The sequence below is a fragment of the Lepidochelys kempii genome, chromosome 1 (assembly GCF_965140265.1).
Source record: "Lepidochelys kempii isolate rLepKem1 chromosome 1, rLepKem1.hap2, whole genome shotgun sequence".
NCBI classification, from domain to species: Eukaryota; Metazoa; Chordata; order Testudines; family Cheloniidae; genus Lepidochelys; species Lepidochelys kempii.
The window spans coordinates 22,907,214-22,979,107 of record NC_133256.1 but is presented as its reverse complement, the minus strand read 5'-3'; the positions used below and the strand labels follow the sequence as shown (position 1 = coordinate 22,979,107).

Here is a 71,894-nt window from a genome sequence, read left to right as displayed (position 1 = left end):
TATAGTTATAACATTCCATTCAATCTCATATTTATTCACACATTCATTCATACAAATACACACACACACACACAGAGTTTCTGCAAGGTTGTTATCATAGTTACCAGCATTAGAGTTGCTCATGCCAAGCCACTGGCCAGGTGGCCTGGACATGAGGAGGGAGCAGGGCCTTGTCAGCTGCTCATCTGATGCTCCTGGAAGTTGGTTTGCAGAATCAGACCCCCCAAAGTTCTCTCTTTCTAGAGTCTATTTTTATAGGAATTTATTCCTAGGCCAGTCTGTGGGAATTGCTTCATCATGCTGTTGCTGAATCAATCAGCAGATAGCACATTCCTGACGGCTCCGTGCTGCTAGATGTTACTGTGTTCTTTGGTTCTCCCATTCTTGAGGCTGTTGCGTGGATTCCTTTCTGCCCTCCGGGGGTCCTCTGGTTATTTCCACTTGACGCCTTCTTCAGCCGATGGACACTGGATTCTTAGGCTGGCACCTCCCTGATCATTCAGTTATTATCCACACCAAGCATCCATCCACATACATCCTCTATCTCTATTTTAATCACAATTGTTAATACAACAAAAGGGCGGGGAATCTCTGGGTGCTGTTTCTGTTGTTACAGAGTATTGCTTTGAGTCTCTCTCTGTGTGAATTGCTTTGAGAACAGACTCTGTCTTAGAATGTATTAACGCAATTAGCAGCTTGCAAGTTTCACACATAGAGGGAGAGAAACAGTACCAAAAACCAAGAGACCTCTTAATTAGTAATACCCTGGAATTTAAACTATGGGGAATCAAACTCATTTGTGACTTTAATACAGAACTTCTTTAATATGATCCAACATTTATCAGGTCTGCCATATCTCTCGTTTCATCCTATTTCTGAGTGATACCCTTCAGGTATGTAGTCTATTGGCTGCAGCTCAATGTTTGTGTTGTTGCTGCCTCTTTGGCTGTGTACATTGGGCACAGAGTTTCAAATGGCCATTTGCCACACGGTATTATTTATATTCTCTGCACAGTTAGTGCTAGTCCCTATAATTTTAATGAAACATCCGGGGAGGTTGGGGGATGGCCCCTTTACCCTTTTTAGGGGCTACCTCACTTATGTCTTATTCAAAGGTACTGGGGGAGGGGGGAAGGGGCATGTTTTGACCCCAATCCTTCTCACCAATGTTCCCTGGACGAAGTATGCATGTGCGGCCGTGCAACAATCCTCTGTATGCCATGCATGTCACAAACTGTGTCACGCACAACTTCCTCTGTCCCAAGGATGAGCGTTGCAATGGCCAAGCCAATGACTCCATGCCAGGCAGGGCTCTGCGGTTGCTGTGGATGGAAGTAAGAGTGGTACCCAAAGAGGCTGGGCCTGGATCAGGCCAGGGAGCAGGTAGGAACCAGGGTAATTGGGCCAGAGGCCAGAAGCAGCTATCCGTAGTGAGAGAGACAGGAGCTAGTGGGACCCTGGAGCCAGCTTGCCCTCCCACTGAGTCTCAATATCTCCCCCCAGTCCCAAAGCAGAGCACTCACCCCGCTCCTCCTCCTAACCCTGACATCCCCACGGTTCCTCGCTCACCAAGCAGAGCACCCACCCTGACACCATGACTCACTCCTCTCCTCAGACAGAACACCCACCCCTAAATTCCCCCACTGCCCGGGACACCTGGCATTCCCCTGCTCCCTCTACCCCTGACATCCCTGTTCCCTCATTTCCCACTTGGCCACTCCAACTCCTCTTATGCCTGACATCCCAACTTCCCCCCACTTCCTACACAGAGCACCCACCCTGACACCTTCTTCTCTCCCTGCCGCCCCAACTTTGCCCCCAGGGACCCCACTGTCCCTGGCTCTCCCCATAAGCACAGGCTCAGCTGTGGCAGCAGCTGTGAAGATTGACAACATCCTGAATGAACTTTGCTGAATTAAGTTAAACTTTATTGAATAAGGTTCAATACGTTTGGGGGTCCATTGTATTAAAAATGCAATTGCGTAGGTGCTACTGTGGAACTGTACGTACCTTCTCTAGTTGGAGGAGGATGCTAATGTACTTTATGTCTTATCACATCTTTAAGCTGCCACCCCCTGGAGCGCAAACAGGATTCTCCAGAGGCCAGACAAAGAAAGGATTTTTGAATAAATAGCCTGGTTTTAAAACTGGCTAAGGGCCTTCTTCCTAATTCAATAAATGGACAGGACCCCTGGACCACAGAGAGCACCAATCCTTACAGAAGCATTGGAAGGACTTGGCCTACTGAGAGGCCCATAAGTCTGGGAGCTTATTCTGAGCTGAAGCTGTGATGAACTTGTGACCACAAAGGACACCCTAAGGGTGGGGTGTTTAAAGCCTGCTGCTGTCAGAGCCCATGTGAGAGTTGTGGTGATGTCTGGTAAGCTTGTCAGCATGAGTGTTCTTTATTTAATCTTTCTAATATGTTTTCTATGTAATGCTTTTACCTTAAGAATAAAATAGACTTGCACAGAAAGAATTGTGTGATGCCTTGTGTCAAGTTTCCTTCCCCACTCTGAACGCTAGGATACAGATGTGGGGACCTGCATGAAAAACCTCCTAAGCTTATCTTTACCAGCTTAGGTCAAAACTTCCCCAAGGTACAAAATATTCCACCCTTTGTCCTTGGATTGGCCGCTACCACCACCAAACAAATACTGGTTACTGGGGAAGAGCTGTTTGGAAACGTCTTTCCCCCCAAAATACTTCCCAAAACCTTGCACCCCACTTCCTGGACAAGGTTTGGTAAAAAGCCTCACCAATTTGCCTAGGTGACTACAGACCCAGACCCTTGGATCTTAAGAACAATGAACAATCCTCCCAACACTTGTACCCCCCCCCTTTCCTGGGAAATGTTGGATAAAAAGCCTCACCAATTTGCATAGGTGACCACAGACCCAAACCCTTGGATCTGAGAACAATGAAAAAGCATTCAGTTTTCTTACAAGAAGACTTTTAATAGAAATAGAAGTAAATAAAAGTAAAGAAATCACCTCTGTAAAATCAGGATGGCAGATACCTTACAGGGTAATTAGATTCAAAACATAGAGAATCCCTCTAGGCAAAACCTTAAGTTACAAAAAAGATACACAGACAGAAATAGTTATTCTATTCAGCACAATTCTTTTCTCAGCCATTTAAAGAAATCATAATCTAACACGTACCTAGCTAGATTACTTACTAAAAGTTCTAAGACTCCATTCCTGGTCTATCCCTGGCAGAAACAGCATATAGACAGACAGAGACCCTTTGTTTCTCTCCCTCCTCCCAGCTTTTGAAAGTATCTTGTCTCCTCATTGGTCATTTTGGTCAGGTGCCAGCGAGATTACCTTTAGCTTCTTAACCCTTTACAGGTGAGAGAAGCTTTCCCCTGGCCAGGAGGGATTTCAAAGGGGTTTACCCTTCCCTTTATATTTATGACACTTTGTAACTGTAGTAATTACACCTAGTAGTGGTCTCTGAAAAGAAAGCGAGCAGGTGAGCTTGGGCAGCCTGTCTCTGTGGGGAATAACACAGTAAAGGCAGGGAACTGTGCAGCCTGGAAATACCCCAGTCAGAAGGGAGAGAGACACAGCCTGGAAATACCCCAAGTAAGGCAACTGTTGAGGAGCTGGAATCCTGAGAATGGGTGCCCTTGATGGACCTCCAAGGAGAATACAGGTGCAGCTGCCTTGAACCGTGACTGCTGCATCACCTGCAGCATCCCGTGGTGGAAACGTTTGGCCCCTCAGATGGGGCTGTGTTGTCCTGTGGGATAATAGTTTCCCTCCCTCCTTCTGGGTTCAGCCCAGCAGGGCTGGGCTCAGGCCTCTCTGGGTGTGGGGGGTGAGCCCAGGTGTTGGGAGCAGGGCAGCCAATGACCCCAATCACAGCAAGCCTCCTCAGAAAATCCACCCCTGCACGCACGCTCTACAACTGTCCAACCTGACAGACAGTTTGCCATGGAGTTAGGGCATTAGTGAAGCATCTGAGGTGAGGGTCAGAGTTAAATCAGAGGTGTACAGAGGGCCTGATCCTGACAGAAGAAGTCCTTGGTTACCTAAGTCTCCGAACTGAAGTTAGGGGAATTGAGAGCGGCTGGGTTCTGAGCTCTTTGGAAAATCTGGACACAGGACTTAATTTATGTGCTTAAGTGGGAGCGGTTGGGCACTTAGCTCTTTTGAAAATCGAGTCCAGTATGTCCATCAGGACTGGAAACTCTCCATTACAGTTTGTGTTTTGAGAGTGGGCTTGGGTGTGTTTAAAAACAGAAACTTGAGCCCCTGTCCTAAAAATAAAGTTTACTTCTTTCATTAAGGGCTCCCCTACTTATTTCCCCATAATTCAAGCCTTGGGAATTCAAGCCACTGGAAATGTAACTACTGCGCCTGGCAAATGTCCATTTGCACTGTCACCCAGCAAAGCTTAGCAGGATGTAAATAGGGAGCACAAGGGACTGGTGTGTGGGGAAGAATTTGTGTTTTCTGTGCTCAAATAGAGGGCCTGATCCTGCAAGGGCCTCAGTGCCTGCATTTCCCACTGAAGACAAGGGTACATTGAACTTTTTTTCATCTATATTGCAGACCTTACTGCAGGCATTACAACTTTGTTGACACTGGGGACATTTTGCAAAAAATAAAAACAAATTAAAAAAATCCCACCCTTGCTAACGCTGGTTCTGCTTCACATTTGTTGGAAACACTGGGGAATCTAGAGGGGATGATTAATTGGCTTCCGCTGGTATTTCAGGTTCTATGTCAAATCTGTTCATAGCAAGATTAGATAAACAGGGACTTACAAGCTAGTACCAGCCACGGAGCCAAACTCACGACTGGAAACTATGGCCAGTGTAAACTAGGCTCAGGAGGCATAGATGATCCGATGGGAAGAAATATTGGTGTATCAGCCGTCAGAGGTTTGCAAGAGGAAGTGGCGAAGTCACAAGTTGCTGTGCTGTGGTTGGCTGCTTCAGCCCTTCTTCAAAGCAGCTTCGTTTTAATCCTGGCTCCTGGTTAATTGTCGGCATTTAACTACTCTGATATAATTTCACTTCCGGAGTAATGTTCAATTTCATTAGCTCTACAGCTAGCAAATGAGAGGCCAGTGGGAGTTAGCAGATTTTTATTTTTGAAGGACTAAGGAAAACTTCAAAGCTGTCTGAAAAGGAAACACCAACCTATTTATTATATTTGTTCTCTGGCTGCAATTACCTTGCTGCTTTCCCATTCTGTTATTAAACGCTGATTCCAAACTGGTATTTTAATAGACCTTATGTGCTCTTCACTTCCTGTTTAACACTTGCCCCGGCTCCTTTTTTCACTCTCTATTATTATACTGCAGAGACCGTCAACTTGTACAAAGTGGTCTGGTTCTAGGAAATATTTTATGTGCAATCAGGGCTCATGGGTATGTATGAGGCACTGGTGAATGAGTAAATTGCATTATCTTTTCTGTTAGCAAGGAAAGAAAATAGCTAAATGGCTTTTGAAAAATAAATGGTGAAATCGATTAATAATAGCAAATAGAACTGTGTTAGAGATGCCATGACTGCATGTTGTTTAGATCTGTTAGAACACTACATACTAGCTATTGCATCTGTCAACTACATGTGATGGGCTAGACTCTCAGGTGGTGTAAATCAGTGTTGCTCCATTGACATCATTGGAGCTACACTGATTTACACCAACTGAGAACCTGGTACAGTAATGTCAGTAATTTATAGGAAGTAATGCACACTTAAAAAGTAAGTAAAGACCAAATTCTGTCCATGGCAGCTGTACCCTGCTGATAAACTTAAGGAAACAATTCCCTCCACCATGTGTGTAGCTCTCATTTATTATGAATGGGAATTACATGAGCACATCAAAGGGAGTATAGAACCCTGATGGCTAGCTCCAACTTGCTTTAGAAGCGCAAAGGGCTTTATCCTTGTTTTACTACAGCATATTTTATCTGGATATTCGGAGCATTTCATCATGAAAAGAATGTCCTGACCAGTAGTGCATTTTCCTGTAGAAAAGGATTTGTTAATTTCAATTTGTGGACACTATACAAATTAAAATATCTTTAGACCAAAAAACAGCAACTCCCAGTCAGAATCCAGCTCAGGCCAGTGTTGCTGATTGTTGTTGATCTCCTGGCTTTTTGGAGGCGTATGCAAAATGAGTTTGGTGGACTCTTTCCAGACTCTAACGGACAAATGTCCACACCCCAGCAACTGGCACTGATTGGTGGCTTCTCAGCTATCTCAACAGAGAGACTAAGAACTGATTAGGCAAGAATAACTGCCCTCTTGTCCACAAAGCTAATTCCCTCCCAAGCAAGATTGAGCCCTATTAGCAGAACAGGAAGGAATCTGTACTCATACATCCATTATGTACCTGTTCTCTGGGTGAATGCAGAGGGATCTGGCTGTCTCGATGTCTTGCTCCTTGTGAAGTCTTTAAATGTGTGCATTGTGAGTATAAAATACTAACGGATCAGATTAGTGTTTTATATATTTTGTCCTAATGTAAGGTGCAAAGCATTAGGGAATTTCAGACCCAGAGGACTTCAGTCTCCAGAGTTGACTATCTGGTACCTTTGATGAGCCCACATAATTTAGAAAAGTTTCTTCAAACAGTAAATTCCATATAAACTTCTTCCGCCTGCCTTCTCTAACATAACCACGGAGTCATCATCATCATCATGTTCCTATTACGCCTCTGGCGTTTAGAGTAACGACGAAGCTCCTCCACTCCTGTCTGTTTCTGGCAAGTCTTTCAATGGTTCCCCAGCTGTGCCCCAGGTTTTTCAGCTCGGCTTCCACAGCTCTTCGCCATGTTGTTTTCGGGTGGCCTCGTTTTCGCTTGCCTTCAGGTGTCCATCTTATTGCTACTCTGGAGATGGAATCAGTTTCCATCCGAATCACATGACTGATCCATCTCCAGTGCCTCCTGGCAATGATGGTGCTCAGATCCTCTTGGCTGCACTGTGTTACTACGTCTTGGTTTGAGATTGTTCTGGGCCAAAAGATACGGAGGATTTTTCTGAGGCAGGTTGTATGGAATGAAGACAGTTTGAACATGTCATACTTTCTCATTCCCCAGCATTCTGCACTATAAAGTAGTGTTGAAAGTATGCAGCTCTGATAAATCTTGAGTTTGGTTTTGGTGTTGTATGCTGATGATTTTCAGACTGTATTTAAGCTCCTGAAGGTGCTCCTGGCTTTACTGACTTTGTTCCAAATGTCCTGGCTTGTTCCACCATCCTGCCTGATGGTGCTGCCCAAGTATGTGAATGTTTCTACATTGGTGAGAACACAATCCTCTATCCGTAATGGTGAGGCTATATTAAAGGTCATGATATCTGACTTATTGTGGTTGATTTTTAGTCCAATTTGATGGCTGAATGCATTGAGTCGAGTTGTTTTTTCTTGTATATGGTGTTGGGTACGTAATAGGAGAGCGACATTAACTGCAAAGTCCAGGTCTTCATGGGATGAGAAGAGTGTCCACTTAATGCCTCTTGGCACGTCTTCTGTTGTACACCATATTACCCAGTCAATGGCAGTGTAGAAGAGGATTGCAGACATGACACACTCCTGACGGACTCCTGTTTTGACTTCAAAACTGAGCTCACCGTGATCAACACTGCATGTAAAGTTGAAATAGAAGCTTTTGATGATGTTGATTATGCGGAAAGGAATTTCATATACCTGTAGAACGCGCCATAGGGTGGTCTTGTGAATGTTATCAAAACCCTTCTCAAAGTCTATGAAATATATGTAGAGTTGTCGTTGCCATTCTAAGCACCGTTCTATTATATTTCATAGAGTGAAGATCTGGTCTGTGCATCCACGCTCTTTCCGAAAACCAGCCTGCTCTTTTCTGAGAACGCTATCAACTGCCTCTGACATTCGCTGGACTATGATCGTACACAATATGTTACTTGGCACAGATAAAAGTGTGATACCACGACAGTTATTACAATCACTGAGAGTTCCTTTCTTTGGTATCTTCACTATAACCCCATTGGTCCACTCATCTGGCACTTTTTCCCTTTCCCAGACTGATGTAAATAGAGGGGCCAGGATAGATGCTGCTAATTTAGGATTTACCTTGAACAATTCTGCATTCAAGTTATCCTTGCCAGGAGCTTTCCCATTTTTTAAGGATTTGATGGCTTGAATAATCTCTTCCTTAGTTGGTGTGTCTGTGTTGATATCAAGATCTTCTTTTGCTTCCTGGATGTTTGTTTCCTCTTTATAGACTTTAAGATCAGAAGGGACCATTATGATCATCTAGTCTGACCTCCTGCACAACGCAGGCCACAGAATCTCACCCACCCCCTCCTGCAAAAAACCTCTGACCTATGTCTGAGCTATTGAAGTCCTCAAATCATGGTTTAAAGACTTCAAGGTGCAGAGAATCCTCCAGCAAGTGACCCATGCCCCACGCTGCAGGGGAAGGCAAAAACCCCCCAGGGCCTCTGCCAATCTGCCCTGGAGGAAAATTCCTTCCCGACCCCAAATATGGCGATCAGCTGAACCCTGACCATGTAGGCAAGACTCACCAGCCAGATACCCAGGAAAGAATTCTCTGTAGTAACTCAGATCCCACCCCATCTAACATCCCATCACAGGCCATTGGACCTATTTACCACTAATAGTCAAAGATCAGTTATTTGCCAAAATTACCATTTCCTCCATAAATTTATAGAGCTTAATCTTGAAGCCAGATAGGTCTTTTGCCACCACTGTTCCAGAACTTCACTCATCTGATGGTTAGAAACCTTTGTCTAATTTCAAGTCTAAACTTCCTGATGGCCCGTTTATATGCATTTGTTCTTGAATCCATGTTGGTGGCTCCCTGTTCAGCAATTCTTTGAAATGCTCTGTCCAGTGCATTTTTTTGTTCTTTTTCGGTTGTTAGTAGGTGTCCTTGTTTTTTCCTGATGAGCGTGTTTGTTGGTGTCTGCCGTTTACCACTGATAAGCCGCGTCATTTTGTAGACGGTTCCTTGTTCACCACGAGCAGCTACATCCACTGCTTGTGTTGCCAGATTATCAATATAATGCTGTTTGTCCGCTCTCACAAGGCGTTTGACCTCCAGGTGTGTCTTGCTATACTGTTTGTGGTATTTGTCCTTTAGCTGCTGGGATTTTGTGTCTAAAACCTTTTTCTTCAGGACTTGTTTGGTTTCTCTGGCGTTCCATGTGCTGGGCGTAATCCACTCCTTCCTTCTCTTCTGCCTGTAGCCTAGACAGGCTTCACTGCTCTGTTTATAAATTGCTGTTATTTTGTCCCACTTCTTGTTGATCTCCTCATCTGCATTCCCCTTCTCTTCATCAAGGTCTGCAAGTGCTTGAAACCTGTTCTTTAACTGCAGAACCACAGAGTAGTGTGCACATATTAAAAAAAAAATATCCTACCAAAGCAAAACACTTCACTGCACAAACAATTCTCCCCCTGGGGAGTTGGTGAGAGAGAGACTGAGCCACACATGACAGATGTTAATCAGCTGAAGAAGAGCTCTGTTTGTACCTTCCATCAACATATGCTCTCCAATAAAAGATATTACCTCACCTCCCTTGTCTCTCTCTTGTCTCATGTTGTTTAATGCACTATTGGAAGGTGCCCGGAGGCTATGCTGAGGAAAGTGGTATATGAACCTACATACAATAGAATTTCCTGATTTGCACAAGTATTTGACATAACTGCATGCACAAATTACGCACACAACTGCAAGTACATTGAAACTTTTAAAAAATCTAGCTCTTAATGCTGAAGCACTAATCAAATCCTTTTGTTCCCCAGCTCAGATTATATATGGATATACGTTTGAATAGATAACATAGAGTCCTTTTCCTTTTGTGTTTTATTTCTGTATATAAATCACATTCTCTGCAACATTCTTTGAGTTCATATTTAATTGAATAGCCTGTCAAGATTCACTCCACAGAGAGAGCCTCGTGGGAAGGCTGCACAAAATAAATTGAGAGATTCTGAGAAATAATATTGTTTCATTTTGGTTTTGTTTTTTAAATACACTAAGAAAAAGCCACTGAAATTAGTCTTGTTCTTAGTGGGATCCTCCACTGTGCAGTAATAATGAAAGAGCCAAAGCCTCTGTACAGCCGCCCACTTATATGAAAAATGTTCACTTAATAGGCTACATCCAGCTCAACTGCTGGGTAACAATGGCTGCCTCTTGCGGTCCAAGAACTCAGTAAGAAAGGTGGGTGTTACAGGGCAAATTGTTGCTTAGTTCCTCTCACCATCATCTCTCTCCACAGTAAGAGGATTGTATTTTATGCAGACTACGGTGCCTGAGTCCTTTGAACAGTGTTTGGCATCACACCCATGTTCTAGTGCTGTGTGTGTCAGCCTGTCCTCTTTGGGCAAGGAAAGGGAAGGATTGTAAAGATCAGGTCATTAGAACTGCACCTGTAATTCCTGCTGAGCCTGCTGGTGCCCGAGCATCCTCAATTCCTATTGCTGTCAGTGGGAACTGAACTTCTCAACAGTTATTCAGCATCTTGTATGACCGGGTCCAAGAAACAAAATGGGAGGTGCAAATGCTAAGCATCTCTCAGGATATGGTCTCTAGTAATTTCAGTAGCATAACATAGATAGTCTGCTGCTAAAAAATAATTATCTTGTTATCTATAGCTATAAAGCAAGAGTATGCTCGACAATGGCTTTCCCTTAGGTGCAGCAGAATAGAAGGGAAACCTAAATCCATGGAGAACTGCCTGGTTTTAGCTCCTGTTGTAAACTCCATGCTCAGCCCAGATATGTGTGGTGTTTAGATATTGTTTGTAATCATTAGAATTGGGAGCACTGGCTGCTGGGAGTCTGAAAGGACGGGAAACAGGAAGGAGGGGGGAGGAGTTGAGAGGCTGGGAGAAAGTTACAGAGGGTGTGGAAGCAGCTTGGTAAAGAGGTTTCCACTTTGAAAATAAAGTCCTGTTGAAGCTTGTTAGTACCTTGCCTGGTTGATACAACACTATGCCAAAAGGTTCATAAATTATTTGAATGTTTGTGCACGCAGCTCGTCTATGCTAAAACATCTTTGTTGTCTTTCCTTCTCCCCACCTGCTTGTTGAAGTCATTCTTCTGCTATATCTTGTCTTTTAGTATAATATTTTGGAGGCAGGGATTGTTTTTTATATGTTTGTACAGTGCCAAATACAATAGGCCCTGATTTGGCAAGTGCCTGTGGACACTACCACAGTATAAATAATCAATCTTCAAATGATTTACAGCTTTGCGTCTGTGGTGTTTCAATGCTGCTTGTAATTACTAGAACTGGGAGCACTGGCTGTTGGGAGTCTGAAAGGACAGGAAACAGGAAGGGTGGGGAGGTTGAGGAGGCGGAGTGAGCGCTACCGAGGGTGCAGCAGCAGCTGCTTGGTAAAGAGGTTTCCACTTTAAAAATAAAGTCCTGTTGAACTTTGTTAGTACCTTGCCTGGTTGATACAACAGTGTCAAAACCTTGAAAGGGGGAAGGAGGGAGGTAATCTCATGAATTCAGTAATTTGAATGTTTGGATTTCGGTTTTCATGTTGGTTTGAAACCAAAGCTCAAGACAGAAGTAGGGAGTGGGAAGTAAGGGAAGTGAAAGTGCTGTGTTCAACTCAGATTTTTAATCTGTTAGAAAACAAGTATGGGAAATTCTCTAGTTTGCCATGTGCTTTGAGCAGGGGGTTGGACTAGATGACCTCCTGAGGTCCCTTCCAACCCTGATATTCTATGATTCTATGATTCTATGTGACAGGGCAATTTCCTGCAATATATTGGGGAGCCCATGTGGCATTAAGTGTATGAATGGTTTATGTATCATTATGTGCTAGCACGCCATATAGGGGTTGTAGCCACAGCTCCTACAGGAAGTGAAAACAGTAGAGGATGATTAAGGCAAATCACTCAGGTTATAACACCTCCAGAGAGGTACCACTTCCTGGGGAGGCTCACGTATTCTGGTTCAAATTGGATTCTCCAGAGACCATCAGACAAAGAACGGACATTTGGATAAATAGCCCTACCTTAAGGTGACTCAGGGCCTCTCCCTGATCCAGCAGACAGGATCTGCTGTCCAAGGAAGGCCCAACCCTTGTGGAAGGGTTGGGAAGACTTTAGCCTCCTGAGGCCCCATAAGACTGACGCCTTTGAGTAGGAGTGATGAAAAGTCAGCATAACAGGTCTGTTCCATCCAAGGAATCCTCAAGTGCCATGGGTATTCTCCAGTGACCAGATTTGCTGGCGTCATTGCCACTTTATAGCACTGGGTCAGTGTAAAAGAGCCATAGGATAATGGAGAATTGGGCCTAGAGTTTCTCTGGAATTCTTGCCTCCCTGCAAAAGAAGCCAAGAGTGTACTACCCTTTAGGTCCATGGGTCCCCGGAATTCCATGAAGAGGTTGGGGGGAAAGGGAGAATCTGCTTTCATATGATAGGCCCTTGCCTCCACAATGCTGCCTCGATTCCTCTCTCCCTCCCTTGGCTTCTGCAGGAGCCGTGTCTCAGGGACTTTCCCACATCTATTACAAAGAAGTGGGGGTTGTAGTGTTGAAACGCAAAGCTATGCAAGCAACTGCAGAGCCTGCAAAACTTTGCCCCAGAAGTTTGAATAGGGAGGAGGAATTGCCAGGAGTCAAGTCAGCGCAAACCATCCTAAATCGTGGAAGCAGCATGCAGCATAGGCCAGCCAATCCAGAGGGACTTCTGTGGGGTAGGAGCAAAGGGATCATGCCACAGATATGACATCTCCCCTTTTCCTGTGTTTACAGAATCCCGGGGTGTGCATTTGTCTCTGCTCACAGAAGCAGAAGGTTGCATTTGAATTAACAGGTAGTATAAATACATGTACAGACTAGCGGACCCTATTCATATATACCATAGGGAAAACCAAGCATTGTTCTGAAGTGGATGAAGGGTGGAGGCAAACCCCTTCAGTCTCAAGCTTGTCTTTGAATGCCAATGTTTTTATGAGTCAATATTGGATCCTATGTTATGTTTAACGTAATTTTTTCCCATACCTTTTCATTAGTGGTGTGAGGGGAGTTTTTTGTTTGTTTTTTGCCTGTTGAAAGAATCATCAGACTAAAACCACTGAAACTGTAGCACATAAATATAAATGAACTGGCACCTATTTAAAAAAAATCAAGATCTGCGTATTCAGTGCTAAGATTTTGTAGGTAAAGAAAAAGGCTTAAACCAGGTTACCTGCTTCTGGAAGGTGCCAGAACAAGGCTCTGCAGTGTTTTCGTTATCCAATGAACAGGTACAATCCATGTGGTGTTAATGTGACCTTTTCCACACCAGAAATATCCCTCAGACCTTGATGTGGGCAGATCTTCTCTCAGGGTAAGTAAGCCAGGACAGTCTTCATGTCAGCTCAATCCTGAGTGGTCATCGCGTGCCAAATGTTGTGGAGGTTTATGTCAGCGTTGGCGGTGATCCCTCAGGGTTGAGAAAGATCTCTTTCACAGGTTTTATTTTTCATGGGTCCTTTGGTGACTGAAGAGTCCGATCCTTGATCATTGGCAGACGTTGCAGATGGTCCTGGAAGTCAGGATTGGGCTGTGATTGCTGCATGACCACTGTCTTTCCTTTCTTTTCCGGCATTCTTCTGCGACCGGGGCAAGGCGATTTTCCTCAAAAGTGAACGTTCCCTCTCTGACAAGTCTTTGCCAGTTATCCCTATCCTGGGCTGCTGTCCCCCAGTGTGTGGTGTCGATGCCACATCTCTTGATGTTTATCGTGAGGATGTGTTTAAAGCGTTTCTTTTGGCCTCCCCATTTCCTTTCTCCTTTGGGGAGTTGAGCGTACAACAGTTGTTTTGGTAAGCGTACATCAGGCATGCAGCACAGTGCTTGCTCCACCTCAGCTGGTGCTGGATAATCAGGACCTCAACCCTGGTGTGAGGCTCTGTGAGGCCACTGACACCCCAACTCTTCTCTATGGTTGTGAGACTTGGGTGACCAATGCTCCCTCTAATTTTTTACATCCATGTGCGGAATGAATTTTGTTGTGTGCATCAATATGGAGGTGATGTGTGACACACGAGGGGTTCAGAGTGTGGGAGGGGGATCAGGGCTGTAGCAGAGGTTTGGGGGGTGTGCGGGGGTGAGTGCTCTGGCTGGGGATGTGGGCTCTGGGGTGGGGCTGAGGATCAAGGGTTCAGGGTGCGGGAGAGGGCTCAGGGCTGGGGAAGAGGGTTGGGGTGCAGGTTCTGGGGTGGGGCCAGAGATGAGGGGTTTGGGGTGCAGGCTGTCCAGGGGCTACAGTGGGGAGAGAGGACTCCTCCCATCCCCAGGCCTCTCTCCCTGCAGCAGCTCAGGGCTGGGGGAGAGGTACCTCACCCCGGTTGCACAACTCCAGCAGAGCTGGGCTCCTCTCCCCCAGCCGCCCAAGTCCAGGGCAGGTCCATGTTAGGGCCAGGGGAGGGGTGCCTCTCCCCTGGTCATGGCAAGTGTGGGGCAGCTCCGTGCTGGGCTGGGGGGAGGGGCGCCTCTCCCCGCTGCTGCAGCTCCGCGCTCAGGCCCTGAGCCCCAGCGAATGGCCTGATAGGCAGGTGCATGGCCATGCAGCTTAGAAGGAACTTAGTGGCTGACCTATAGAAAACAGCTGAAAAACCGGGACTTTCTTCGGAAGACCCTCAACGTCAGGTGGGAAGATCGTCGCAGACAAAGAAGAACTGGAAAATGTAGAACACTTTGCCTATCTTGGCAGCCATCTCTCCCAGAGGCCAGACATAGACAGTGAGATTCAGCACAGAATTCTCTGTGCCAGCCTTGCCTTTCGCAGCCTGTCTCGCTGGGTGTTCAGTTTATAAAAGTGGTCGTAATCCCAGCTCTCCTCTATGGAGGTTTATGTCACTTGTTCTTTGTGTACTAGGAACATTTCATATAGGCCACTGAACCACCATTTTGCAGTCAGGCAGTAACTGTAAGTCACTATACAGAAATAATGAGGTTGGGAAGACACGCCATCCCACTCTGATTTAAGAGACCTGAGTTCTGTCCAGTGCTGTGGCTGACCTGCTGTTAGACTGTGACCAAGTCACTTCACTTCTCTGAGCCTGTTTTCCTCCCTGCCCTTTGTCTGACTTACCTGTTTGGATTGTAAGCTCTTTGGGGTATGTTTGTCAAGTGCCTCGCACTACAGAGCCTTGACATCCCCTGAAGCCTTAAGGGACTAGCATTACCAACATAATAATTGACGCGGGCTGCAAGTGAACTGACAACCCAGGTGAAAGTTGTCACAGAGCTGAAAGTCTGCATCCCGTTACCCAGGCCCAAGCCATGCCAGCCCGGCCACTAACTATAAATGATTAATTTTACAAACCAACCATTTGCAATGCCCTGTTCAGCCAGGAAAGAAGACACACCCTGCACAACTCTCTCTCTCCTGGTGAGTTATCTGAGAACTAACAAATATAGTAGATTTTATCCATACCGGTCACAGAGGAAATGCTTCTTGCACAAAAATGATGTTGTCCTCAGAACATGAATCCCACTTCCATTGTATATGTTCGGTCTGGCACCTTTCATCATCATCATCATCATCATGGCAAATTGAGTGCCCCCGAATCAATCTCTAGCTAGGTCTTTACAACAATCTGGGTGGATGTGTCTGTGTCATCCCTGGCAGTCTTATCACACTACTGCAGCGTTTGGCAACCATATGATTGCTGGCCATGTTGCAGAATTATCCAGCATCTTTCACATAGATTCAGTTCACTCGTGGGGAAGAGGAAGAAGGGGAATCCTCAGCAAATCTGACAAACAGCAGCCCCAACATTCACAGGGACCCATGCAGGCAGGCAGATAATTGTTCAAAGATGCATGCTGAGCAAGCAGTTGCTTTTTTGTATGCACATATTTTGTGGGCAAAGCTGGATTGCCCTGTAAAAGTGATTTAGCCCAGAAGATTTTGAGTTAGAACAGCACAAAGGATGATATGAAAATTGGTGAAATTAAACTCCAGGAAAATTGAAATGATGCTTCTTACGTCAAGCATTAGATGTAAATGGGATGTGCCTGCGCTTGTCACCAGCCTTTCCATCTTTGATGGAGAAATTGCATCAGAGGCTAGAAGAGGAGGTAATACGGGTAACAGCAAGACTTTTCCCACTTGAAGAATGAGGCCAGGCTTCAGTCCCATCTCCCACATAATGAGCTGATAAATGTTAGGCACATCACTTAATGGCAGCAAGGCTGGATTACTACAAAGAGCTGTATTGTGGGCTAATGAAAAGGCTGCCTGGAGCTAGTACAGAATGGAGCTGCATGATAACTCCCATGCAAGGGAATTCTGCATACATGTTGCTTCCCTCTCTGCTAGCTGCCTGCTGATAAGCAGAATGAGTTCAAGATCTTGATCACATTTGAAGCTGTAATTAATGGATCCTTGGGATATTACTGAAATTCTGGCATGCTAAGGACTTACTGAATGTGGGTAAAGGGCTACATAAGTGCTCATTATCATTATTGCCAATTTGCCTCCCCTTTTTAGGTCAGAGGTTAAGAGCACTTGGAGTGGGATGTCTGCAGAGAGTGGATTTTGTACCTTCTTCACTACAGTCCTGGAGTGCACTCCTCAGGCAGGGCACACACTTGACCTTATCTAAACACAGATCTACATATAACTTCAAAAGGCACTCAGCATTTCAACTGAGTTGGTGTTAGGGGTTACTTGTAATGAGACTTTAGTTGGCTTTGTGCATGGTGCGCAGCCATGCTGCCACAAGCAATGCTGACTGTATGGCAGCAGCACCTAGTAGCCCCCCGCAAGGACCAGGACCCCATTGTGCTAGGTATTGTACAAACACAGAACAAAAAAATGATCCAGTTTTCATCAGCAAAGCTGGGTTGGGCTTAGTCTGTACTTGGAAGATTGGATATAAACCCAGGCAGATATAGAGGACATGCAGGGAAAGCTGCAGGAAGTAGTGCTGGTGATTCAATAGGTGGCACCATTCACCAGCATGGTTCATAGAATCATAGAATATCAGGGTTGGAAGGGACCCCAGAAGGTCATCTAGTCCAACCCCCTGCTCAAAGCAGGACCAATTCCCAGTTAAATCATCCCAGCCAGGGCTTTGTCAAGCCTGACCTTAAAAACCTCTAAGGAAGGAGATTCTACCACCTCCCTAGGTAACGCATTCCAGTGTTTCACCACCCTCTTAGTGAAAAAGTTTTTCCTAATATCCAATCTAAACCTCCCCCACTGCAACTTGAGACCATTACTCCTCGTTCTGTCATCTGCTACCATTGAGAACAGTCTAGAGCCATCCTCTTTGGAACCCCCTTTCAGGTAGTTGAAAGCAGCTATCAAATCCCCCCTCATTCTTCTCTTCTACAGGCTAAACAATCCCAGCTCCCTCAGCCTCTCCTCATAACTCATGTGTTCCAGTCCCCTAATCATTTTTGTTGCCCTTCGCTGGACTCTCTCCAATTTATCCACATCCTTCTTGAAGTGTGGGGCCCAAAACTGGACACAGTACTCCAGATGAGGCCTCACCAATGTCGAATAGAGGGGAACGATCACGTCCCTCGATCTGCTGGCTATGCACCTACTTATACATCCCAAAATGCCTTTGGCCTTCTTGGCAACCAGGGCACACTGCTGACTCAATGTCCATACTAAGCTCCTGATTAACTGTGGTCATTATGAATCACGTGGCATTTTATGCAAGAACTAGAGCTGCTATCTAGTGCCTTGCCCAAATTTCCACTGGGGTAATTACATTCTGACTATATGAAGGCATGCTGCATTGTCAGTTGGATATGGTATTCCTCACTTCCTGTCCCAAACTGGTGTGTAGTGTAGCTGTGGGTTGCTAAGCAGTTTGTCCCCTTAGTAGGGGAAGTGAGATATATAGGTCTTGTCTATATGGGGTTTCTTTGCACTGATAAAGATACACACCTGCAGTGTCCCTGCTCCCCAACTGTAGCTACACTGCACTGATGTAAACTGAGGGCAGTAACCAGAGCAATTTACCCCAGTAACTTAGGGCTTGGCTACACTGACATTTTATAGCGCTCTAACTTGCTGGCTCAGGAGTGTGAAAAATCACCCCCTTGCGCACAGCAAGTCTGAGTGCTTTAAAGCACCAGCGTGGACAGGCTCTGAGCACTGGGAGCTAATCCCCTCGTGGAGGTGGATTACCAGGAGCGCTGGGAGAGCTCTCTCCCAGCGCTTGTGCATGACCACACTCACACTTCAAAGCGTTGTCGCGGGAGCGCTCCCGCGATAGCGCTTTGAAGTTTCCAGTGTAGCCATGCCTTCACTGAGTTAAGTCGCACCGCAGCAGCAAGCCACATTTCACACCAGTGTAGCGTACCTACATTCGGGGTTAACGACCCTTTAACGCTGATGTAATTGCATTGATTGTATTTTACCTACACTGATGAAATTACATCAGTGGAAATTACCCTAATCTAGAGGAGCCTGTGGTGTATTATGATGTGTGGGGTTTGGTTTGGTTTGGTGTTTTTTTTTTTGTTTGGTTGGTTTTTTTGCTTTTTTGCTTTGTAAACCTCGGCAAGGTCCATCTGGATGAAAGGTGGATACAAGGAAGAACCTTACCCTTCAATAAAGAATGCTATGGAAAATAAGGCTTGCAGATTTATAATCTCTATACATATATTGTTAAATTGGTTGTTTTGTAAATTACCCAACTATACAAATCTTCAGATATAAGACCAGTTTCAGAAAGGCTTGAAAATCGGTGAATAGTGGAACCCTTGACACATCCTTAAATCCCTCATGGGCCTAATTCTTACTCACATGGAGGTCCCTTTACACTGCTTTGGGAACTACAAAATTACATTAAGTTAATACACTTACACCCTTTATCATAGTAGTAAGCAGGAGCCCTAGTTATGGACCCTATTGTGCTAGGCACTGAACATACAGATGGTCCTTGTCCCAAAGAGCCTGCAATCTAAGGGCACGCATACAGAACGGCTGTGGCACAACTGTACCAGCGCATCTGGTGAAGATGCTCTATGCCGACAGGAAAGAACTCTCTGGTTGGCGGAATAAAACCACCTCCACGAGCGGCAGACGTTATGTCAGTAGGAGACGCTCTCCCACTGACATAGCACTGTGCTCACCAATGCTTACGTCAGCGTAATTTATGGCTCTTGGGGTGCGGGATGGGGTTATTCACAACCCGGAGCGACATAAATTCTGTCAACATAAGCTGTAGTGCAGACACAGCCTCAGTATAAGGCCACGTCTACACTACCACATATGTTGGCAAAACTTATGTCACTCAGGAGGGTGAAAAAGACAATCCCTGAGCAACATAAGCTTTGCCAGTGTAAGTGGCAGTGTGCACAGAGCTCCTGACAACACAGCCACCACTGCTCATGGAGGTGGTTTTATTAAGTTGACAGGAGAGCTCTCTCTCATCAGCATAGAGCAGCTATACAAGTCTTCTGAACAGCAACACAGCTGTGCCCCTGTAAGCTTGCTAGTGTAAACATGACCTAGGACAAGAAAACAAGTGGATGCAACAGCTGGATGGGGAAGCATAAGGAAACAATGAGATAGTATTGGCTAGCATGATAGGCAGTGGTCTCAGCACACCAGCATCCTAACCAAACTGGTGTAAAGTGGCCTTAGTGTACATAATAATCAGGCCTAATGGCTCTATCATGGGTTTAAGCTGCTCTCATTTAAGTAAAAGCTGTGTGTGTGTTTGTGTGGTGTGTGTGTGTAAGAAAGCAGCAATGGGAAATAAGAAGGGGAAAATTGAGAATGAAGAGAACAGCAAGACAAAAAGGAAAGGAGAGGGGCTAGAAGGGAAAAAATGGAGAATCTGTGCTTTCATAACTCAAAGACACTGCTCCTGCAGTGACATCCAGTCATAATCTGTCAGCATTATTCTTTTCAAACACAATTCCTGACTTCTGTTTCTAAAACCACTCTAGATTATTAAAAATAAAATATTTTCGGTCTTCTGACACTTTTTAACATTTTTGCTTTTTATTTTTTGTTCACTTTGGCCATTGTAAATAGACTGGTCAATAGACTTCTGTCCCTTATAAATTTCACTCTCTGGTTCCCATGTACTAATACAACACAGTCATTTGGGTTTACAATACTATCTCTCATTAGGGATTCCATAACATTTCTTTTTGAATAAAGTAAAAAAAAAACCTCCACAAAACATTCAAACATTTCTATTAATATTGCCCAACGTTTTCAAAAAGGCTGAGTGATTTCTGGATGCCTGACTTGGAACCTGATTTTCAAAGAACAAGTGTTGAGGCCTGGATCCGTACAGGGGGCGTTACAATGCCTAACTTTTAGGCGCCTAGAGGATCACTGGAACAGCAAGGGGATCCACAAAGCCTGAGTTAGGCACCCAAGCTTCCTATACATTGAACAGGCAGGGATAAGTGCCTAGGAATGGTATCCACAAAAGCCACCATGCTAGGCGGGGAATCCCCTGGGATAGTCAGTGAGAGATGCTGCCCCTCTTATACAGTTACAGTTAAGCAGCTAACTCCAGGCTGCAGGGAAGCACCTATCCCTGCTAGCGATCCACAGCTAGGAACCCGAGTCAGGGTGGCTTAGGCACCTAAGCTGGTTCTTGCCAGAAATGACAGAGGAAGAGGAGAGAGGCAGGGGTCCTCTACTGCTCAGGAGGGTGCCCTAACTACTGGGCTGTGGGATGTTCTGATGTGGGTCTTCCTCGATCCCTCCTGTTCAAACCATCCACTTTGGATAAACCATTAGTCACTGGCCCAGAGAGAGGAAGAACGACTCTATAGTCTGATGTTAGGGCACGCACCTGGAGGCCAGGAGACCGTCAAGTTCCCCTGCTCCAATGACTTGTAAGTTATGTATCCAAAGTGGGTGGCTTCAACGGGAGAGATTGAGGGAGTCCCACATCAGAATATCCCATATCCTAGTGGCTAGGCCACACTCCTGTGGGGCTTCTGTTCAAATTTTCTCTTCTCAGCAGGCAGAGAGGGAGTTGAAACTGGGTCTCCCACACCCTGAGTGAGCATACTAACCACTGGGATGAAAGTTATAAGGGAGGTTCCACTGCCTCCTCTGGCCAGATTTTGAACAGGGCCTGATTTGTAGGATATGCTTAGAGCCCACCTATTGGATTGGGCCCTTCAGGCAAGATAGGTGGGTGACATCCTGGCCCCACTGAAGTCAACGGCAAAATTCCTATTGACATAATAGGGCCAGGATTTCACTCACTGTCTCTAATCACAACACATGGGCTCTCTCACTAGCTCTAACAGCCATAATTCATCTCTAAGGCTTTATCCACATAGCACATCCTCTGTATCTAGTCTGCTCTAAATATAGTTTGGCCCAAACAATATGTGGTTAAAACTTGATTAGTAACCATGGCAGCAAACAGTATTTCACCCAGAGGCCTAGCCTGTCACATAGTTCTCTTCCTCTAACCCAGTGATTCTCAAACTGTGGGTCAGGATACCCATGTGGGTTGCGACCCCATTGTAATGGGGTCACCAGGGCTGGCGTTAGATTTGCTGGGGCCTAGGGCCAAAGCTCGAGCCCCACCGCCCAGGGTGGAAATCAAAGCCTGAGCCCTACCGCCCGGGGCTGAAGCCAAAGTCTGAGACTCAGTGCCCCTGGCCAAAGCTGAAGCCCAAGGGCTTCAGCCCTGGATGACAAGACTCAGGCTTTTGGCTTTGGCCCCCCTGCTCGGGAGGCAGGGCTCAAGATTTGGCCCCCCTGACACGGGCGGGAGAGCTCAGGCAGGCTCAGGCTTCAGTCCACCCTCCTGGGGTCATAATTTTTTTTGTCAGAAGGGGATTGCGGTGCCATGAACTTTGAGAACCTCTGCAAATCCATTCTACACACTGTTAGCTTTGTTGCGCTATAGACAGCTTCTCCTAGCCATTTAACTAGTGTGGCCAGTACTCCTTCCCCTGACCCGGGACAACCCAGAGTGTACTGCCCACATGCTACTGGTGCACTTCTATCTATGTGTCCCCAGGCATTTGAACTGCTGTTGAAGCAATATAGAATAGTTGCCCACTTTTCCCCAGAATGCACTAACTGTTAGCCCAAGGGTGTACTGTAGATTACGAGGTTGCTGATTTAGGCCATGATTTGATTGTGCAACAGTCATCAATGAAGTGCTTTTTGTTGTTTTTTGCAGAACTGTAACAGGTTCCCTTTAGTTGAAGCCACCAAAATTTAAAGTAGGTGAAATTTTTGTGAAACTGCTTAAGTTTTGTGCCATCTCTAAAATTAGCAAATCAAAGGAAGGTTGTACGAAGGGTGGTTGGGATCTAGGTGCCATTATATCTGAATCTCCAATGTGCACAGGAGGGATGTCAGATAAAAGGTGTTAGGGAAAAAGGGTTCCCCTCCCGTCTAGGGTTAGGAGGGTAGCCTTCCCTGGACTTCTGTATTAGCCAAACAAAACACAGAGTCTTGGCTCTTTGATAAAGTGAGGCACTTTATTGCTAGCAAATACGACAGCTGAAGGGCTCACCAATTCCTTTTCAGAGGAAAATGGTGAAGCCCCGAACAAAGAACAGGGATGAGCTTTTATAGCTTGGTTCAACATACATTGTGATATCTCTTCCAGTTTGAACCGGTTAACCCAGTCTGTTTGAAGTTCTGGGGTAGGTAGGAGCATGGAGGCTTATCTGTATAAGGAATTCTCTTTCCAAAAGCAGGGAGTGCAGGTTACACACAGTTCACATTTTTTCTATCCATAAACAAAGTAGAAAGGACAGATAAGCATAGAAAAAAGACAGCAGCGCAGCTTTACATGATTATAGGGTCGTTTTCTGGGGTTTTTTTCCCTATCAAAGGCTTTGGATTTGGCCATTTCTAATATAGATAATATATGTTGGTGGGGGGAAGAAAGCAGGGGGTCTGTCCAGGAGGGAGTTTGTTTTTTTAATACAGTGTCAGAGGATAAAAAACAATTAGGCCTTGAAGCTGATGACAAACAGGCAGGCAATTAGAATAAGTTTTTTGAGGAGAATGTTACCCGCCCCCCCTTCAAATCTGATGGAAAAATGGAATGTTAGGTTCGACAAGATTTCAGGAAAACTGCTAGAAATTGACAAGCTCTTGACATACTTAAGATGCTTCAGTTCATAAGGCAGCTGGGAGCAACAAGCAAAGAACTGAAAGATGAAAATTAAAAAAAAACAACAACTTTGAATAACATACGTTTTCATTAATCTATAGGACATTGAACATTCCTTTTCAATGCATATAGAGGTTAATTGCTACTTAGTGTAGAGGTCACACTATGCAGCTCAGCATGCATAGCCATCATATGTTACCTAAAATACAGCTTCATTTTAAGGTGAAGTATGATTTGAGCTGGAAAGGCAGGCAAAAATAATAGGTTAAGAACAATTCTATTAAACATTTGTATGATTGCAAATTTCCGTTGGTTTTCATTTCTCCTCAACAAAGAGCATGTTGCATATCCTACTGAGATAGAAGCTTCTCTTACATATGGCAAGCAGCTATAAATAGCTATAAAAATCAAGGGGCTGATATTTAACTGAAATCTTGCCTTGTTCACCCTTACCTTATCAGCCTGTACAATGTAGTAATGGCTCATGAATGCCATGTTACACCCTGGCCACTTGTCATGTACATATACACTATCTAAGCTGGTGCATTACCTTGTTATTTTTTGAAAGTCTCTTTGAGGTCTATTTCCATTTTCTATAATATGAAGGGGTCAGATGTAACTGACGAGCTCCTTGCCTAATATAGATGAAACCCTATGTTAGCAAATGTTTTAGTGAACTGATGACCAGTACCACAGAGTAGGAATATGTGTATAAGGGTGGGGAACAGTGTTTGAAGTAAACACAAACTAACCCTAATCTGCAGTCCATCCATCAAACTAATCCTTCAATTTTGAAATGGTCTAGTTAGCCTTTGTTTCCTCATGCAGATTGTGCATTTCTAGGTTCTAAACAGGTCCAGAAGGGGATACAGTAGAACCTCAGAGTTACAAACACCAGTTATGAACTTACCAGTCAACCACATCTCATTTGGAACCGAAAGTACGCAATCAAGCAGCAGCAGACACCAAAATTAAATATATAAATAAATTAAAACAAAGTAAATACAGTACCGTGCTGTGTTAAATGTAAACTACTAAAAAATAAAGGGAAAGCAGCATGTTTTCCGGATAGTAAAGTTTCAAAGCTGCATTAAGTGAATGTTCACTGTAAACTTTTGAAAGAACAACCATAATATTTTGTTGAACATTTCAGAGTTACGAACAACCTCCATTCCCAAGGTGTTCGTAACTCTGAGGTTCTAATGTATTCCAGGAAAAGCTTTTCTCATGAGAGTTCTAGTCCTACGAAGCAGCAAAAAGCAGTTTGGCTGCAATAGTTATCTGTGAAACTGCTGAGTTTCGGTCTGCAGCAAATTCACCGAAGTTCCTAATTTTTGTGTTTAGGAGGAAGGGTGTGTAATTTTTTTTATATTTTCACCATTTAAAAAACAAAATGCAGAAACAAAAGTTTTTAAAACATCTGACTTCTCCATTTCGTTCTTCCACTGACTTCCTTCTGAGATTTAGGCAAAACACTTAACTTTTGTGTCTCAGTTTCCCCATCTTTTAGAAATGGAGAACAGGTTTGGAAAGCTAAAAATGAAGCTAAAAATTTAACCAAGCAAATACTTGCAAAGTGAAATGCTTTAGATTTGTAACTACTTATTTACATGATAGTTGATTGGAAATTCCAAATTTCTTTTTTTCTCTGTTCTTATTTAGCTCAGACTGATACGGTTGTCCTGGTATCAGGATTTCTAGTTTCCATTGCCACCCACTTTTCCACTTGACCCAAGTACAGAGGTATAAGAACATAAGAATGGCCATACTGGGTCAGACCAAAGGTCCATCTAGCCCAGTATCCTGTCTTCTGACAGTGGCCAATGCCAGGTGCCCCAGAGAGATTGAACAGAACAGGTAATTATCAAGTGATCCATCCCCTGTCATGCATTCCCAGCTTCTAGCAAACAGAGGCTAGGGACACCATCCCTGCCCATCCTGGCTAATAGCCATTGATGGACCTATCCTCCATGAATTTATCTAGTTCTTTTTTGAACCCTGTTATAGTCTGGGCCTTCATAACATCCCCTGGCAAGGAGTTCCACAGGTTGACTGTGCATTGTGTGAAAAAATACTTCCTTTTGTTTGTTTGAAACCTGCTGCCTATTAATTTCATTTGATGGCCCCTAGTTCTTGTCTTATGAGAAGAAGAAAATAACAGTTCCTTATTTTTATTTTCTCCACACCAGTCATGATTTTATAGACCTCTATCATATCCCCCCTTAGTCATCTCTTTTCCAAGCTGAAAAGTCCCAGTCTTATTAATCTCTCCTCATAGGGCAGTCATTCCATACCCCAATCATTTTTGTTGCCATTTTCTGAACCTTTTCCAATTCCAATATATCTTTTTTGAGATGAGGCGACCCCAGTATTCAAGGTGTGGGTGTACCATGGATTTATATACAGGCAACATGATATTTTCTGTCTTATTATCTATCCCTTTCTTAATGATTCCCAACATTCTGTTCACTTCTTTGACTGCCACTGCACATTGAGTGGATGTTTTCAGAGAACTATCGACAATGACTCCAAGATCTCTTTCTTGAGTGGTAACAACTAATTTAGACCCCATCATTTTATATGTATAGGCATCAGCCTATAGGATACTAAAGAAACTCCAAATTAACTTCTCTGCTTTGGTTTCCTCATCCTTCAAAGTAAAAATAATAGTACTTATCTACCTAACAGGGATCATGTCGATTAATTAGATTAGGTTTGTAAAACCCTTTGAAGTAAGTACCAACCACTATGAGTGAAATCTTGTCTTTATGAGAGAGGCACCCGTTCTGAAGAATGACATTTCCTTTAAGGAAAGTAAGTTTTGAGGCCTAAGAATCTTGATAATGTCACTTAATTTTACAGTCTTCACCATCTGCAACTCACTTTCTGTTTTCTTTAAATCTTTTTTAAAATAGTCTGTCTGTTTGTATACCTGCATCAATACAAGTGAAATGAATGTTTTCACTTTAGTTTCTCTACATTTAAAAGATACTGAGCTCCAGGTAGTTCCTGAGATAATGGAATTTTCATATTGCTTTAATTACTGCCATATTTCTTGTTATTCTGCCCTAATTAGAGCAGTACCTAACAGTTTTCTAATCAACACTAAATTTGCATTATTGTTTTGTTGGCCCTCAAAATAACAGTCTCAAGCAAACCTCCAGCATGCACATATTAACAAGTGAAAAGGTGCAGCGTGAATAACTGGAAACTTGAAATCAGCATTGTTTGTTTAAGCCAAAAACAGATTTTTCAAGAGCAATCCTGTACATATATAGAGTCTAGAACCATGTGAGCCACCTTCAATGAAAAGTTGGCAGGATTCTTTTTATTTATTTGTATTACTGTAGCAGCTAGGAGCCCTAGCCAGGGACCAGGACCCCATTGTACTAGGTGCTGTACAAACGCAGAACAAAAAGCTCCCAGTGAGCTTAGAATTCATCAAATGACAAAACCCAGACAAGCAAACTGAAGGAATGATATTTACATTTCTACAACCAGATTCTGCTAGACTTGCTTTGGTTGAGTAATACCCAGAGGAGAAAGTAAGCCGGTCCTGTCAGGGGGGACTGCAGGGCTGCTGGGGGGGTGGGTAAGGGGCAGCTTCCCTGGGGCCCAGGGCTCCTGGCAGCAGCAGGTAAACAAAGTGTCTTGTGGCCCACCAGGGGCTTACTCTGAACAAGCCGCGAACCAAGTTTGGGAACCACTGTTCTAGAGATCATGTTTAGACAGGAACCATGAGGAGCCACACCATCAGTCAGCCGGGGAACTGCATTGTCTCCTGCAGACCTTTGGGCTAGTAGATGTTTGGAGGTTCTCTCACCCCATTGTTAGGCAGTACTCTTGGCTGAAGGCTACTCCCAACCAGGTCTCAGGGGCTAGACTGGATCGCTTTGATACCTTGAAGGCCAGCGTGAATACGTTTGTTCGGTCTTCCATGTCTTCCACTCACTTGTTTGATTATCATTATGTCTCTGTCAGTGTGTCTCTCCCGCTTCCTGCCTGTGCTTTCCACTGGTGCTCTAACATCAAATTATTACAGGACTTGAATTTCACCCAGAGGTTTGCTGCGTTTTGGGAGCACTGGTGACAGCACGAGCCCCTGTATGAGTCCCTGAGGCGGTGGTGGGATGCCAGCAGGATACCCAAGCTGCCACATGGTCCCTTGCATTAGGCCATGAATGCCCTGCAACAAGACATCCTGGGCCTTCATGGCAACCTTGATATGGAAATACCGGAGCAGATTCACTAAACCTTAATTGAGAGGTACCAGCCAGCTCCTGCTTGTTGGAAGAGAAGGTGACTGGTTTGGTCCCATTTTACTCTGCTCCATGAAACTGACACTTCCAGAAGGTTCTTTTTCAGGTTGGAGAAAAAGTCTACAGACCATTGACAGATTTTTTGCCTACAGCTGCCAGATGGTTGTCTAGGGTTGCCGGGTGTCTGGTTTTCGACCGGAACACCTGGTCGAAAAGGGACCATGGCGGCTCTGGCACTGCCGACCGGGCCGATAAAAGTCCAGTCGATGGTGAAGCACGGACCTGGGGCTAAGGCAGGCTCCGTGCCTGCCCTGGATCCAGGTGGCTCCTGGAAGTGGCCAACAGGTCCCTGTGGCCCCTAGGCACATGGGTGGCCAGAAAGGCTCCTCCTGCTGTCTGCGCCCCGGGTGCTGGCTAAGCCACTCCCATTGGCCGGGAACTGTGACCAATGCGAGCTGCAGGGTGGCGCCTGCAGGCGTGAGGGCAGCACACAGAGCCTCACTGGCCACCCATGTGGCTGGTGGCCGCTTCCTGGGAGCCACGGTAAGTGCCGCTGGGACCCCGCATCCCCTCCCTCACCCCAACCCCCTGTCCTAGCCCATAGCCCCCTCCTGAACCCCAAACCCCTCATCCCTGGCCCCACCACAGAACCCACACCCCCAGTCAGAGCCTGCACCCCGCCACACACACACACTCCAAACTCCTCGGCCACAGCCCAGAGCCCTCTCCCGCACCCCAAACCCCTCATCCCTGGCCTCACCCCAGAGACCACACCCCCAGCCAGAGCCCTCACCCCCTCCTACACCCCAAACCCTTGCCCCAGCCCGGTGAAAGTGCATGAGGGTGTGGGAGAGCGAGTGATAGAGGGAGGTGGGATGGAGTGAGCAGGGGCAGGGCCTCAGAGACGGGGCAGGGAAGGGTTGTTTGGTTTTATGCGATTAGAAAGTTGGCAGCCCTATGGTTGTCTGATGCCTGACTCTGATGAGATCCGGAAAGCAGCTGTTTCTTTTACAGTACCGTGTACTCACCTGAGACCTGTGGTGTGCTGGAAACGGAAGAGCTGCACCTGGGGTTAGCCCGTCTGACTGGTGAGGAACAGCAATGCCTGGATGCTCCACTGCACCACAGGAGCTCTCTGTTGCAGTCCAGCTGCTCTCTTCAGGTCAGGCCCGCCGGCATTGATGAGCTGCCATCTGAATTTTACAAGCATTTCTGGCATCTCATTGGTCCTGACTTTTTTCTAGTGGTGCTGGAGTGCATCCAGAAGAAAGAGCTGACCTTCAGTTCCCAGAGGGCAGTGATCACCCTGCTGCACAGAAAAGGGGACCTCTGTGACTTACAGAACTGGAGACCTATTTCTCTTCCTGGTTCTGACTATAAGATTTTATTCAGGGCTTTAGCCAACCGACTGAAGGACTGTCTGGATTCTTTGATACACCCAGATCAAACATATTTTATTTGTATCTCTGTATTTTTGAGAATTTGTTTTTAATTTATGATGTTTTTACTGTTAGCAAACTTTGTAATCTGGATGTGAGGCTTGTTTCAATGATACCAGGAAAAGGCCTTTGATAGAGTTAACCATAGCTATCTTTTCAAAACATTAGAAGCTTTCGGGATCAGGTCAGTGTTCTCTTCATTTATTTCTTTATTGTACAACATTTTTAATGTCTTAAAGATTAATGGGGTTCTTAGCCAGTGCTTCCTGGTTTGTTCTCAGAGTGAGATATAGTGCTCGCATTTGGCCAGTTTCCTGCCTGGCTAAGGTTTTGCTTGTTCAAGCAAAAACTAGCTGTTTTGAAATCTCACCACAACAGAATGGCCCGGATAAAGTGATGTGAGGTGCCAGAGCTGTTCCGTGCACTGATTGTGGCCTGGCTGCAAATTGGTTACACCTTTTACAAATTGACTTGTAACCTGGACACTTTTTGGTTGACTTGGTGTGTTAACAATATTTGGAGTGAACTTGGTGATCCTGCCGCTTTAGTGATCCATGTTTAGTGTTTCTTTAAAAGGTGTTTGGCTTTATTTTATTCATATGCTTTTGTGTATATAATTTAATTGTATAACACTTTAATAGTTTTTAATGCAATTTTATGGGGATAAAGGTGTTTTTCATAACATGTCTTTCTCTCTCTCTCCTCCGCTCCTGTGAAAAGGTCTCAGTTTCATTCCTTTTCTCACTGTAAAAAACAAAAAAGTCAGTGAAGACAAAGCCTTTGTAGACAGAGCTTCACTTTTCAAAGCCATGCAACTAGGAGCAGGTCTACACTTACAATGCTGCAGCTGGGCTGCTGTAGTGCTTCAGTGAGGATAAATACTGGAGAGGGAGTGGAATTATTTAAGCTCAGTACCAATGTGGACACAAGAACAAATGGATATAAACTGGCCACCAGGAAATTTAGACTAGGAATTAGACGAAGGTTTCTAACCATCAGAGGAGTGAAGTTTTGGAATAGCCTTCCAAGGGAAGTAGTGGGGGCAAAAGATCTATCTGGCTTTAAGATTAAACTCGATAAGTTTATGGAGGAGATGGTATGATGGGATAACATGGTTTTGATAATTAAATATTCATGGTAAATAGGCCCAATAGCCTGTGATGGGATATTAGATGGGGTGGGGTCCGAGTTACCCAGGAAAGAATTTTCTGTAGTATCTGGCTGATGAATCTTGCCCATATGCTCAGGGTTTAGCTGATCGCCATATTTGGGGTCGGGAAGGAATTTTCCTCCAGGGCAGATTGGAAGAGGCCCTGGAGGTTTTTTGCCTTCCTCTGTAGCATGGGGCACAGGTCACTTGCTAGAGGATTCTCTGCTCCTTGAAGTCTTTAAACTACGATTTGAGGACTTCAATAGCACAGATATAGGTGTGAGGTTTTTTGCAGGAGTGGTGGGTGAAATTCTGTGGCCTGCGTTGTGCAGGCGGTCAGACTAGATGATCATAATGGTCCCTTCTGACCTAAATATCTATATATCTAAGATGCTGCCTACGTTATACATACTCCCCATGTCTATACCAGGAGTTAGGTTGGTTTAACCGCGTTGCTCAGGGATCTGGATTTTTCACACCCTGAGCGACATAGTTATACTGCCCTAATTTCATAGTGTAGAGCTGGCATCGGAGACAGACCTTGCAGAAAACTGTCCACAGACAAAAAATAACAGCAACAAAGTTGTGGACCCTCTCAGTGAGATGTTAACTTCAGAGCCTACTCAGGACTATATAAATGCTAATGTTATGGCATCCTAGCTGTCAAAGAAACAAATCCAAACTCTATTAGACTCCTGTTGAATTTGTGATTTACCCAGCACTTTATAATATTAGCATTTAAACGGTCACAGTCCAGACCCATCATCTACTCCCCTCCCTCCCCACCCTTTGCCAATACAGAATTCTCTATTCTTGCTTCTGTCATAAGACACTCTGCACAGATCAGGGAAGCTAGCTGAACCAGTTAAAGAGACAAGGTGGGTGAGGTAGCATCTCTTATTGGACCAACTTCTGTTGGTGAAAGAGACATGCTTTCAAGATATGCAGATTTCAGAGTAGCAGCCGTGGTAGTCTGTATCCGCAAAAAGAAAAGGAGTACTTGTGGCACCTTAGAGACTAACCAATTTATTTGAGCATAAGCTTTCGTGAGCTACAGCTCACTTCATCGGATGCATGCTGTGGAAAATACAGTGGGGAGATTTTATATACACAGAGAACATGAAACAATGGGTGTTACCATACACACTGTAACCAGAGTGATCAGGTAAGGTGAGATATTACCAGCAGGAAAGCGGGGGGGAAAAAAACCTTTTGTAGTGATAATCATAGAATCATAGAATATCAGGGTTGGAAGGGACCCCAGAAGGTCATCTAGTCCAACCCCCTGCTCAAAGCAGGACCAATTCCCAGTTAAATCATCCCAGCCAGGGCTTTGTCAAGCCTGACCTTAAAAACCTCTAAGGAAGGAGATTCTACCACCTCCCTAGGTAACGCATTCCAGTGTTTCACCACCCTCTTAGTGAAAAAGTTTTTCCTAATATCCAATCTAAACCTTCCCCACTGCAACTTGAGTTGAAGCTAGGCCATTTCCAGCAGTTGACAAGAACGTGTGAGGAATAGTGTGGGGGGGAAATAAACATGGGGAAATAGTTTTACTTTGTGTAATGACACATCCAATCCCAGTCTTTATTCAAGCTTAAGTTAATTGTATCCAGTTTGCAAATTAATTCCAATTCAGCAGTCTCTCGTTGGAGTCTGTTTTTGAAGTTTTTTGTTGAAGAATTGCCACTTTTAGGTCTGTAATCAAGCGACCAAAGAGATTGAAGTGTTCTCCGACTGGTTTTTGAATGTTATAACCGCATTTGCTCCAACCCCTCAGACAGAGACAAACACCTATAAGACCTCTATCAAGCATTCTTACAACTACAATACCCACCTGCTGAAGTGAAGAAACAGACTGACAGAGCCAGAAGAGTACCCAGAAGTGACCTACTACAGGACAGGCCCAACAAAGAAAATAACAGAACGCCACTAGCCATCACTTCAGCCCCCAACTAAAACCTCTCCAATGCATCATCAAGGATCTACAACCTATCCTGAAGGACGACCCATCACTCTCACAGACAGGAGACAGGCCAGTCCTTGCTTACAGACAGCCCCCCTACCTGATGCAAATACTCGCCAGCAACCATACACCACACAACAAAAACACTAACCCAGGAACCTATCCTTGCAACAAAGCCCGTTGCCAACTGTGTCCACATATCTATTCAGGGGACACCATCATAGGGCCTATCACATCAGCCACGCTATCAGAGGCTCGTTCACCTGCACATCTACCAATGTGATATACGCCATCATGTGCCAGCAATGCCCTTCTGCCATGTACACTGGTCAAACTGGACAGTCTCTATGTAAAAGAATAAATGGACACAAATCAGATGTCAAGAATTATAACATTCAAAAACCAGTTGGAGAACACTTCAATCTCTTTGGTCACTCGATTACAGACCTAAAAGTGGCAATTCTTCAACAAAAAAAATTTCAAAAACAGACTCCAACGAGAGACTGCTGAATTGGAATTAATTTGCAAACTGGATACAATTAACTTAAGCTTGAATAAAGACTGGGAGTGGATGGGTCATTACATAAAGTAAAACTATTTCCCCATGTTTATTTCCCCCTCCCCTACTGTTCCTCACAAGTTCTTGTCAACTGCTGGAAATGGTCTATCTTGATTATCACTACAAAAGGTTTCTTCCCCCGCCCCCCACCCCCACCCCACCCCCACTCTCCTGCTAGTAATAGCTCACTTTACCTGATCACTCTTGTTACAGTGTGTATGGTAACACCCATTGTTTCATGTTCTCTGTGTATATAAAATCTCCCCACTGTATTTTCCAGGGCACGCATCCGATGAAGTGAGCTGTAGCTCACAAAAGCTTAAGCTATGCAGAGCTCTTCTTCAGGTCTAGGAAAGGTACTGAGAATTTGGTCCAATAAAAGATATTACCTCACCCACCTTGTCCCTCTAATATGCTGGGACCAACATGACTACAACAACACAGAGACAACACTGTTAACACTTCTGTTCCAAACTATCAAGTTAGAACTCACTGCATTGAAATCTGCAAAACCAAGGCTGAATCTTACCTAAGACCTAGTCTACATGCACAGTGGTAGAAGTTTAAGTCTGTATCTTCCCTGGGTGATATTGTGATAACTATCTCAATGTACAGTCCTAGCAGAGAAATGGCACAGGTAGCTTTTAACTCCATGTAGCTACTCAAGGTAAATGTCAGGTAGGGGATACAGGTTGAGTTCCACTAGCTACCTGGAGGTAAAATCTACCTGTGCCTTATTTCCACAAGGATTTTATATCATTAGCTATCTCGATGTAAAGACATACCTGTATTTGCAGTGAAGACATAAGAACGACCATGCTGGGTCAGGCCAAAGGTCCATGCTAGCTCAGTATCCTGTCTTCCAACAGTGACCAATGCCAGCTGTCCCAGAGGGAATGAAAAGAACAGGTAATCATCAAGTGATCCATCCCATCACCCATTCCCAGCTTCTGGCAAACTGAGGCTAGGGACACCATCCCTCTCCATTCTGGCTAATAGCTATCGATGGACCTATCCTCCATGAAATTATCTAGGTTTTTGGGGTTTTTTTTTAACCCTGTTATAGTCTTGGCCTTCACAACATCTCTGGCAAGGAGTTACACAAGTGGACATAGCCTGAAGGTGTGACTCTAAACAGATTTAAGTTAAACAGGTGCAACTTAGCGTGTAGACAAGCCTTCAGCGACCATCAACTACACGTGGAAAGGGAGGCACAAAGCACAGTCCAAACCCGTATACAATCAATGTGACAGAGGAGAGATTGAAGCTTGGTCTACAGTACAAACTTACGGAGGTGTAACTAATTCCACACCCCTGGGTGATGTAGTTATACTGACCTAAACTCCAGTGTAGACAACACTGTGTCAACAGGAGGGCTTCTCTCATCGACAAAGCTACTTCTTTTTGGGGAGATGGAGTACTTACGCCATCAGCATAAGTATTAAGCGCTACAGTGGCAGAGTGCTGAAAGTGTAGGCAAGCCCTAAGATAGAGAGATGTTTTCTGCTCCAAAATAAGAGGAAGTGCAAGAAGGATATTTCCTCAAGTTATCAAGAAAACTTGCCCTCAGAAAGCGAGGAGGTAAACATTGTGTCCTGACACCATGGGTTAAAGGTGAGAGTCAGAAGAGATGGCATCATGCTATGTAGCCACCTGTCACCAGATCAGGAACAGTCAGAAATGGCAGTGCATATGGAAAACAAATTGTAGCTACCTCTGTCATATCCATTAGGGGTCTGTTCCTTTTTTATTTCGGTACCTTGACAACAGACTAACTAACTAACTAACTAATACAGACTAACACGGCTGTTACTCTGAAACCTAACATTTGTATAGCTTCTCATCCCAGCGAAGTTTCACTGCATTGAATTTATGCCAGTTTCCTTATCTGCAATGTGGGAGGAATTTTACTTCACCCACCTTTGTAAAACGTCTAATGATAGTCTCTGAATAAGTACAGTTTGTTATTGTTTTTTTGTTGCCCTGAACAAGGACTTTACTAGATGATGGTTCTAGCAATGTTGACATTGAAACTAATTCCTCCCCTTAAGGATGACTGGAAGAAATTCAAGCTGTGAAGTATTAGCATTGAAATTCAGTGCTCTCTTTTAACTAAAGGTGTGATTTTAAGCTAATTTAGTTAAACCAGTGCAGAAGACCATGTGGACACTCTGATTTTGGTTTAAACCAGGTATTGCTTAACTCATTTATGAATTGATTTAAGCTAAACTGCTATAAACCACTTTTAAACCAAAATAAGTGTCTACACAGGGGTTTCCACTGGTTTAACTTAAACAGTTTAAAAATACACCTTTAGTCAAAGTGATGCATTAATTTCAGTGTCAACACTTCATTGCTTAAATTTCTGCAAACTCCACTAGCACAGGTTTCAGAGTAGCAGCCGTGTTAGTCTGTATCCGCAAAAAGAAAAGGAGGACTTGTGGCACCTTAGAGACTAACATATTTATTTGACAGGTTTCAGAGTAACAGCCGTGTTAGTCAGTATTCACAAAAAGAAAAGGAGTACTTGTGGCACCTTAGCGACTAACCAATTTATTTGAGCATAAGCTTTCGTGAGCTACAGCTCACTTCATCGGATGCATACTGTGGAAACTGCAGAAGACATTATATACAGTAAAGTAAAACTATTTCACCATGTTTATTCCCCCCCTTCCGCTCCCCCCCTTAACGTTCCTCAGACTTCTTGTCAACTGCTGGAAATGGCCCACCTTGATTATCACTACAAAAGGTTTCCCCCCACCCCTCCCTAGCTCTCCTGCTGGTAATAGCTCACCTTACCTGATCACTCTGGTTACAGTGTGTATGGTAACACCCATTGTTTCATGTTCTCTGTGTATATTAATCTCCCCACTGTATTTTCCACGGCATGCATCTGATGAAGTGAGCTGTAGCTCACGAAAGCTTATGCTCAAATAAATTTGTTAGTCTCTAAGGTGCCACAAGTACTCCTTTTCTTTCCACTAGCATAGGTTATTTCTATGTATCTTATTCCCCGCTGCTCCTCTCCAGAATCCATTCACTCTTGCATAAATTGTCTAGTTTCTCTTTTTATAGACATAACCTTCAGAATGGAAAGCTATGCACATTTGGAATCTGCAGACACAATGAAACAACAGCCATTAAGAGAAATGTGAACTCCTTCATTCCATGGGTTTGCATGTAAATGCTCACACAGTTAACCATTTCACAGTTGATGTTCTTATCAGGAACACTCTCTTCATGTGCTTATCCATGGTTACTGGATATACCTGTCATATTCTGGCAGTCTACTCGTTTGAAAGGACCTTGTAAGCCACTGAAGCCAGGTCTACACTACAGCCCTATATTGGTACAACCACTTCATTCAGGGGTGTGAAAAATCCATGGCCTTGAGCAACATAGTGTCATGACCTAACCTTCTGTGTAGACAGCGCCGTGTCGATGGGAAAGCTTCTCCCATTAACACGGCTACCTCTTCTCTCGTCAGTGAAGTAGCATCTTCATTAAAGTTCTTCCTTGTCTTGCTGTACGTGAAGACACCCCTAAGGCTGCAAATTTGAGTATTCCGACAGGCTATTTAGCTAATACATGTTCGTTTGAAAATTCGAACTTGGATGTTTGCTACTGTCTGTAAAAATTATATGTGTTTTGTCTACTTAGAATGTAAGCGCTGCAGAATAGGGACAGTCTGCTACTCTGTGTTATACACTGCCAGCACAACAGGACCCTCTTGTCAGCAGGTCCCTAGGCATTACTTAGCCTGATTAATAATTATGGGGAAATGGTGGGAGCACTAGTGTAGACAAACCCTAGCTGCCATGTAATTACTGTGCCCTCTGAGCAGAAGAGAAAGGCAGCTGGGAAAAAGGGACACAATGTTTTACGTTTGAAGAAGCTGTATTAAAATATGAGGGAGAATAAGAAGTTCAAAACACACCAGGATTTCTCTGAATGTGTAAGTCAGGCTGGATGGTTAGTTTATCAGCTGATGAGCTGGAGGGGTTCTGTGGTTTCGTTTTGCACTTCCTTCTTTGTAAGCCTGGGGTTTGCAAAACTAGGCAGATTCTCTTTAATTTGAATCCCCCAAATTCAGTGGTGGGAGAGTCAACACACAAAAGGGTTGGGAGTTTGCTCTATCTCTGCAACAGACAAATCAAGCTGGTTTGATTTTGATTCTGTAAAAACTGGTCAATGGAGAGTTGCCAAATCAGAAGCAGCGGTGGTTCTGATCTAGGAACCAATTCGCTACAACCAGAAACAGTTTGGATCTGGCTTCTATTTCATATGAACCTCCCTCAACCCCCCACCCCCAAATTCAGTGGGAGGTGGAAGAGGGAGGAACTGGCAACACTGGTTTTGCCCCATCTCTATAATGGGGGGGGGGGGTATTTCTAACACAGCTGGCTGAAAATGTTTTGACTAAAGATTGTTGTTGTACTTAAATGAGGATTTTGTCAAAAATGGAAAGTTTTTGGATGGCCAGCGTTTGTTTTTTGTTTGTGTTTTTTTTTTTTTTTGGGGGGGGGGGGGATGATTTTTTTTAAAGCGGCAGCCCACAGGTTGTTCAGTGGGGGGCGGATCTGCTCCAGCCAGGTCTCTGCCTCTGCATTGTCTGAAGCCCCGGGGAAGATCATGAATGATGCTGGGGGACGGTGCGCGGCTAGCCCGGGATAACAGACCTGTCACCCCACGAGCGAGCTGGGTTTGCTGCTGCTGCATCCGGCTTGCTGCAGCCGGTAGGCCCGCTCCCGGGCAGGGCAGGGCAGGGGAGGAGGCCACCTTCCCCTTCTCCACGTGATCCCTCCGGGGCGGGTCTGGCTCTTCATCCCCGCCGGCCCCAACCTGGTAGCGTGCAGAGCCGGGAGAGGGAGGCCACTACCGCCCTTGCTGGGCTGTCTCCGCGCCGCCCGGTTCAGCGCCCCTCCGGTGACTCGGCTCCCCCAGCAGCGGGGCTGTGTGGCGCCGCCGCCCGCAGGCATGGGGCGCTTGGCATGGTGCCTTTTCCCCGTCCTCCTGCTCTGCCAGCTCCGGGAGTCGCTGGCCGACACCCCGGCCAACTGCAGCTTTGCGGACCTGGAGGGCACTTGGGTCTTCCGGGTGGGGAAGGGGGGCCAGAACCGACACATTAACTGCTCCGAGATGGGTAAGTGCTGGGGGGGGGGGCATTTCTCTCTCTCTCTCTCTCTCTCTTCCCCCCCCCCATTTTCTTTCTCCACCTGGTTTTCTCTTTTTGCTTTCCCCCCCCTCTGGCCAGCACGATAATCAGCTTGTGACAATCTCAGACAAACACGCTTTAGTTAAAATCCTTTTAAAAACGAACAAAAAAGCCCCCTTGGCCCCCTTAAGAGTGTTGGTAAAACACATTCTGTTCCCCTGGTTTTTAAAAACCATGGGGTATGTCTGATCCACTCCTGTTTGAACAGATCCTTTCTCTCCACCCCAGCCCCCCCCCCAAATCTGCCCCCCCCCCAAATCTGCCCCCCCCCAAATCTGCCCCCCCCAAATCTGCCCCCTAATTCATTTAGTGGGTGACTGTAAAACCACACGGGATATTTTTGTAAAAAGATTGTCTGGATTACGTGGCCCTTGGACCCGAGTTCGTAGAAACTTGTGTATTTGTTTCTTCTCTTTAAATTACTTTCTGGTTAACAGAAAAGGAGTACTTCTGGCACCTTAGAGACTAACCAATTTATTTGAGCATGAGCTTTCGTGAGCTACAGCTCACTTCATCGGATGCATGCCGTGGAAACTGCAGCAGACTTTATTTATACATAGAGAATATGAAAAAATACCTCCTCCCACCCCACTGTCCTGCTGGTAATAGCTTATCTAAAGTGATCATCTGGTTAACGTTTAGCTGGCCTGTCTTAGGAAATTCCCACTCTGATGTATCGATTCAGATATCAAAAGAGGAAGTAGAATGAGACATTGGGTGTTAGCCCAACAATTCTGTAGGGAACTCAATGTGAGCTGTAAAAACTGTTTCAGAACTTTTCTCTTACAAATATAGGCATTTTTATTCTGTTACTAAGCAGCAATATGTTATGATAAGTTCCGGAGGTTAGGATGGGAATAGTGACCAACAATGGTATTTCCCTTCCTGTTCACCATGGGATGCTAAAGGGCACATTGGTTACAAGTAAACCAAGCCTACACATTTGAGTAATTTATGTTTTTAAGGCTTGTACCTTCCTTTTAAAAGGAAAGTTACATCTGATTTCATTTTACTTGGCTTTTTGACCTTGCTTATGCCAGGAACAAGACTTCGCTACTTTTGTGTTTAAAAAATGGTTGTAGTAGTCTTGGATGCCTTTTCTAATGGGGCAGGGGCCTGGATTCATAAAGGTACTTCAAGTCTCTAACCCCCAGATTTAGGCACCTAATTCCCATTTTTAGAAGCCACTGTGATCTACAAAACTCCTGCTTGACTGCAGCTTAACCCCGTAGGTGCCTAAATTCGCTTGGCACCTACATTTTTGCAGTAAAGTGTGCCTGACCCTGCCTCTGGGCATGCACTCACTTTGAGCTGAGTGTGCGACTGATTCCCAGCTCGAGGAGATACACATGCTAGCTCTCCTCAAGCTAGTGCACTAAAAATGGAGTGTAGCTGCTATAGTGCAAGCAGTGGGAGGGGCTAACCACCCCAGCTAGGGCCCATCACAGATTCTGCTGGCTCCGCCCCCCTCTTGTGCTGCCACAGCTCTGCTTTATTGTTAGCATGAGTATATCTCCTCAATCGAGGAATCACACCCAATCTCAAAGTGGTGTAAATATGCCCTGTCTCCTAAACCACAGAGTGATCCACAGAGCAGGGAGCTGCCTTAGAATCATAGAACCATAGGGTTAGAAGGGACCCCAAGGGTCGTCTAGGCTAACCCCTGCCAAGGTGCAGGATTTGTTGGGTCTAAACCATCCAAGACGGATGGCTATCCAGCCTCCTTTTGAAAATCTCCAGTGAAGAAGCTTCCACTTCATCAGAGCTGTAGCTCACGAAAGCTCATGCTCAAATAAATTGGTTAGTCTCTAAGGTGCCACAAGTACTCCTTTTATTTTTGTGAAGTTTTTCGTGAGATTTAATCTAAATCTGCTCTGCTGTAGTTTGAACCTCTTGTCCTGCCCTGCTACCTGCGAGGTAGCTGATCTCTGTTCAAATCCCTTCTCATCTGGCAGAGGAGGGACTTGTAATGGGGGTCTCCCACATCCCAGGTGAGTACTTTAGCCACTGGCCTAAATGTTTTGTGTGGGGTTATACAGCCTCTGAGTGCACTTACTGGATTGGTCCTATACAGACAAGTTACACAGTGGAATAACTGTCGTCTTCTGGTTCCAGACCAGAGATAGGCACCTCCTGCAGCTGGGGCTTAGGTGCCTCTCTCTGAAAGGGTTGGTCTTAGACACACTGCTGTCATCGGCATCTTCCACTGGCTAGTTTAGGCAGCTCCCTGCCCAGCTTGCTAGGATTTGTGGATCACATTCTAAGTCACCTGTTTCTCCCCATGCATTGTTTGGGGAACCTAGGTGCCTAACTCAGACTTCGGGGATCACAGTGTGCTTCTGTGACTTTTAAGCATCTAAAAGGCAGTCGTTGCAGTGGATCGGGGCCAGAGACCTTTTCTTTTAAAACAATTACAATGGTTTGGAACATGGCTATATGCAAATCTGATTGCCGCCCCATATTTAAAAATGGTTTCAAAAATATTTTAAATGTCCTATGTGGATGTGAATTTAATCGAGTGCCATTGGTGAAACTGTCCAACAGCTGCTTTCTCCCCTAGCCCAGTATGAGGAATGCACATAAGTCATCTAAAATTGGGCCTACGCGCTTATCTCAGAGTGGTGGTAGTTTTATTTGGCATTTCCCTGCCCCTGTTGAACTGCTATGCAATGTCTGTTCTAGGCTGCATGGCACTGAATGGCAGAGTACTGATAATACTTAGCGACAGATGTGTGTCAAGAAGCCACTTCCAGTTTTGCTGTGATGGGGCCAATCATTTCACTGCTATTAATATCCAGAGTTAAGAAAGCTTGTGTAATAGATTCCACTTCAGGAAAATAAATCTATTCCTGCAACAGGTGCTCAGTACTTCTCACGTGCCAAACCCAGATATATATATAAAAACCATAAAGCTCTGAAAGAAGTCAAGTGCACCAACAGGAAAAATACATCAAGCAAAAAACTGAGCCTGATAAAAGTTTGTCTGCCGGAGTAGTGCTTTCTGCATGTCATGGCAGCCCTAATGCTAGTACTTTATTTCAAGTCTGGTCGTGTAACGGCGGAAGTGGCGTAGTAACTTTCTGGTTTAACCCATCCGTGTAAAACCTGTCTCATCTCTTCAGGACCTGTGGAAAAAAAGGTAGTTGTGACTCTTCAGAAGGTGGCTGTGGCTCAAGATGATCTGGGCAATTTTGGCTTCTTCACCATAATTTACAATCAAGGCTTCGAAGTTGTAATAAATGATTACAAATGGTTTGCCTTTTTTAAGGTAAGTTTTAATTTTTGTTACATTCTCCCCCCCCCCCCCCAAAAAACAAACAAACAAAAAAAAAAACTGTCCGTACTCTGATTTCTCTTCATAGCCTTGTTGCCTAGTGGCTAGAATACAGCACTGGGAGTCCAAGAGGCCTGAGTTCCACTCTTGAATCTGCCACTGGACTGCTGGTTGAGCTTGAGCAATTTACTTCACCTAACTGTGCATCCTATCCCCCCTCTTTAAAAGGGGAGTAACGGTACTGACCTCCCTTGAGATCTACTGATGAAAAGCACGATATAAGGACTCCTAAGTATCTTTATATTAAAAAAACCCCTCAAACTATTCACCAGTGTAGGGTGTGGATTCCTGATCCAGCCATTCTTGCTGAGCCAGCTATATTATGGACAGTCTTTTGTCCTGCCTCTTTTCTGATGGAAAGAATTGACAGTCTTTCATAGTGAAAATACTTTCCTGAGGGACTGGTTTGATCTTGTCCAAAATGACAAATTTGGGTGTGGTTACTTTCCTAACTGAATGGGGAAACCAACATCAACTGGGCTGATGTCTTTGGATTGGTACTGTTCAGGACCTGAAATTTGTTCATCTCTTGATTTTTAAATAACTTAGTGGCCATTTTGTTGTATTTAGACCAAAATACTCTGTATTTAACTATAAATTAATCAGCTAAAAGTAATTGGGATCCAAAACAGTCCCTTTGTTTCTTTGATTCTTTATAGCAGGGTTTCCCAGACTTGGGACACCGCTTGTTCAGCGCGCCGGGCCAGTTTGTTTACCTGCCGCGTCTGCAGGTTCGGCCGATCGCGGCTCCCACTGGCCACGTCCCAAGTTTGGGAAACGCTGCTTTATAGTGAATAAAAGATTTCCTCAAATCTCGCTCTCTTGCTCTCTTTTTTTTTTTTTTTAAATAGTCTTTACACATTAAAAATAGCCCTCCTTTTGAGAGAGGGCCTTGGTATGCACTTTAGGGTTTGTCTGCATAGGGAAATTATTCCAGAATAAAGGCAGGGTGTCAATATAAAGTGCAGTAGCTATTCTGGAATTGCTTCCCCACCCCCATCCCATCCCCCATATGGATATTCTTATTGCAGAATAAAAAGTTCCTTTTTCTGATTTATCTTAATCTGCTTCTAAAGTGGGTTAAGCAAAATCAGAAAAAAAAAGATATTCCAGAATAGCTATTCTGGTTAATTTCGCCATCTGGACAAGTCCTTATTAGGTGTGAATAATGTCACATAAAACTGTAAACTGAGCTGCAGCTTCACCCCTCCCCTCTCTCCAGCCCCTCACCCCAAGCAGGGTGGAAGGATCACAGCTAGGGGTGAAGAGAGAGGGGCAGCTTGGGGGACAGCCTCATGCTGCTTCATTAGGCAAGTCTAACAGTGAGGGAAGTAAAGCTCTGATGAGCTAATCTGGATTCTCCATTACTTGACCTCTTTAAATCAAGACTGGCTATCTTTTTTCAAAAAGATATGCTATAGCTTAACCAGAATTTATGGTCTTGAGGCAGGTATTATTGGGTGAGGTTCTCTGGCCTGTAATATGCAGGTCGTCAGATTAGACTATCATAATGGTTCTGTCTGGCCTTGAAATCTATGAAATTTTAAAGATTATAAAGTAGGAAAGAATGAGATCTAGTTATGTTTGCTTTGCATTGCAGTTCACCTGGGACTATGTAAAGGTAAATCCCTAAATAAACTTTAATTACCTTGAGGCGCTGCATATCTCACCGTGAATTATGAATTGTTGCCATTACTAAGGTAATGGAGCCCAATATACTGGCTTGTTTTCTTTCACGCACCTAGGACTGAACTATTAATTCCATCTGTCAGAACTGAACATCATAATGTTACTTTCCTTGACAGACACACTTAGGGGAAATACTAGACCGACACAGACAGTGGGATCCTTAGGCTGATGTCTTTCACATTAAATGTGAAGAGTTGCTTCAAGAGCCAATAAAGTGAGCTGTTGAGACAAATGTCAGTTATCAAGTTACATCTTGATAAACTGTAGAAACAGCAAGTGAATTCTGAAAGAAATGTAAACAAGCTGCATTTCCACAGATAGGCTCCCCTGGTGCAAGAGTTGCTGGGTAACAGTGCTGCTCCAGTAGCATTCACAAGAGATTAAACTTGGCTCATGTGAAATCAAAGTTCATTTGGAGAGCACTAACTGAGTCAAAGGGCCGTGGAAGTCAGACTGATAAAAACACTGGTCTGACCTATTCTTATATGTTTGTGAAAGCTGGTTCAGTGCCTTGAAATGTGGTGGTAACTGCTACCTAATGAGTATTCTGACTATTCCTCAAATAAATGCATGAACAAGGAAGAATGAGGCTCTTTGAGATTCAGAGGAAAAATATCTGAGACTCGCTATTGCATGGCAGTTTGATCCATTCCTGGTTTTGCGGATGCTGTTAGTAGTTGGAGACATAAAAGGTGCTTATTGAATAGGTAGGCTATTACACCACCATTGACGATTAATGTTTCAGATTCCTTCAGCAGGCCATACCTGGGTTAAAGTCTCCGTTCTTTCAAAGAGCGTTCTCCTGCTGACAATGCAAATGCCTTTCGTTGGGAGTAGAAGTTTTTTGTTGTCAGGAGAGCCAATAAACAGCGGCTACACTGCACGACTTTTAGCGGCATGGCTGTGGCAACTCAGCCATGTTGCTAAAGGCTGTGTAGTGTAGACATAGCCTCTGTCTTGCTGGGTTTATCTCGAAGAGCAAGGGTAAATATTAGAAATCTCAGTGCAAGGAGCCAATTTTCCTAGCAAAAACTTATTTCTAAATATCTCTCTACTATTTGAAAACCTTTTACTTTAGTTAGTTAATACAAGTGAATGCTTGGTAGACGACTAGGGTAGACTATCAGAATGCACTTCACCTTAACTTTGGAACCTCACAGCTCATTGGCAGGGCAGAAATTATTCTCTAGCATTACAAGATCATTCTTCCTCTGAGTTCTTCCCTTTCATTTCTCTTGTTCTTTGCAGGATTATTAGTGGTTTACACATGGAACCGCTGCAGAGGGAAACTTGAGTAGAAGAGTTAACTAAACTAGAAGCAGAAGTTCAAATAAAACGTACATTGAGCCTTGAGTTTACTAACAGCCCATGATAAAGGAGTGGGATTACAAATTAAATGCCCCGCAAAACTAGTCTTGAAACCAAAATTAGGTTTAATTGTCCCTTATGTTCTTACTCATGTTGTAAAATTCACTATATCAGCAGATCTAATTATAGCAGCCCCATGATATTGCTAGATCACACTTTGGTCTTGAAATTGTAGCTGGCACAAAACAGAATCTTAACTATCTTTTCACAGTGCTATCATCATGTCTGTAAAGAGGGACCTGGACACTTTTATTTTACAATGTACATAGGATGTTAGATTTTTTTAGAATAAAAGAAACTTTCTCTTTGGGTCAACTAAGTGCTGATTCACCCATCACTAGGTAGCTAACTGGGCTCCCACTGCTTTTTATATCTATATATAATATAGATATATATAATGTTACTATTTCACATATCATGCAGCAGACATAACTCTAAAGTGTGAAGTTGGTCATGTTTCCTCACCCCTAAATTTAAGTTTGCCACTCTTCCTCTTGAAGAAATTGCAGAGTTGAGGATCAGAAGAGCAGTACACCAACATGAAGGCTGCCTCACCACTGTTCCATGGCCATCTCTTTGTTAGCTCGTTTAAGGGTGCAGCAAAGTCAAATGAGTTTGTTTTTAGTGTTCCTTTGACAAGCTAAACTGTAACCTTGATAGAAGTACAGGATTGAGCCGAGGATTGGTCCCACTACCGAGGCCTTTTTTGCACAGCAGATTTACCCTGATTTCAACCATGTGTGTCAGACCTGGGCGGGTGGGGTGGGGAGGGAGAGATTATCAGACATCTACCTACAGCAGGGTTCTTAAACCTTCCTCTGAAGCATCTAGTACCGGCCACTGTCAGAGACAGGATACTAGACTAGATGGACTGGGTTATGATCCAGAATGGCAATTCCTGTGTTCCCCCTAGTGTACACAGGTTTCAGAGTAACAGCCATGTTAGTCTGTATTCGCAAAAAGAAAAGGAGTACTTGTGGCACCTTAGAGACTAACCAATTTATTTGAGCATAAGCTTTCGTGAGCTACAGCTCACTTCATTGGATGCATACTGTGGAAAATACAGAAGATGTTTGTTTTTATACACACAAATACACATAAGGAGAGTGATCACTTTACATAAGCTATTACCAGCAGGGGAGTGGGGTGGGGGGAGAGAAAACCTTTTGTAGTGATAAACACCCATTTTTTCATGATTTATTTGTATAAAAACAAACATCTTCTGTATTTTCCACAGTATGCATTCCAATGAAGTGAGCTGTAGCTCACAAAAGCTTATGCTTAAATAAATTGGTTAGCCTCTAAGGTGCCACAAGTACTCCTTTTCTAGTGTACACAGAGCAAACTGCTACTAACTGCCATTTGTACTGGGGTAAGTCACTTAACCTTTAGCTCTTGCTCTTTTTCTGTAAACTGGGCATAATATTTATATAACTCAGTACTAGTAGGGGTGTTGTGAGCTTGTGTACAATGGTTATGAGAGCGTATTTTGCATTAAGGATACATATATGAGAAGTCTGATCTTAATACATGTCTGCTATTGATTTTATATATATATATATATATATGTGTGTGTATATATATATATAATTTTCCTTTGTTTTTGCAACCTACTTACCAGTCACTCACTGTAAAATTTTCTTAGGATCTCACTGATTTTACAAGTCACTTGTTCTTACGCCTGGGCACTGTGGGGAAATGAGTTGTCACACCAAAGGAATGGACTGGGTGAGCTTATCCATATATTTTTTTAGCTGTCAGTAGTTTGTGTAAATATTACCTAGTAAAGGAGGGCTTGTTGATAGCTTTTTGTGTGGGCCCAACTTTAGAATCTTACTCTTCCCCTCCTCCCAACCTCCTTAGCCTTGGAACCATTAAAAATGCAGAGTCCTACTGCATTTTCCAGAGCTCCCGTTTGTCACAAGTCGTAGTTTTTATGGTGAATGTTTATTGCAACATATGAAAAAGGGAGGATCTTGTAACTGTGGTCTCTTAAGACATTCAGTGCACTTGCAGTGTGCTACATAAATAGCAACCTACTGATGTCCCAAAGAAGGAGAAGCATTTAATTTAAGCCAGGTATACACTTCAGACCTAAATGGACTTAACTAATTTTGCTCAGGGGTGTGAAAAATCCACACCCTATGACCAACGTAGTTATACCGACCTAACCCCCTGTGTAGACAGCACTACATTGACAGGAGAGCTTCTCCCATTGACTTATCTACCACCTCTCGGGAAGGTGGATTAACTGCGCCAATGGGAGAAGCTCTCCCATCAGCGTAGTAGCACCTTCACTAAAGCGCTACAGCAGTGCAGTTGCACCACTGTAGCACTGAATGAGAAGACAAGCCCTTGGGCTTTCACACCTATCACACAAAGGAGTTCATCCTGGCCTGCAACCACTGTAAAGATAAGGCAGGTAGCTATGCTGTCCCTTCTAAAGGTGACTAATAAGATTAAGCCTCTTAAAATGGAACTTTTAATTAACTTTCCAGGTGCCCACTATTAAGAGGGTCATGTAACTTTTTAAGAATGTATCTTGTTTTTTCTACAGGTCCTGAAATCTAGGCCCACACAAGATTGCTGTCTGCTACATGTTGAAATCCAGCGTGCACTATATCAAATCTACCACAGGTCCCAGTGGAACTGGATTCTGTAATACAGGGTCTCTTCTAAAGTTTATCCATTATCCTGTGTAATAAACAATTGCAAACATTACAATATTAAAACAGTAGGGTGAGATCTGTGGGATAAAATAAGTGTTATTCTCCCAAGCATCAGCTCTCTCATGATGCCAAAATAGGCATCACTCACATATCTTAATATGATTGCCCATCTCCTTTCTCATCTGCTTTGATCAGCAGTGAAATAGTTACATCATGTTGAAATCATTACATTAGTCAACATCCCATTGATATGAATGTGAGCAGTTCCCATTTCTTAGAGCTGTTTGTCAATTTGTAGATTCAGACAGACCTCAGTATCAAAGACACTTGACTTACATTTAAAAAGTTGATGTTTGCAACCATAAAGAAAGGCTCTTAAAGGTGAGTTACAAAGGGGAAAAAATGAGTTTGTGACCTTCTTTACTAAGACCCGAACAGTTTTTACAAAGTGAATTTTCAGTGCTTGTTTCTCACATTAGAAATTCATATCTTTAGAGCCTAGCACGTGATGACTGGAGAGTTAGTAAAACAGTGATATCACAAGAGCTTAGAGTGTGAAAGTTGAGCACGAGGGGAAGAATTTAGTCAGTGTTTCAATCTTTTATGTTAGTTTATGGTAACACCTATTTAACCTTCATGACTAACGTACATTTTGGGGGCAGGAAGTCTGCTAAAGACTCAACATCTCTGCCTCCTTAATTAAGGTGTGAGCTAATATACAACCTCTGAGGCCTGCCCTCCTCCAACAAGTTCTCCAGCAAAACCAGGGAAGACTGAAGTTTGACATTCCTGATATGATTTTTTAAATTTAAAAGTGGGGTTCAGGCCACCTTTATGTATCAAACGTGTTTTAAAAAAAGTCACAAGCCCAATTTGTTTTTAAAAAATCCCAGTCACCTTTAATTTATTAAATGAGAGTTTTGATTCTGGAGCACAAAATGATGGCTAAAGTGCCTAGTTGCTAAGTGGCTGCAAAGTGGCCTCACCTGATGCCAACAAAACAGGAACTTGCTGGAACCAGTGTAAGGATAAAGCATGGGTCAGCGGTGTAAGACATCACCAACATAGTGCATGCTGGGTATTTGCAGCAAGTAATAGCTGGTTGTCGGCCTAGACTTCAGGATCTGCCAAAGAAATAAGGTATGTTCTTGGTAGGTTTGAAATTTGAATGCACCTTGGTTTGGACCATTAGATTTGTGGATCATCTTTTAATCCTGTTAGTGAATCGAAATTAATAATTTTCACACTTCTGAGTGTGATTTAATAACATGCACCTGCTGTTTGCTTAGCCTTAATGTGTGAAATAGAAATACATTCAAGTGTAAACCTTCTGCTGCTGCAGAATAGCTGTCTGGTCTGCTCTCCTGATGCCAGTGCAAAAATGCATTTCCTGTCCAGTGGTTTACATTTGTATAGATAGTGAATCCAATATTAGGTAGTATGGTATACTGCTCTGGGTAGCATCTCATTCTGTCAACGTTTAGGTATGCATTGCCCATTAGTGTGCCCTGGAGTCTGATTGGAATTATGAAATAGGTCTTTCTCACTAAAATCTTAAGCATCTCACTATACATTTCACAGGAGAAAAGGAGCAAATAGGAGAAAAATTGTTCAAGATGTTAGGCTTTGTTAAAGACGTTAGGCTTTAACATAGCTATTCCATGCTGCGCTCTGAACCATATTCCTAAAACTTTTAAATGTTTGTGTGATGGAGGCAAAAGAACTAACATGATCCTTGGATATTTAAATAAAGGAATATGGAGCAGGAGTAGGAAGACAGTATTACCTCTCTTTAGGTATTGGTATGCTCACTGCTGGCATACTGTGTTCAGTTCTGGTCTCCACACTTTAAAAAGGATGTTGAAAACTTAGAAAAGGTTTCAGAGAAGCTCTGTAAGGCTGAAAAATATGCTTCATAATGGGAAATACAAGAACCTCAACAGGAACAACTGTCATTATATAATCTAGAATTACCTACACAGGGAGAAAATTTGACATTAAAAGAGTACTTTAATCTAGCAAGGGTATTACACTATCCAGTGGCTAGAAGTCTTTAAATCAAGATGTGCCTTCACGGCACCTGAAGTTAGGGGCTCAGTGCTGGAATCACTTGGTGAATATCTGTGCCCTGCATTATACAGGAGGTCAGTTGGTTCCTTATTGGTTCCTTCTCGCCTAAAATCTATGAAGTTAGTAGAATTCAAACAGAAAATAAGTTTTGAGTTCTTAACAGTGAGGATAATTAAGCACTGGAACAGAGTACCATGGGATGCAGTAAATTCTCCATCACTTGGAGTCTTTACATGAAGACTGGATGCCTTTTTAAAGGCAGACGTAGTTCAGCCACTGGTTGTTTGTCTAGTTAATGTTCATTTACATAGTAGGGAAGAATATTTCCTCCATACCAGGAGCTATTGGGTAAAATTCTACCTGTGTATGCAGGAGGGCAGACTAGATGTTCAGATGGCTCCTTTTTGGCTTTAAAATCTGTGAATTTGTGCTCTTAAATCAGATTAGGTAGCAAAGAGATACTCCTGTGGGAATTCTGCGCCAGAATTTTGCAGAAATTAACATGGTGCGTTCAAAATTTCCTTTCCCTCACAGAAATGGGTGCAGTACTGCTAGCTGCCATTAGGGGCCATAGAAGACACTGCTGAGAGGGAGCTAGAGCAGAGTTTCCCAAACTGGGGTTCGCAAGGGTACTCCAGAGGGTCCGTGGGCCCTGCTGATCAACTTCTCCCGCTCCCTCCCTCAACTCCTCCTCCCTCCCAGCACCTCCTGCAAGCCAGGGAACAGCTGTTCAGTGGCGTGCAGGAGGCGCGGAGAGGGGGCAGAAAGGTGGAGCAGGGTTGGGAAGAGGTGGGGTGGGGTCTGGGGCTGAGTGGGAGGCTTGGGGATCTGTGAAAAGTTTTAAAACAAAATGGGGGTCCTCAGGTTGCTAAAGTTTGAGAATCCCTGAGCTAGACTGCTAGAGGGTTCCTGGCAGCTGCAGTTCTCAGTATGGCTTGAGGGAAGGAGGCAGTGGGTGCGCAGGAAACTCCATGCAAGCATGGGACCGAGCGTCAGGCTGTTTCTCCCTCTGGATCCCTGGGCTCTGGGGAGGGAGGGAGTGTGGGTATCTGGATAAGAGGGCTGGGGCCCTGCAGCTGCACTCTGGGGCGGAAGGGGGTGGGTTCTTGGGTGGAAGAGGGGTGTTGGTATCTGGGCTCTGAGGGAGGATGCTGGTATCTGGGCCTGGGGTCCCCTGTGGGCTCTGGGGGGAAGGGGGTTTGGGTGTATTGGCTGGGGTGGGGCTGCTGCGGGGGGGGGCGGGAGGGAGGGAGGGGTTGTGGGTGTCTGGCCCCCCAGCTGGGCTCTGTGTGGGGGAAGGGGGCAGGAAAAATAGGAACTGGGTTGTCATAGGGGTTTCTTTAACTCTCTACTCTTGGGGAAATTTTTGTGTGTGTCTGTATTGTTACAGACATATTTGCTGCCAGGTATTTTGAAATAAATTACCAAAATAATTGAAACCGGTGTTATTATGTAGTGTTATTTTGACAAATAAAATATGCAGAATTTTAAAATATTGTGCGCAGAATTTTTAATTTTTTGGTGCAGAATGCCCCCAGGAGTAAAGATCTGCATTATCTGTTTGATGCTATGTCCTCTAGTGAACAGTGCTTTGCAGTCTCTTCTCACCTTAATTCACTGTTCTCTAGCAGCAGTTGTTTTGAAAAAATCCAGGGCTGAGCAATGAGAGCATTACATACATTCTTGGGGATGTAGTTTTTCTGCTGGAAAAAGAAGTCTTAAAAATAAACGTAAAGAAGTTGGCAACCCACTTGTACATCTGAGGTATTAATTGACAGCAGTTTTCTCTGTAAATTTCACTTCCAGTTTGCAAAAGTTTATTCTGCCCTTAGTTATCTCAGTAAAATGCCACACTATTTTCTCACACAACTTGTAAGCAAGGCTACTCATGTCTTAAAGATGACCTAAGGATTTTAATAAATTGGTCTCTTTTGGACTCCTGTAGTATGTATAAAGTATGCCTGAAAGGGGTTTTTAAAAGACATTTTTTGTTGCTTCATATCTGAGATATGAGGACTGTAAACTTATCTTCTCATGCTTTGTTGGATTGGTTGTATATATCTGAGGATGTATAGCTCTTGCCTTAATTGAAGGGGCAGAGATGCTGAAACTTTAACAAAAGTTTCCTGTCTCCAAAATGATAATTGCACATTGGAGGTTACAAAAGTTAACTAATAGTCTGATTAAAAATCTCTTTGGTTCTTAGGCTGTGTCTATTTTATGATAAATGTGGGTTTGAACAGCGGCTAACAGAAGATCCTAATGTAGACAAGGCAAGCTGTAGTCTTAATACATACTAGCTGGTCAAGGTAGGGTGACCAGACCTCCCATTTTTAAAGGGACAGTCCTGTATTTAAGCCCTCCTGCTGGTGTCCCGACTTTTTCTTAAAAATGGGCAATTTCCCATATTTTCTGTCTCCCCCCGCAATCAGTACTGGCGGGTCCTGCTGCTGGCTGGATTCCGGCTCACCAGTGGTGGTGGTGGGGCGGGGCAGGGGGTCCAGTGGCCAACAATGTGGGTGAGTGTGCAAGGCTGGTGGCAGGATGAAGATGCGGGGCTGGCGGCTCCCCCTGCTGCTCCATCACCGCAGCCCCCACTGCATGCCAGCTCTCGGCCAGCAGGACCTCGCTCCCACATCCTGTTTCCTGCCCGCGCTGGCTGCATGCTGCAAGCTGTGGTGGCTGATGAGTGCGGGCAGGCACCAGGCGGTGGTCGGTTACATGTTGCTTCTGCTGTCCACCTATCGGCCCTTTATGCGCTCCCCCTCTCGCTGTCCTCTCCCTGCTTTGCCCCCCCCCCGCCCCTTGCCCTTCTGCTCGTCCTTATCCCCCCCGGTGGGGCACATCCCACTCCCAGTGCTGTGCGGAGAGCCAGCCCCTAGTCGGAGTGCTCAGCTCTCCTTCCCCCACTGCCTCTGGCTGGGCCGGTGCCCTGGGAAAGCCCAAAACCTCTGGACCGGGGCACTGGCCAGGAGGAGCAAAGCCCTGCATGTTCCAAAGCCCCGCATAGTGCTGGCACAGGGAAGCCTCTCCACCACTCAGCTAAGCTCTGGAGTGGGGTGGGTTGCACCCTCCCCTGCTGAGACACCTCTCTGGCCTGCTCTGCTGAAGTCCGTGCAGTCAGGTTCCCTGGGCCCTGATGCACAATGCATCCGGAGGCGGCTAGGTTACGTCAGTGGCCAGCAGCAGCCTGGAGATGTTAGCTGCCTTTCGACACTGTGCAGGCCCGAAGGGACAAGCTTCTTCCAGCTGGGTGGGGGGCGCGAAGAGAAGAGATGAGCTCTGCAAAGACACGGGCCAGGTCATCCTCCCCACCCCGCGGCTGGAAGCAGCTCCCATCCCTTCCCTCCTCCACAGTGCTGAAAGACTGCTGCTGGCCACATTCTGGTGTGAACCTTGGCAGAAATTGAGGAGGGGGGGGGGAAGGGCATGTGACCTTATGTGCTGCCCACGTGTTGCCTTGGGATATGGTGCCAGGTACCAGGAGAGGCGGGTCCGTCCAGGGGGTCAGTCACCCCTGCTGTGTGAGAGAGGTGTAAGGGAGTGAGTGTGTGTCTGGGGGCTAGGTGTGTGTGTCACCCCTCCCTGTGTGAATCCTAAACCCTTAAAGATAAGAAGGTAAATAAAAAGAATCCAACTACGCAATATTGTTTTTTAATGGGCCCAGTCAACTTGATGTTAATTTGAACATTTGTACTGCATAGTTCGGATTGATTGCTGTTGAACTGGCTTGAATACGAGTAATTTTACCAAGTATGACCAGGGAAATATGGTCACCCTAGGTCAAGATAAACCCTAGAAAGTGTTAAAATTACAGCTTGCCTTGTCTACACTAGGATCTTATGTTAGCTAACATACTAAAACCCCACCCTTTGTCATAGTGTAGACATAGCCTAAGAAGGCAAAAGATTCTTAACATGTACTAAGGTTTACTTTGACCAGCTAATATGTGTTAAAACAACAACTTGCCTTGTCTACACTAAGTTTTTTTAACATATTAGTTACCAAGTGTTAAAAACACACCCATTTTTAGCAACCACGTCAAACAGCTGAAGTGAACATGGATCTTCAGTTCTGTGAACGACTATGTTGTTCAGGTTCTGAACTGCATGCGCTTAGAATAAGCCTGCTTGAGGGTATATTCTGCGATACCAGTGCAGCACGGGCCTACAATGCTCATTAAAAAGGGAAGGTTTTCAAGCCCTAGTTCTGTGGGTTTAAGACATGGGGTTTATTTTTAATTTGATCTGTAGTTTTTGCTTAAGTTCATGAAATTTCAGTGTTGAGTGTTCAAATTTACTGAAAATGTTATGAGGCAAGGAAAGAGGATAAAATGCCTAAGGCTGCTTATTAGAAGGATATGAGTCACTTGGTAATTTCACATTCTCCTATTGTAATATCCTATTTATAGTGCTGTTATACACCAAGGTGTTCTATTCATCTGAATAAAATCTGTCAATGATTTTCCTTTCTAAAGGCTGAGTTTTAATTTGCTTAAAAACAATGAAACCACTAAAAGATCCACGTAGAAACTAGTCAGTTTCAGAAGATGGAGGGACCTGCAGCAAAGGGAATAAAATTGGGCTTGTGACCTCTTTTATGTTTCTTCATGATTTATAAAGAAAGCCTGAAGTTTTTTCACCAAAAGAAGTCAGGGAGGCAGTTTTATATTATTAAAATGCAGTTCCTGTTGGGCCTAGATGTATACTGTTAGATCACATAAATAAATAGTGAGTGGGGTAGCTTGGGGCTTGTCTTCAGCCAATGTTGCCACCGTCCTGTTTTGAACACAAGACAAATGCTGTGAGCCTGTGTCTGGTTTGTTAGAAGGAGGATGGCAAGCAGGTGGGTATGGATTGTTAAGATTCAAGGTCAATACTCCTCAGGAACAGCATATTCAGGCTATTATGGAGAGCCAAGTACAGTACACTCACAGTGAATGTTTATTAATGTAAAGTTAATAACTTTCTGCTTCTGATACAGAATGTCTGGGCTTTATCAGCACTGTTTTTTTGAGAATCCCTCCAGACTATAGAACAAATGCAAAGTCCCACCCGCATTAAAACCCGCACCCCTAGCCAGAGCCCTCATCCTTCCCACACCCCAACCCTCTGCCCCATCCCTGAACCCCCTCCCACACACCAAAGCCCTTGGCCCACCCCCACCACATAAATTTTATTATGTGCATCAATATGAAGCTGATGCGTCATATTGGTGCACGTAACAAAATTCATTCCACACATGGGTGTAAAAAATTAGAGGGAACGCTGCCCCAGTGTCTCCCCGGGCTCCACCCTCCCCCCCCATTGCCCGAGTTGCCTTCCGCAGCCTCGCACCCCAGGCCTGCCTTGCTCCTTGTCTCCTGTACCAGGCTGCCCTCCTGACCACAGCACTCACCCCTAAGACTGGCCCTGCTGTTGCTTTCCTGCTCCTCTGCCCTGGGAACTCCCTACAGCCTCCTTCCAATAGCAGGTTCCCCAGGAAACAGCAGCAGCTGCTTCTGCTCCTGATTCAGCTAAGGAGTACCCCCCCACGCTTCCTCTAAACCAGGGGTCTCAAAACCAGGGGACCCCAAAGTGGGTTGTGACCCCGTTTTAATGGGGTCGCCAGGGCTGGCGTTAAACTGAAGCCCAAGCCCCACCACCTGGAGCCAAAGCCGAAGCCCAAGGGCTTGAGCCCTGGGCAGCAGGGCTCAGGTTACAGGCCCCCTGCCCGGGGCTGAAGCCCTTGGGCTTCAGCTTTGGCCACCCGACCTGGGACAGTGAGGCTTGGACTTTGGGCCCCCCCAAGCGGGGGGGCGGTGCTCAGGCTTCGTTCCCCCTCCTGGGGTCATGTATTATTTTTTGTTGTCAGAAGGGGGTCACAGTGCAATGAAGTTTGAGAACCGCTGCTGAAAACCAAACCTCTCCCACACCCCAGGTTAGCGGGAAGTCTCCTTCCATTTACTGGCTGAACTCACCCCACTTCCCCAGACCCCCATATGCTGCTGTGTGGGGTTGCTACCGGCTGAGAGGGTTATGGCTCCTCCCCACCCCATAGCTTCAGATAAACTGGAGCACGCAGAGGCTAGGCTGTGGCTTTCCTTTGCTGTAAAGGATATGGAGAGGAGGAGGAGAAGGAGGAGGTAACGTCTCTCTTCCCCCAAGGCGGAGGGGGTAGAGGGCTTCACCTATCTCACACACTTGTATGGCTTGGCCAGCCAGCAGAGTGTGTTGTGTGTGAGGTGTGATCCTCAGGTGTCCCCTCCCCCAAACAGACAGCCCCCCCCCATACACAACTGCTGCAAGGGAAGGGAGATCAGTGGTTGGCTTCCTCAGCCAGGCCTCCCTCATGCCAGCTTCCTGGGGGGAGACAGAGCCAGGGCTGGCCTCCTCAGTGGGGATCCCCAGAGCAGGTCTGAAGGAGAAGAGAAGGAAATGGGGGGTATCCCGGGGGGAAGCATGGACTGGCGCACGTTAGCACATTTCCCTCTCCTCTCCCAGTCTGCACGGCTCACTGGGTGCAGCAAAGGGGACTCTGCTCCCACCAGGCAGTAACTGCACCTCCCGCCCCGCCCCAGCAGCCAAGCAGGGAGGAGGGTGCTGCAGCAGGGGGTCACCTCTGGAAACAGCACGGCTGGGTTGGGGGACGGAGCTGGCCGCATGTGGACATGCTCCTCGCAGCCTGTCCCCAACCCCCTGATGCAAAGCTGGGAACCCCCTACCCTGACACGGGAGAAGGGGATGACCCCCCCACCTCCCACGCCCATGATTATTTCACGTGTCTCCCAGCTGCCAGCCAGCCCCATGCTGGCAGCAAGCTCGGAGCGCGGCGCCAAGCCATCACCCCCAAAGGTGCCTGCCACAAGCAGTGGCCCATGAGGGGGGTGCAGAAGCCTCAACGCCAGCCGAGAAACCCATCTAGGCTAGTTGTGGTAAAGCCCGCAGGCGGCAAGGCTGGGGAGGGGGCTAAAGCTCGGACTATAGTGAATCCCTGCATGGTGTCTTGCACAAGAGGCCAGTTTGTACTTCTCCGCCCCCCAAGTCAGCGCTCCCAGAGCTGGACTGGGGGACGCCCCAGGCCCTCTTCGCTGTGCTGGCCAGCTCCATGCGCCACTGCTGAGCAGAAGTGCCCTGCGGCAGCTCCGGCTACCAATCAGTTGGGGAAGCCAGGGAGAACACAGGGCAGGTACCACAGCACTGCGCACAGAGTGCCCTAGGCGGTTGCCCAGGTCACCCACCCCTCAAGCCAGCCCTGCTAATAACACTGTTTTTTGGTGCCCCCATTGGGAGGAGACATGCTTGTCTTCTGAATGTAGAAGTGATCCCATCGCAGCTCTTAAACTGGTAACAGGAGTGAACTTCCGACATTGTAAAACCATTGGAAGATTAAAACTCTCTGAACTTCTCTTGGAATGTGGTAGACTTAATTATTTTACCATGTGTTCCCTGCAGAGCCCTGACAAACACCCCTACCTCCTACTCTCTTTATTAGCTGCATTGTCTGGGTTATCCCTGAGGGGCTGGTTCTCCAAACCGCAGCCACTACCTTTCTGGGCTAGAGGGCCTGTAGACAGCAGTGGCTATATGACACAATGTACTTTAGCGTGTTGACACAGTGTCCCAATATTTGGTATCAATGGGACTTGACCATGTTCTGATAGTGTCCTTGGGCTGAGCAGGGCTATGGAATGACCCGGAGGCGCTGTTAACCATTTATTCTACACTGCAAAAAGGAGCTACAAGTCAGGTGACAACGTAGTTGCAGTGGTTCCCCAGACACTCTCGTGTCGCTTGGTCTTAAACAGAATCTCAGCACCACCACTCCTTTGACACTCCCTCTTCTAAAGGCTTGTCTACATTGGCACTTTACAGTGCTGCAACTTTCTTGCTCAGGGGTGTGAAAAAACACCCCCCCCCGAGCGCTGCAAGTTTCAGTGCTGTAAAGTGCCAGTTTAGACAGTGCACCAGCGCTGGGAGCTGCAAGCTATTTCCCTCATGGAGGTGGGTTTTTTATAGAGCTGGGAGAGCTCTCTCCCAACGCTGGTGCCATGACTACGCAGCCTTTAAAGCGCTGTCATGGCAGCACTTTAACGTTGCTAGTGAAGACATTCCCTAAGTATTCTGCTTTCAAAGCCCTGTTAATCCAGAAAGTAAGATATCAAAGCTTTACTGTAAAGCTGGATGGAGAGATTGATCTCATTAGATAACTTAATCTTTACCCCCACTTTTAGCTGGTAAAATTCCAGAGGGTGTAACATTGAATGAGTGTTGGCTTTCAGAGATAAGATGAGCAATAGGGAAGCATTGAAGTTTTAATGCACTGGAAATAGTATTTGTATTTACAATCAATACAGCATTTATATGCAAATGGATTTCAGTAACACATCACTCTGTTCTTTGAAGTTGCCTTCTTTGAATCAACATTCACTGTGCCTAGAATAAATTTTTGTTTAACTTGTCAAGGTGAACCTGTTTCCTTACATACAGTTGACACAACTCACAAACTAGAGGGAAACTTGCTTCCTGGTCCAGCTCTCTGAAATGGGAAAACTAGGAGGCGTAGTGCTGTCTGAAGGACTGTAAGGAGATGCTGTCTGTTCTCTTGGCGTGCCGCCTTCAGACCTTGAAAGAGCAGCCTCTCAGTAAGGCAGTGCGTCACACCAAGGGTGTGTGTTTTGTCACGGTTCTTTCATTGACCGTATTGCCACGGTACCTGAGGGCCATAAGTGCAGAGGATTTTAATGCCCTGCCTAAACTACTGATTTTAATCCAGTTTGTACCAGATTAGGACTTGGTTGGTAACTATGGCAACCGGCTGTGGTTTCACCCTTGCCAGAAGCCAAGCTAGAACCTGATTGTCTTCCTATAACAAGTTCATAATTTTAACTTTGTTGTGTGGACAGGACTGTGTCCGGTGGCTGGCTGGCATTCCTCCTAGGTCTGTGTTCTCAGATGTCCCGAATGCATTGCCCCACATGCACTGAGACTACAGTGTGCATGTCCTCCAGATGCACTGTTATGTAAGATTTTTCCAGAATAAAACTGATACATAGCTGTACTCGTTCTGTGGAGAGTGGCTTAGTAGCAAATTACAGGTGTCACCCCTTAAACGCAGGAGTCTTGATGTGGCTGTACATGTGTCTAACAGAGTTTGTTTGGTTTACAGTACAAGAAGGAAGGACAAAACGTAACCAGTTACTGCCATGAGACCTTGCCAGGATGGGTGCATGACGTGCTAGGCCATAACTGGGCATGTTTTATCGGACACAAAGTTTCGCCCTCTCCCTCCAGCATTCATGTGAACCAGCTCCCTCATCAGAAACCAAGGGAAAGGTGAGTGCACACAGTGAATGGAGGATAACTTTTTATTTTGAAATACGGTGACATCAGCAGTTGTGCTTTAAGTTCCAGACTTAAATGTGTGGACTGGCTCCAGGGCAAGATACAAAGCTATAGTATCACAGGAAGTGTGTGGTCCAAATGAAACTAAATTCCTTAGGCCTGGAGGAAGCAAGTAGTGGTGATGGGGCAGTTTAGTGGACAGGGTTTCCATTTTCTTCAGATACGGCACGCTGTCTTTAAGCTCGACTTTAATCACAGTCAAAATGGAAAGCTACATTTAATCTGTTTAAAAAAGATCTGGAGATGTTTGTAAGCTTCCTGGATGAAACGTGCAGAATCCGTAGCAATAAGGATGTCTACAATTATTCCAGTTTAAGTGTTGTCCGATGCCGGCCATTCATTTCAGCTACTAACAGCTAAATGGTGAATATCCTTACTTTTCAACATAAGAAATTACTGTGGTCGCTGGATATTATTCAGTCATAAATCCAAATGGGAGGAGAGGTGGTCTTAGTTAAGCTTTGGATTGAGATTTGATCCACAGTGTGAAAAAGCTGGAGAACCTCTGTCTAAATAACCTGGTGTGCTTGTCCAGTTGGCTCTTTGAGGTACTTTCATACTTTGAACTTTAATCTTGCATCAACCCAGTTCTAATAGAATAGAAAGACTTAGACTGAAGATCTAAAGCACTGGGTTTGGGAATTTGAAAGAAGAAGGTTAGGAAGTGGTCATCTCTGCATTCAGAAAATCCAGGGAATAGAGGAAAAGTTCTGAATTTAAATCTTAAATCCAAATAATCCCTTTCAGGCAAATGATCCCATGTAATGTCCTCTTTAACTACTGGGACTACTTAAGGTAAAAATAACTGGCTTGATATTTGTTTCTCCCCCACACCACAGGGCAAGTCTATGCTTAAAACGCTGCTTCGGCGCAGTTGCCCTGCTGCAGTGCTTTAATGACGACAATAAGCCGACTGGAGAGAGTTCTCCTGTCGGCATAGTTAATCCACCTCCCCAACAGGTGGTAGCTATGTCTGCGGAAGTGCTGTCTACACCAGGGGCTAGGGGTCACTATAACTACGACACTTGGAGTGGGGTGGGGGGGATTTTTCACACCCCTGAGCAATGTTGTTATGCCATTATAGGTCAGTAGGGTAGACTATACCTCAGTATTACAGCTGGCTTACAAGAGTCTGCTCCTAAGCGAGTGGTAAAGTGTTAAGTTGTCTAATCACAGCAGTTGTGTGAATAGTGAATAGTCTTCAGGCCAAACTTTTATCTTAATGTACTATTCCTGATTGTCTGCAGGTTTTCAAGGAGGCCTTATGTACAAAACTTTGACTTTGTGAAGGCTATCAATACTGTTCAGAAATCCTGGACAGCAACATCATACAAGGAATATGAAAGCCTCTCCTTGGAAGAGCTAACTAGAAGAGCTGGAGGTCTCAAGTCCAGAGCTCCGAGGTATTAAAGTTTTCCTACTTAGGTCACTCACAAGGCCTGCTGGTGAGAATCATTTACTGAGTTCTTTGTAGCTTTGCTGATTATCATCAGCTATGGATCTGGCTCCTAGTTCAGTTTATATATAATATACTGTGGAATCCAGATGTATTCAGACCCTTTACTGTATGATTGAGTGCCAGCATATTTGCCTGTTTGAGTCCTGATGATCCAAACATATCTGGCTGTCTTGCAAGCACTTCCAATGAATGTGAGTTTTCGCTGTTTGATCCAGTCCTGAAATTGCCTCAGAATATACAGATTAAGGGAACAGGTGATGACATGGGTATAGAATGGGAATTTTAGAATTAAACTCTTAACCATCCATCGCTCAGGTTGTGCCCACACACAGCTATGGCAGGCAGGTAGGTGTTTTTATCCTTTAAATAAAGTTAATTAGGGAGTTCATAACCTTCAGTCCAAAAACAGCCATAGGCAATCATAGCTGAAATATAGACAATGCAGATTTTCAGAAGGAGTTCTCTGTCACGGTATCAAATTGCCCATCCCAGTGTCTCATTCTATAGATAACTTGGGGAGAATGCTGGCCTATATTTTATACACTGAGTAAGGCACACAGCATTCAATATCAGGCAGCAGGGAGTTGTGTATGCACACCGTAACCTCTGATTTCAGTACAGTCTGACCAAACTTGTAACTGGAGGTAGAAATTGTTTTTCCTTTGAAATTTCCCATTGTGTAGCTGTTCCCTTTAGTGCATTAGCAAGAAGGAGAGTAAAGCTACCTTCCTATGCCAAACATTGCTTTGCAGTGATGTAGCTTTGCAGATGTCTTTTTTCACTCTCAGATGGTTGACTCTGATGGTGTTGAGCCATGTCCTGAAGTAGGAGGGGGCTGTAGGGAAGAAATATTGTTCATACTTTTCCCCCAAACTTCACTGTACTATAGAAGTCAAGTGTGCAGGTAGAATTTGAAATATCTCTAACTTTTGCTACTCTGATTACGAAGAATGCCAAATATTTGCTCTGTGCATGCAGATAATGTTGGGGCTTCCCGATACATTGGTAAGTTTATGCGTTGTCCCTGTGAAGACGATCACGTGCCCTGACAATCACAAGAAAATAGCACTAAGTACAGACACACAAACATTTAGACCCTCCATCGTCTGCGTGTAATGTTAGATCTCGTCGGGCACTTGGAGCAGCGCTTGTTGGGCTGGTCTCTCCGGTCTGCTGAGAGTAGAAGTGAGCCTGATGCTCTTCACCAGCACTTGACTTTTAAAGTGGGTGGAATGCTTACCTGTGCCATCTTTTTGGCTGGTCTGCACTATGACTATCCGCCGGCAATAGGTGCCGCTGAGGACGGTTTAGCTGCAAGCGTAGACAGGGACAGTCAGCATTCAGAACCACTTCAATAGCTGCGGAGAAAGTCGGCTTCAAGTGGCGGTCTCCAAGCATGCTTTAACCAGGATCATCGGAAGCATGGCTGGACACTTTGTCCTTGTCAGCGCTTGCAGTTAAACTGTGTTCACCTCTGACTGATGCACATTGACCGTAATTGGTGATTTTGTGTACTTTCAAGAAACCCTGTGTATTCTTAAGGAAATTTTGTTGATAGCACAGATATTCAGTAGCTGTTCAAAGTCGGTTGTAAGGCTGGCATCTTTGATGATATTGTGGTATTAGTTCAGCACTTCAAAACAAAAACAAACTTTTGGACTGATTTAATTGCCCTAACCAGCAGGTTGTTATGGCATAAATAAACCCTTGTCTGCTCCAGCAGGGATTGAGACTATTTTCTCCTTGCCATATTCCATCTCACTGAAGCTAAGCAATAAAGAATTACTTGTGAGACTTGACACCCATTCAGTGTGCGTAGAGGGGGTTGCTATCTCTAGATACAGTTAGGTGGATTAACACATGGGCCCCGGCCAATTTGGGGGCCCCCAGGAACATTGCAACTCTGCTCATCCTCTTCCCCCATGTGGCCCTGCCTCCTGGCCAGGCCGGAAGCTGGAACCGGGCCAGAGCCACCCAGGGAGCCCTGAACCTTTCGCCTGTCCTGAGCAGAGGGCTGGGGGGCCCAAGAGCAGCCCCCTAGCCTTTGTCCCTGCCCCCTGGGGTGCACCACCCAGGATAGGTGGAGGGTTTGGAGGGGGTTTCACCAGAACTGGGGGGAGGAGGTGCCAAGGGGGCTATGCCCTTCCACTTTTTAACAAAAGAAACCTGCCTTAGTGAGAGCAGGGAACACCATATCATCAGCGCTGGCCCCTGCTCAGCCAGGGCCGGCTCTGTGTGTGGCTGCAGCTCCCAGCCCTGGCTCTGCAGGTGGCAGATGACTCCAGTTCTGGGCAGAGGGAGCCCGGCTTGCGTGGGAGGTTAGGTTGCAGGGTCCTGAGACAGGCAGTGGATGGATGTAGTTTGGGGGTGGCACTGATCCCCAAAACAGGGGTGAGGCATGGAGGGATGTTCAAGGCGTCATGTGCCATTGCTCCCCCCCATTTCTGCAGCTCTGAGCTGCTCTGCTCTGCCTTTAATTAAAAAGAAAATTGATCTAAATGGGGAAACACACGAAAATAAAAGCCTAAGTCCTGCTTGGGGGGGGGTGGAAAATGGGGGAAGCGAGTTGGGGGGGAGAGAAGGGGATGAGAGGGTGGGGCAATGGTGAGGGGAAGGGGGATGGGATGGGGAAGAGGGATGGCATAGGGAAGGGGAAGACAAAGGGGAATGGGGTGGGGAGAGGAAGTGGGAGGGGGAAGAGAAGAAGGAGGATGGGGTGGGGAGAGGGGATGGGGTAGGGAGAAGGGAGATAGCGCAGGGGGCGGTGGGTAGAGGCACTTTGCGTCTGAATTGCCTGAGTGGCCGCAGCTCTTGCACTCAGGTCACTGCAGCACCTTTTATGAAAGTTTCATCGCCCTGGGGCTCCCCACAGTGACCTGGCTCCTTGGACAGCTGCCACAGCTCCTACCACAGCCTGACGGCCTCAGGGGAGAGGAGGAGCAGGGGGCGGGGGCCCCAAAAGGTCTTTGTTCCCAGGGTCCCATTAAATCTTAATCTGCCTCTGCTGTTAGGAAATAGTCTGTGGAAGCAAAATTGCTAGAGGTGTCAGTTCCTCATGCAATCTCTTTTCCTCTGCCTAGACAATGTGATGGTATGTTAATGTCAAATGTATGTTCTTGTGTTTTAGACCGAAGCCTGCGCCACTAACGCCCGAATTAGTCAAACAAGTTTCAGGTTTGCCAGAATCCTGGGACTGGAGGAACATTGATGGTGTCAACTATGTCAGTCCTGTAAGAAACCAAGGTAGGAGGTTTTTCATAATCCCCATATGAGACTGTCTGCAAAAAGTACCTCGTGCTTAATCTATTGCATGTCAGTATCATGAAAGGTCTGAATTTGCTTTGCTGTATGGTCCCCTGCGATAGGCAGTAGAACACGCCTGATATACAAACCCTCTGCTAAGGCTTGGAAAAGTTTTCGCTCTTCCTGCCAAAGTAGAAGACTACTTCCTGTTAGACCGTCCGGTTCAGTACAGGAGTGAAAGTCAATTACCATGGCTCTCTGTATGGAGATCGCTAGCAAATTCTGTTTGTCCAAACTGTCATCATGATGAATTTCTGCCCACCACAATCTCAGAACTGATACAGTGCAAGTTCAGTTATTAATTTTTCTGCTAATTGTTGCTGACAGCATATTATCATACAATTTTAACCAATAATCCCTTGAAGGATTGTTTATATCATCCTGAAGTCTCATTACTTAAATCATTTTAGGAATAATTAGTTACATGACTGATCTGTTACAGAAATAGGTGTCTGTTTATACTTTGAAAAACATAGACACTGGTAAACGTCTGATACCCCCATAAACAAAATGCAACTACTGTAAAGCTTTCGCCTCACTCCTGCACTAGTACAGATCTTCCTTCTTAGCTAGATTTAAAGGTTCAGTCTTACTATTATTTATTTGTAGTGATTCAAAATCTTCTCTTGAGGCAAATGGAATGGAGTGCTGCTATATAATGAAGTTGTTTCCTTAAACCATTGGTCCCTTTCCAATGCATGAGGGGCGTGTGTGTGTACGTGTGTGTACTGAAGAATTCCTAACAAGATTTTGGGGGAAATGCGGGGGAGAGGGAAGAAGGAGGAGGATGGGGGTGTTGGTGGAATGTGAGAGAGTTGGTTCACAATCTGATCTGTGGCTGAATGATGATTGGAAATAGTGAAATGCTTACACAGGGATTATCAACAGCTAACCGGTGTAAAGACCTGTGCTTCCTTTGTACCTTCAGTTCACTTGAGAAATGTGATATCATCCCTTCTTCATTCAGTGGGTAACAAGATCTAAGGCTTCCTCTTCCTGAAGCAGCATTGTAAACATGTTCTCAGTATGGGGAGTCTTGCTTTGCTCTTTTCAGGGATGGGAGTTGCCTAAACCCCCTCGTATTGTGTTGAGAAAGCACCTGCAACACACAAAGGAATTCAGGTGGACTGTGTTTGCATGTCACATTCAGCCAGAAATGAGCATATTTGGTATGATAAATAGCCAAAAAGATAATAACATTATTAATATGCGTAGTGCTGACATATCAAATAATTCATCTTCCTTACAATAATGAGCTATTGTAGATTTGCAGAGGCATCAGACATCAATGGCTGTAAATAGTTATTAGTAAAACAATGGCACAATATTAAGATTTAGATGCTGAAAGTTTGAAAATGCACTGAAGACTAACAGAACCATAAGCAGCAAGAAGCATGTTTTTTCAAACAGCCAATCATGCTAGGCAAACTTCCACATGCTAAGCTGTTGAGACAGTGCTGCATTCACTGCAAGATCATGCTTTCTTCATGTGTTTACTGTTAGAACCATGTGGCCGCTACTATTGTCCCAAATGGACAAGAATTTCACAAGGACAAAAGTCTAGTCTTTGAAGATAATCCTTCAACATTACAGAGGCAGGCCTCCAGCCACAGGTTTCTTGGTTTGTAATCTTCATTTATATCTATGATAGCACATCAGCATTCCCCAGTATAATCAGTCACGTTTTTTTAGGTAACCTCCTTTACTTACTATTCAGTACAGAACTGAATTACTGTACCCTTTAATGCCAGCTAACACTTTAAGAGATAAAGGCCTGATGTACACTACAGACTTAGGTCGATGTAAGGCACCTTACGTCGAGCCAATGATGTCAGAGTCTACACCACAGCCTTGCTCCCTCCGATGTAAGTGCTCTGCTACACTGACATAAGAACTCCACCTCCACTTATGTCAGTGTAGACACTGTTACTTATGTTGGTTGTCATTCTTGTCAGGTTCATGGCTTCCTGCTGGATCCTTGATACTGACAAGAAAGGCTAGTAGGTTCCCTGCTGTGAACCCGGCATCTGGCTCACAGCTCGGGCTATCACCCCGGGGTGGGTGAGGGGCTCCAGCTAGAGCTGGGAGCCGAGAGCTGCAGAGTGGGGGCAGCTGGGCTCCCTGCGGGCTGTGGGGAGCCCAGGGTCTCACCCCCCATACTGCTCCTCTTAAGTTGGGGGAAGCACTCCTGGCAAGGACATGCACCACTGACAGAAGGAAGGTAGTGAACCATGGCAGGTAATTACTGCCATGGCTGTAAGTCAACCTAACATAGCTTGACTTAACTTTGTAGTGCAGGCATGCCCAATGCTCAGTTTGAAACTAGAAGCAAACAGAACAAAGAACTCTAATACAAATTAAGCTTCAATAAAATCACAGTCCCAAGAACCCCCCTTCCCGTGCTTTAGATATCTTCTGCAGAAGAGATTAGTTTGAGAGGATGCATTGCTGTCAGTTTCTACTATGGGGAAATATTGTTAGGCAATTACATCACAGTAACCAATTTAGCAAGGAGAGCTAGGATTCTCAGTAAATCTCTGCTCTGACTCCTGTAATCTTCCTCTCAAACCAGAGTAGGTGGAAAAACATAGTGAATTACTGATTCCTCACCTTCTAAAGGCATTTTAGGCCCTTTAATCATTTTTCATCATTTAATGATCCTTTTGCCACAGACTGAGTGGAATCTAATGCGGTTAAGTCTGTGATTGACTTGGAATTGAATTTATGGGGAGCATCTGACATGCAACAATTCCAGCAATTATCTCTGATCTCCACTGATATTCCATTTCTGTGTGGGTGCCATATTAGGAGGTTCCCAGAGTGTACTGCTGCAGTTAATAGGGAGAATGTTTTTTTTAAAAAAGTTACTTCCAGGACAATGATTACATGAATGAGACTTGGCCTACTGTGGCGTGGCCAATCAGCAAACAATGGAATGATTGTGTAAGAATGGGTGTCACCTTTCACCACTTTGAACATGAATGCTCTTTGCCCAGCAGTGTGATCAGAGAGTAACTTCCACCCCCTCCTCTTCAGACGTCTTAATCCAACGTCCAACGTCTTAATGTTGAATAATGGTACAATTTCATAAAGTCCTGCTTTTGTAATAGCCCTGCTTGATGCCCTCCTATACGTAGTTTGAGACATGAGGTAGTTTCTTTTTGTATTCTCAAAGCCTCATTCCTTTTTTAAGCTTTGCAGTATTTTCCTTTGTAGTGGGCAAGTCAGTTGGGGGCCTGGGTGAGGGGTGATAGTCAGAATAAGACCTCAGCTAAGCAACTCCCCCTCTGCAGTGTGGCTACTTCACTTTCAAAGTTTCTACTACATCACAGAAAATACCAAGAGGGGGCGAAGGAGCTAAAACTAAAAGGCAACACTAAATTGTGGTGTAAAATATGATGCTAAGTGACTTATCTTGTTACTGTCAGCAGAGGACAACTACTCTGAAAAGCCAGAGTATGACTGCATGCTGCTTGAGAGAATCACAAAATTAAACTTCACACTTACATTGCCAAACTCTAAACCAAGCCATTACTTTAGAAGCAGCAGTATAAGTATAGTGGTGCAGTGGGAAACTGTGGCTCTAAATACACTAATGTGCTGAGGATATCTAGAATAGTTTGTTCAGAGTTCAGTTGACACAGGTCATAGGACACTTTTTAGGAGGGCTTCACAAAGAGCAGCCTCTAAAAGTTGGTTATGAGCATCCTCCGCACCATGCTAACAAATATTTTTTTATATGACCATTCAGAGGCAACAGCTTAGCAATTATGCAGCTTTTAAAACTAGACAATTAAAAAGTTAAACTTAACTATATTACACTATATTAAAAGAAACTATATTAAAAAAAACTTCTCGGTCTTGCTGCTTCCTTTTAGGAGACATCAAAACTGCTTTATGACCACAGCTGATCCTTAAAGGGACTTCTAAATGCTAACTTCAGTGGGACTATTTTTGTGCTTGCAGTTAAGCATATTTGAATAGCTTTCTTGAACTGGAGCCTAACTTCTGGTCAAACTGAAGACAATGTCAAAGCAGGGTTGACTTGATTCAACAGTCTGTGCAATATAAGGGTTGCCTCCCTTTACAGCACCCTAGAATCATAGACTATCAGGGTTGGAAGGGACCTCAGGAGGTCATATAGTCGAACCCCCTGCTCAAAGCAGGACCAATCCCCAACTAAATCATCCCAGCCAGGGCTTTGTCATAAAGCATAAAAATATCTAAGGAAGGAGATTCCACCACCTCCCTAGGTAACGCATTCCAGTGTTTCACCACCCTCCTAGTGAAAAAGTTTTTCCTAATATCCAACCTAAACCTCCCCCACTGCAACTTGAGACCATTACTCCTTGTTCTGTCATCAGCTACCACTGAGAACAGTCTAGATCCATCCTCTTTGGAACTCCCTTTCAGGTAGTTGAAAGCAGCTATCAAATCTCCCCTCATTCTTCTCTTCCGCAGACTAAACAATTCCAGTTCCCTCAGCCTCTCCTCATAACTCATGTGTTCCAGTCCCCTAATCATTTTTGTTGCCCTCTGCTGGACGTTTTCCAATTTTTCCACATCCTTCTTGTAGTGTGGGGCCCAAAATTGGACACAGTACTCCAGATGAGGCCTCACCAATGTCAAACAGAGGGGAACGATCACATCCCTCGATCTGCTGGCAATGCCCCTACTTATACAGCCCAAAATGCCATTGGCCTTCTTGGCAACAAGGGCACACTGTTGACTCATATCCAGCTTCTCGTCCACTGTAACCCCTAGGTCCTTTTCTGCAGAATTGCTGCCGAGCCATTCAGTCCCTAGTCTGTAGCGGTGCATGGGATTCTTCCGTCCTAAGTGCGGGACTCTGCACTTGTCCTTGTTGAACCTCATCAGATTTCTTTTGGCCCAATCCTCTAATTTGTCTAGGTCCCTCTGTATCCTATCACTACTCTCCAGCGTATCTACTTCTCCTCCCAGTTTAGTATTATCTGCAAACTTGCTGAGGGTGCAATCCACACCATCCTCCAGATCATTTATGAAGATATTGAACAAAACCGGCCCGAGGACCGACCCTTGGGGCACTCCACTTGACACCGACTGCCAACTAGACATGGAGCCATTGATCACTACCCATTGAGCCTGACAATCTAGCCAACTTTCTATCCACCTTATAGTCCATTCATCCAGCCCATACTTCTTTAACTTGCTGGCAAGAATACTGTGGGAGACCGTGTCAAAAGCTTTGCTAAAGCTTTTGGTCTTGGTCTTGTTTAGTTTGCTGATGTTTTGTATTTCCTGTATTCCTCAGCATCATGTGGCAGCTGCTATGCATTTGCTTCCGTGGGCATGTTGGAGGCAAGAATTCGTATCCGCACTAACAATACTCAGACACCAATCTTCAGTCCTCAGCAGGTTGTGTCCTGCAGCCATTATTCTCAAGGTGAGTGGACTGGAGATGTTCCCCTGGTATTGAGGAGATGGGGGAAGGACACCACCCCAAGGATTTTGTCACTACAGGAGAGGAAGGGTTGACAGTCTCTTCTAATTGATTGGCAACCATTTTTGTAAGCCTGTCTGTGGTCTTGGGGTGGGAAGCTCATTTGCTGTGAAATAGCAGCTTCAGAAAGCCAGGGTATTAGAACACGCGTCTTTCATGACTGAAAGAAATGACTAATTCTTGAGTGTCATATGCTTAGGACTACATTTTATGGTAGCTGGCTTCTGTGACTCCAACATAGTGATCCAGATTTCATTCCAGGGTCATTAGAGTCCATTTTGCTGTGTGCATGGGAATGTTGTATTGGAGTTGAACCACCAGTGGTTTGCTTAACACTAGCTAGTGGTCTGTGGAGACTGTCTGCTCATTTGGTGTCTGCTGTCCTCCTTCTCCAGCTGCTTGTGCAGGCATCCAGGCGCTTCATTGTAAACTGCCTTGGATGGCTGCAAAAAGCAGCTGGAAACAAGGGAAAGGAACCTGTCTAGGGGAATGTGCTGTGTTGGAGAGGATCCTGGAGCTGTAATCCACCTGCAGAGAAGCGGGAATGTCTAGGGGGAGCAGAGGAGATTGGAATTGGGCAGTTTGTCCAGGGGAGTTAGGAGAAGGCCACCGGACTGGGTAGCACATCTAGGGAGAAGGGAACAAAATCTCCCTGAAGCGTGTGCAGAGGGAGGAAGAACAAAGTGGTGGGGGGAGGCAAAAGGAAAAGCAAAAAGCAGCAGACCGTGCGATTCTCTTTTGGGAAAAAGGACACCACCTCCACCGTATCTGACAGGTACAATACATATGTTTTTTACTGGTGCTATGTTTCCATGTAAGGAATTACTGTGGTTACCATGGGGATGTTGTATGGTCACAAATGGCTGAGGAGATAGCTTGTGCAGTAGGGAAGAGGGTGTTAAGGTGGTCCACCCTGTGAGTCAGCTTGAGAGCCTCTGCTCTGGGTGTTAAAAGAATGTTAGGCATTGTTTCCTCTTGATCTCAGGGGAGAGATAAGAGTGGTTCCCTTTTAACTGTAACCTGCATTAGCCATGCTCAGTCTGATACAAAATATCGGGGATAATAAAGACTTGTGGTGATTTTTAAAACAATGAACTTGCAAAATTGCAGTTTCCTCTCTTATCCCAAAAAGACCTTCTGCAAGGAATAATCAGATCTTTTCTGACTATTTCAGGTTGTGATGGTGGATTCCCATACCTCATTGCTGGGAAATACATCCAAGATTTTGGTGTGCTGGAGGAAGAGTGTTTCCCTTACACAGCCACAGATTCTCCATGTACTCCGAAGCGGAACTGTTACCACTACTATGCCTCTGAGTACCACTACGTTGGAGGGTTTTATGGAGGCTGCAATGAAGCCCTGATGAAGCTTGAACTTGTCATATATGGGCCAATGGCCGTTGCTTTTGAAGTTTATAGTGATTTCATGCTCTATAGAGGAGGAATCTACCATCACACTGGGCTGCAGGATGAGTTCAACCCCTTTGAGTTGACCAATCATGCTGTGTTGCTTGTGGGGTATGGCAAAGATCCAGATACTGGTGAGAAGTTCTGGACAGTGAAAAATAGCTGGGGAAGCTCATGGGGAGAAAATGGTTACTTCAGAATCCGCCGAGGCACTGATGAATGTGCCATTGAAAGTATAGCAGTGTCCGCAACTCCTGTTCCAAAATTATAAAGCAAAACTCCTTTCTAGTGCCTCATTTCTGAGAAGCAAATTTCATTGCCATAGGAGCGTATTGATTATATTCTGTACTTGGAAAATTTTACTGCAGTATTTTAAAGCTTAAGAATGAGCTTTAATGAGATTTTTCAGAATCCAGTGAGCAGTTTTCACTCTCTACCACTGACAACACTTCAAAATTCTGTTGTTTGTTTATGATACACAAAGATACACTTCCTGTGTATAGAGGCTGGCAGTAAATTCTCTAAGAACACAATTGCCATTAGATTAACAATAAGTGGTAGTTATTCATCATTTTATAAAGCCCCGATATTCTTTTTCTTCTCCTTGAACAATCTTAAAACTGGACCTCAGAAGGAAATGACTGCTACAATAATTTATAATTACTTAAAGGGCACTTTTTAAAGTATTGTGCCTTACTCCTGGGACATCAGGGGATCATTGTCTTTTAAAATTGGACATCTTAAGTGTCCATCAGAGAATGATTACACTGTGATTAAAGGGAAACTTTAAAGCTTTAAGTGTTTGGCAAACGTGCAAGCAAAATGTCAGATGTCAAACTCTCTGAACCTCAAAGTTCGTTTTACATATTGGCCTTTTACTGCATTTATGTGGCGGTTTTTTTAAGTTCCTATTTTTATGAATGTCATTTAAATTCAATTCCAAGCTGATCCTCAATAAAAGTCTGACTCTATTGCTGTGGGAGTTGTTTCTTACTGAAGTTGGTGCCTTTTTATTGCTATGACCTACACCAACAGCTTCAAAATAGAGAAGGGATATTCAGGTATTTTAGCATAAGGAAGATTTTGGGGTGGGTGGGGGAGGAGAATTATAAATCATCTGTCCTCCAGCCAGTTCTGTTCGGTATCGGTTCTTACACTGCGTGGTGTTGCTCTTTAGTGCAAGCGCAAGCAGAGTCTTTGTGCAGAGTCTTTGTACAGCGCCTAGCACAGTGCAGTCCCAGTCCATGATTAGAGCTTCTTTAATAATAATCTGTGCGTGGATGTAAATAAGGCTATATCAGCTGTAATCCTCTACACCAAAAGGTAATACCTCAAGCCCCATATGTATCTGCTCCCTTATTTCCATGTCCGTATGTAGGTAAGAAAAGGAATGGTGAACAGGCATGATGGAAGAGATGTGAGCATAGACAGTCCTCCTCTGCAGGGGGGAGATGTCACATAGCTTCCTCCTGCAACTAGACAGGAATAATGTGTCAGACGCATAGCAGGGCCCCTTATTAATGCAGGATTGTCCATTCCGTGTCCTTAACTGGCTCGTACTTTTTACCAGGTATACAACAGTAAATCAGTGCTGTGCAGAATCACACTCCTTATATCTAGACAGACACTCTGTTCACAGTGCCTCTTTGTTTATTTGTATTACAATAGCAGCTAGAGGCCCCAACAAAGATTGGGGGCCCCAATGTGCTTCACAAACTCATGGTAAAATGGTCCCTGCCCCAAAGGTTACAGTCTAAATAGACAAGAGAAAGGGTGGAAGAAAGGCACTCTGATCCCTCTTTACAGGTGGAGAACTGAGGTGCATACCTCTCAACAGTCCCTCAGTGCATAGGAATTCCCAGACTGGATCAGATCTGAGGTCTGTCTAGTCTCCACTAGTGGCCAGCCCAAGATGCTTCAGAGGAAGGTGGGAGCAGCCGCAAAAGAAGGCAGATATGGGATAATCTGCCCCCCGTTCAGGTCTCATCCTAATCCCTAAAATTGGCTGTAGCATCAAAGCTGTCTCACCCAGAATCAGAAAAGGCCAGAGGTCTTCCCTGATACC

The 71,894-nt window shown here is 44.9% G+C and overlaps 1 protein-coding gene and 1 long non-coding RNA gene across 2 annotated transcripts; one reads left to right on the top strand and one right to left on the bottom strand.

Annotated features, from left to right (window-relative positions):
- Positions 1-28,961: 28,961 nt before the first annotated feature.
- Positions 28,962-37,524, bottom strand: LOC140908840 (uncharacterized). Its single transcript, XR_012157990.1, has 3 exons — positions 37,131-37,524; positions 33,237-33,333; positions 28,962-29,520 (listed from the first exon to the last, which is right to left on the bottom strand). It is a non-coding gene; the product is annotated as an uncharacterized lncRNA (long non-coding RNA).
- CTSC (cathepsin C) lies at positions 37,238-70,800 on the top strand. The gene is made up of 7 exons (XM_073336719.1): positions 37,238-37,594; positions 40,789-40,934; positions 57,944-58,110; positions 59,427-59,582; positions 62,766-62,881; positions 68,235-68,366; positions 69,598-70,800. Exons 1-7 carry the CDS (start codon positions 37,429-37,431, stop codon positions 70,098-70,100), a joined length of 1,386 nt encoding a protein of 461 aa, XP_073192820.1. The 5' UTR covers positions 37,238-37,428; the 3' UTR covers positions 70,101-70,800.
- The last annotated feature ends 1,094 nt before the right edge of the window (positions 70,801-71,894 follow it).

What these genes read in the sequence shown, in the direction of transcription:
- CTSC (XM_073336719.1), top strand. Translation starts at nt 37,429, where the DNA reads ATGGGGCGCTTGGCATGGTGCCTTTTCCCCGTCCTCCTGCTCTGCCAG. An exon ending in AATGGTTTGCCTTTTTTAAG is followed by an intron (nt 40,935 to 57,943) that starts GTAAGTTTTAAT and finishes TTTGGTTTACAG; the next exon opens with TACAAGAAGGAAGGACAAAA. An exon ending in CATCAGAAACCAAGGGAAAG is followed by an intron (nt 58,111 to 59,426) that starts GTGAGTGCACAC and finishes GATTGTCTGCAG; the next exon opens with GTTTTCAAGGAGGCCTTATG.